General features: G+C 37.6%; 3 protein-coding genes and 1 pseudogene across 16 annotated transcripts; 3 read left to right on the top strand and 1 right to left on the bottom strand.

The window, feature by feature from the left end:
* Nucleotides 1-13,879: 13,879 nt before the first annotated feature.
* Nucleotides 13,880-17,860, top strand: LOC130951537 (uncharacterized). 2 transcript variants are annotated; one of them, XM_057880212.1, is made up of 7 exons: nucleotides 13,880-14,119; nucleotides 14,699-15,384; nucleotides 15,711-16,323; nucleotides 16,416-16,516; nucleotides 16,613-16,702; nucleotides 16,819-16,943; nucleotides 17,393-17,860. In XM_057880212.1, the coding sequence occupies exons 2-7, from the start codon at nucleotides 14,809-14,811 to the stop codon at nucleotides 17,535-17,537; spliced, it is 1,650 nt and encodes a 549-aa protein (XP_057736195.1). In that variant the 5' UTR covers nucleotides 13,880-14,119; nucleotides 14,699-14,808; the 3' UTR covers nucleotides 17,538-17,860. The 2 variants fall into 2 exon arrangements, with proteins under 2 accessions (XP_057736195.1, XP_057736196.1); XM_057880213.1 differs by lacking the exon at nucleotides 13,880-14,119 and adding an exon at nucleotides 14,130-14,349.
* Nucleotides 17,861-37,926: 20,066 nt separating this feature from the next.
* Nucleotides 37,927-43,203, top strand: LOC130950858 (ATP-dependent Clp protease proteolytic subunit 5, chloroplastic-like). The gene is made up of 9 exons (XM_057879457.1): nucleotides 37,927-38,198; nucleotides 39,363-39,479; nucleotides 39,555-39,669; nucleotides 39,757-39,849; nucleotides 40,057-40,102; nucleotides 40,218-40,290; nucleotides 41,319-41,353; nucleotides 41,839-41,927; nucleotides 42,717-43,203. Exons 1-9 carry the CDS (start codon nucleotides 38,071-38,073, stop codon nucleotides 42,936-42,938), a joined length of 918 nt encoding a protein of 305 aa, XP_057735440.1. The 5' UTR covers nucleotides 37,927-38,070; the 3' UTR covers nucleotides 42,939-43,203.
* Nucleotides 43,204-44,216: 1,013 nt separating this feature from the next.
* On the top strand, nucleotides 44,217-53,270 carry LOC130950751 (pentatricopeptide repeat-containing protein At1g26900, mitochondrial-like). 13 transcript variants are annotated; one of them, XM_057879327.1, is made up of 7 exons: nucleotides 44,217-44,914; nucleotides 48,567-50,625; nucleotides 51,673-51,837; nucleotides 51,935-51,949; nucleotides 52,102-52,182; nucleotides 52,362-52,822; nucleotides 53,013-53,270. In XM_057879327.1, exon 2 carries the CDS (start codon nucleotides 48,678-48,680, stop codon nucleotides 50,385-50,387), a length of 1,710 nt encoding a protein of 569 aa, XP_057735310.1. In that variant the 5' UTR covers nucleotides 44,217-44,914; nucleotides 48,567-48,677; the 3' UTR covers nucleotides 50,388-50,625; nucleotides 51,673-51,837; nucleotides 51,935-51,949; nucleotides 52,102-52,182; nucleotides 52,362-52,822; nucleotides 53,013-53,270. The 13 variants fall into 13 exon arrangements, with proteins under 13 accessions (XP_057735310.1, XP_057735308.1, XP_057735303.1 ...); XM_057879325.1 differs by having other exon boundaries at nucleotides 52,411-52,822; XM_057879320.1 differs by having other exon boundaries at nucleotides 51,935-52,182.
* On the bottom strand, nucleotides 46,272-47,739 carry LOC130949235 (pentatricopeptide repeat-containing protein At1g26900, mitochondrial-like; annotated as a pseudogene).
* Nucleotides 53,271-72,089: the final 18,819 nt, after the last annotated feature.

Genomic DNA, 72,089 nt, shown 5'->3' on the forward strand with positions numbered 1-72,089 from the left:
GGGCCCCGGAAGTGGATTTATGCATCAATTACTTACTCATGTAAACCCTAGGAGCTAGTTTATTATAAATAGAACATTTAACTATTGTATTAGATGTCTTTTGACCACGTTACATCTTTGGTCTCAGTTTTGTTTTATTCTTCATCCTAAGAGGCTATTGATCACGTTTTAGGGGGGCTGGCCATTCGGCCATGCCTGGACCTTTTACTTATGTATTTTCAACGGTGGAGTTTCTGCACACCATAGATTAAGGGTGTGGAGCTCTGCTGTACCTCAAGTATTAATGCAGTTCTATTTTCTTTTATTCAAATCTCTCTTATTCTTATTCCAAGATATTCATTCGTACCCAAGAACATGATGAATGTGATGAGTAAATAACCCTCATTATCATTCTCACTGATGAACGCGCGTGATTGACAACCACTTCCGTTCTACATGCAACAGAGCTTGAATGTGTATCTCTTAGATTTCCCAACAGAATCTTCGTGGTATAAGCTAGATAGATGGCGGCATTTATGAGGATCCGGAAAGTCTCACCTTGTCTGTGGTATTCCGAGTAGGATCCTGGGAATCCGGAAAGTCTAACCTTGTCTGTGGTATTCCGAGTAGGATTCCGGTAATGAATGACTGTGACGTGCTTCAGACTCGCAAGTGCTGGGCGTTAGTGACAGACGCAAAAGAATCAAGGGATTCTATTCCAGTAGGAGCGGGAACCAACCAGTGATTAGCCGTGCTGTGACAGAGTGCGTGAGCGTAGTTTTCACTGCGAGGATGGGATGTAGCCATCAACCATGGGTGATGCCTCCAGACGATTAGCCATGCGAGTGACAGCCGCAGAGGACCATTTTCCCGAGAGGATTGAAAGTAGCCACCGCTGATGGTGAACCCCTATACACAGCTTGCCATGGAAAGGAGTAAGAAAGATTGAGTTGAAGCAACAGGAGAGCAGGCGTCCTTGGGCCATACAGCATCTCCATGCGCTTATCTGAAATTCCCACCAATGAGGCTGCATAAGTATCCCTTTTATTATTTCTTTTCTTTTTATTATTTGATTTTCTAAATTCCATAATTTTATCTGCCTAACTGAGATTTACAAGGTGACCATAGCTTGCTTCATACCAACAATCTCTGTGGGATCGACCCTTACTCACGTAAGGTTTATTACTTGGATGACCCAGTACACTTGCTGGTTAGTTGAACGGAGTTGTGGATTCAACCAGTGCCATAATAATGATTTCTCTCACAATAATTTTTGTGTACATACTAAAGAGCCAATATTGTTGATCACAATTTCGTCCACCAATAATGCTAGTTCAATTGATGTCAACATTTGTTACTTGAAAGGTAGAATGGAGGATTGGAATTCACATCCTTTAAAAGGTGAAAATTCGCATGTTAGGTTTTGTGCTCATATCTTGAACTTGGTGGTGAATGATGATTTGAAGGATATGCATTCTTCAATTAGTAATATTAGGAATGCTGTTAGATATGTTCGTACTTCTCCTAGTCGCATGGATAGGTTTAAAAGTTGTATTAAAGAGGCTAGGATCCAAGACCGCTCTTTTGTGTAATTAAATGTCCCTACTAAGTGAAATTCCACTTACATAATGCATGATAGTGCTTTAAAATTTCAAAAGGCCTTTAAGAGATTAAGTGAAAGGGACGCTGAATTTGTAATGATGCAAGGGAAAATTCCAAAGAATGAAGATTGGGATAATGCAAGATGCTTTGTGAGGTTTTTGAAGATTTTTTCCAATGTAACCAAAAAAAAGTCTCAGATTCTACATTTGTGACCTCTTCTTCATATTTTCATCGCTTTTGTTCAATTCTTAGTTCTTTGAAAACTTGGGCTGATAGTAATGACATATTACTTAAGTATATGTCTACAAAAATGAAGGCTAAGCATGATAAATATTGGGGTAAATTGAGAAACATGAATATGATGATTTTTGTTGCTGTGGTACTTGACCCTAGATACAAGATTAAGTTTGTTGAGTGGAGTTTTCAAAGGTTGTTTGAGAAGGAGGATGCTGATTTCTTATGTGGTAAGGTGAAGGAAGTATTCAATGGCTTGTTTAACAGTTATAGAGTTGCTTTCAATAGTGATCATGCACACCAATCTGCACAACACATCCAAGATGTGGATATGGATGATAGTGCCTTTGATGATGTTTACTTTACAGCAATATTTGAAAATGATGTACAAACAAGTGAGAGTGTCAACACAAATAAAGTGGATTTATATCTCATGGAGTTCTTGGAGAAACCAGTTAATCTAAGTAGTTTTGATATTTTAACTTGGTGAAAAGTGAGCTCTAACAATTACAAATATCATGTTCTACGTTAAATTGCGAGGGATATTCTAGCTATACCGGTGTCAACGGTTGCTTCTGAATCTACTTTTAGCACTGGAGGTAGAGTGCTCCCTCAATATAGAAGCTCTCTTACCCCGAAAACTGTTGAAACTTTGATTTGTGCACAAAATTTGGTTCTGATTCAATTCATTGCCAATTGACCTTGAGGAGTCTTTTGAATAATTTGAAAAACTTGAGAAAGGTAAAGTTCTTTATTATTATGTTTTATTCTATCTACATTTATTTATTAATTTTACTACTTGATAATATGTTTAATTACTAATATTTATTTTATTATATTTTATTATAGAACTTGAGCAAATTCCTCAACTAATAGATGAAGAAGACTCTGGTGATGAATCTGATTAGTGATCGGTGCTTTACCTCTCAACTTGGAGTTTTTGATGTTATATTTTTATTAAGACTTTGTTATGTTATTTAATTTTGTGTTGTTGAGACTTGTTTAGTTGTTCTTATGTTGAAAAATTATTATTCAAGACTTGCTGAATAGGTTGGATTGTTGGATATTTGGACATGTTGCTTTATAATGTTTAATGAGGTTTACGTTTTATTATTATGTTAGATTGTTGGACAGGTTATTAAATCTGTAAATTAAGTTATTATTTTTTATTTAAAAAACCACAAATCTAAACCGATCCAAACCGCTTGTAATCGGATCAGATTTCCAAAAAAAAGTTCATCCAATCCAAACCGCACCGCACATAAATTAAGCATTCGAATTGTATGACTTTTTCCCTTAAAACTGAATCAAACCACATCGCGAATACCCCTAATTTGAATTGGAGCAGATGAAGGGAGAGATCGGAACAATGTGCAGTAAGAGAGAGAGAGAGAGAGAGCGTAAAGTTTGAAAGAGCGTGTGAAGGAGATAGAGAAAAAGTTGCTTGTTGGAAGAAGAAGAATAAGTAGTAACAAGAGATTCGTTTTCTTTCTTATTTCTTTGTTAAAAGATTGGGTAACGGTAAAAGAGGTTAAAGTACTTGAATATGGATGATGATAAAATGTTGATTTGAGAATTTGAATAAATTACCATTTATACCCATGAAAGATACAGACGCTAACAAATGTACCTATATAAGAATGAAACGACGATTGTAACCACGGAAGATGGCCTCTGTGTGCCAAGAGTACCCGGGCGTTGATTATGCAATTAGTCTGTTAGTTTCCAAACCTACATGGTAACAAAAACCTCCCAAACCTATCTACGTGTGTTATTACTTTGACATGTGAGTGTTTCAGAGCCAAGTGATACAAAGATTCAAACCCTAGCATTCCTTTCTTCTCCAATTTGAACTTTGACCTAGAAATTGACAGTATTACATTTTGCATTGGTCCTAAAATATGAACCGTGGTAGAAAACAACCCTTTAACCCTGAGTGATGTCTCTACGCAAATTTAACTTGGCTACAAGTAATGCAAGTTGCAGCAACGCTTTGAGTTTAAAGTAGAAGAAGGAAAAGAAGCTTGATGGGAGATGTTTCTGTGGGATGGAGATTGCATTGATGGAGTTTGGCACGATGATGAATCCAAAGAGATGGTTCATCCGATGTCCTCTCTGGAAGGTAATGGATATGCGTTTATTTTTTTGTGAATGTTCTCCCTTTTTTTTTGAATTTTAGTTGACACTGGGGTGGGTATATATGTTAATATTCCTGGCAAGAGACTACAAATATTTTGTGTGGGTGGATGAGATCGAAGAAAGTTGGGAGGGTCTGGCAAAATCATTAGTTAAAAGAAATATGGAGCTTTCTCATGCGAGACAATAAGATGGATTGACAATTATTGCAGTTGTAGGGGAGAATCATGAGGTTTTATCGATGATGATAAAGAAGATGAAAAAAGTTAAGCCTAAAGTTAAGAGGAGCAAATTATTACTTGCAACTATGGCCTTGGGGTGATGTTTTGTGTAACTTGTAACTTGAATTTAGTGATCAAAATATAGGAAGTTTGTATTTTTAGATCGTTGTTGTCTATGAAAATGGTTTCTTGTTCTTCGAATGAATAGAGATTGAAAACAATACAACGGATCATGTGATTTATAAATGTTTGACATAATTAGCCATGAATGATTGATCATTTAACAAGTTAAACTATAAATCATTTCCATATATGACAAAATAGTTCTTTTATCAATTGGCCTGATGATCTAAATATGCATTTTCATACATTCCTTAACCATATCATTGTAATTCAATAATACTAATTCCAATGCTAAACAAGAATAGCAACATCAATGGTAAAATGAAAATGTAAACCATAAATACTGTATTTCCATAAAGAAACATAAGACTAACAATAAGACTTTAGCTCCTCTGTCTAGTAAATCAAAATACCAAAAGACAAGCATAAGAGTATAGTAGCTCTCTTGATTACATGATAATACCAAAACAAGTAAACAAAATGCTAATGTAACCAAAACAAGACATCAATCTGCAATATAGTTTTCATCATGTAAACATCTGAGGGAAAACTCCATCCCCAACTCCAACCGGACTTGCCTAACAGGAACATTAGCATTGCTCTGAGAAAAAACTGGAGGCTGATATGCATCTTCATCACTTGCTATACTCCTCAGTTCTTCTAACTCATAACAATGATATCCAATATTTTCATCAAAGTAGTCCTCTTCATCAAAAGGGATATAAAAGGATGGAGGCTTTTCAAGATTAGGGTTGGGTATAAATGATTATCTGGTGGGAGGAGGCCTCTTTGCTGGTCTCTTGTTCACTTTAGGCCTTACCTCAGCCTTCTCATTTGTCTGGTGGGAGGAGGCCTCTTTGCTGATCTCTTGTTCACTTTAGGCCTTACCTCAGCCTTCTCATTTGGATTGGATTGGTTATTTTGGGGAGTGCTATTCGTATCAGATGGTGGAATTTGATCTGATTCAGGATTTGATTATAAGAGTAGGTTCCTATATGGTTGTGGAATGTACTGGGTTAATTGTTCAACTGTTTGGCCTTCGTTCTCACTAGATCCTGTACCAAAAACTTGTGTTGGAGATGTTTCACTAGCATTATGCCTTGGCTGCTGGTCATGCTCATTGGGGTGCTATGAATAGGGGTGTAAGTTACCAAATCAGACCGAAAAATACCGCAAAACCGAACCAAAAATTACAACAATCAAATGAGAAACCAAAAAAATTGGTTTTTTTGTTTTTTTTTTTTGAATTAAACCGATCAGTTCGATTTGGTTTTTGGTTGGTTTGGTAAAAACCAAACCAAACCGAAAAGATACTGCATAGTGATTCTTTTTACTGATTTACCCTTACTGATTTAACCTAGGAATAAAACCTTAGATGTAAATACCCTTAGTCCCTCACTTTCTTTTCCTTTCACTTGCGCAGCCGCAATCACCCACTCACCCTCACTCCCTCAGTCCTCACTCCTCACACAGACACCCACTCACCCACAGGCCACAGCTCACTTCCATCTTCGATTCTTCCTCCTCCATCTGGCCATGTCAGAGAGAATGAGAGCCTGAGAGAGCCAGAGAGCCAGAGAGCGTCGTCCATTCATCTCTGTCGCAGGCTCGCAGGCGTAGCAAAGAGCAGCGCCGTCGTGTAGCCAGCAGCATCGTCCAGTTTGCGTCCTCGTGCAGTCTTAAGTCCACACCGTCGTCCAGTCATAAGCCGTTGGAACAAACCCTAAGTCGTGGCAAGAAACCCTAAGCAGAGCAGCACTCCAGTCGTCGAGCAGCACTCTGGTCGCCGAGCCATCTTCTAGAAAAAGTACCTGAACAATGTCTTCTTCAGAGGTTAGAATTTGATGTTCAAATTTTTATAATTGATTAAAGGCACATATATTAGTTAAATTCACAAATCATTATATTCCCATAGTATATCAAATTTAATTTGTCCCTGATTGTTGTTGCTGGTCTCTTCTTAATTAAGAAGATGAGTTTGATTTTTAATTGTTGTCTCTGAGGGTTGTTATTGGTTTGTGCTTAATTAGGAAGACAAGTTTGATTAAAATTATTGTCTTTGATTGTTTTTGCTAGTTTGTGCTTAATTAGAAAGATGAGTTTGATTGAAATTTTTTCTGCAGAATTTTTATTGTTGTTGCTTTTACTGAAATCTGTACTCGGTGAGTGATGATAACAATGTATGGTGATGTAAAATGTGGGTTACTATATGTTCTTTTTATCTTGTTTACCAAACCTTGGTCTCTATTTTATCCAATAAAAAATTAACAATTTTTCTTAATTTTTACTAAATAGCTTTAATTAATTGGTTAATTTGTTTGCTGACATGGTGTCTAAGTGGTTATAGGAGTTCATATTTGTTGCTCCTATTCTTTATATAAAACTATATTATAAGACATGATTTTAGAATTGATCTTACCTCATGCTTTATATTTATGTTGCAAGATTGGAGTGTCTGGTTTATTTATGGTGTTAGGATAAGCTTTTGAAACTTTAAAAGAAAAAGAAAACATATATCCAATACAAACCGTAAAATATGAATCGAAAGAAAATATCTATTTGCTTATAGTAAAACATAGAAAATATATTTTTCCCAGATTATGCAAAATGCTATATTTGCTTCTAGTAAAACACGGAAAATAGATTTAATTGTATTTTTCTTTGAAATAATATCCATTATGAAGATACAGTAAATATGAGTGCCTATTTTTTTTCACATGGACCATGTGATTTTATATGTGTGCCTTTATTTTATATGATTTTATATGGCTGCATATATATGTCTACATAAAATGCTTAAGTTTCACAATTTGTTTGCATATATTTCACAAGTCTGCATATATTTCACATGACTTATAATGCTTAAGTTTCACAATTTGTTGTTGTGGCTTAATTTGGCTGTATATATATGTTTCACGTGATTTTATATGGCTGCATATATTTCATTGTTATGTTTGTATATATGCAGCCAACAAGCAATGAACAACCCAATGAACCGACGCCTGAAGTTAGGGGTGAAAATGTTGAGTCCGTGGTACGTTCTTCAACGGACAGCGGTGTGCTTACCAAACTCCCGCCCCATCCTAGATCAAAGAAGACGAAGGTTGATTCAACTAATGTGGGTGCAACTCCGGGAGCAACTCCTACAAATTCAGCTCCAAGCACTGTGGAAACTGATGAAGAGGATGGCAAGGATGATCCCAATGAAGGTAACAGAAAACCTTCTAGACCTAGATCTTGGACTTTGGAATATGACAAACCCCATTTTGACGGTTTATCTTGTATTGATTTTAGGGGATTTTATAACCTTTTACCCTCATTTATCCATTGAAATAGCATGGTTTTGTGATTGTCTCTTTATTTGTGCTTAGATGTGAAAACATACTTTTAGACCCTTAATTTGATGGTTTTAATCTCCCTTTGACTCCATTAGATACCTTGATATGTTTGCTAGTGATTTCAGATTGAAAAGGCTAGGAATGGATCAAAGGAGTGAAAAGGGAAAGCATGCAAAGTGGAGAAATCATGAAAAGTCAAAGAAGTTGAACTCGCCCATGGACGCGCGCGCGCACCTGGCGCTTGCGCGCACCTGCGAATTACCCCATGGACGCGTACGCGTGATGTGCGCGTACGCGTCGGTGTTGGTTTATGATTTTTTAATGAAAATGTGGCCAACGAATTCTGAAGGGTTGTGGGGCCCAATCCTAACCAACTTTGGCGCCAAAGATGCTATTTAAAGCCAAGGATTGAAGAGCAAAGGGGATTCCAACTCATTAATTCATTACACACACATTAGGATTAGTTTTAGAAGTAGTTTCTAGAGAGAGAAGCTCTCACTTCTCTCTAGAATTAGGATTAGGATTAGGATTAGTTCTTAGATCTAGGTTTTAATCATTGCTTTCTTCTACTTCTACCTTTCAATTCTTTGTTGCTACATTCATCTTCTTCTATTCTTTTGTTATAATTTCCTTTATGTTGTTCTTAGATTTTGTTGTAGATCTAGTATTGTTCCTTCTACATTCTTTCAATTCAATAAAAGGTAATTCTTAATAAATGTGTTTCTTTTGATTTGTTGTTGTTAATTCCTTGTAATTGAGTAGTGTAGATTTACTTTTCTTGCAATTTACTATGCTTTCCTTTTATGCCTTCCAAGTGTTTGATGAAATGCTTGATTGAATTTTAGAGTAGAGTTTTATACTCTTGGCTTGGAAAGGTAACTTAGGACCTCTTGAGTTACTAATGTCCAAGTGATTGATGATTGGGAGCCATTGACTCTAGTTCTCACTAATTGAATTAGTGGAGAGTTAGGACTTATGGACTAGGATTGATATAGCTCATTTGACTTTCCTTTACTACTAGTTAGAGGATGATTTAATGAGATTAATCCTTGCCAATTCTCATATTGTGGTTAGTGATTAGGATAGAGATCCTTAACCACCAACCCTTGCCAAGACCTTTTTAGCCATTAGTTTACTTTCTTGCCATTTACTTTCATGCTTCTTATCCAAAATCCCAAAACACATTTCTAACCAATAACAAGACACTCTATTGTAATTCCTAGGGAGAACGACCCGAGGTTTCAATACTTCGGTTTATAAATTTAGGGGTTTGTTACTTGTGACAAACAATCTTTTGTATGAAAGGATTATTGTTTAGTTTAGAATTTCACTAATGAAATCTCGTTGAAGTATAGTCTCTAAACCAACAATAATCCTTTCATACAAAAGATTGTTTGTCACAAGTAACAAACCCCTAAATTTATAAACTGAAGTATTGAAACCTCGGGTCGTTCTCCCTAGGAATTACAATAGAGTGTCTTGTTATTGGTTAGAAATGTGTTTTGGGGTTTTGGATAAGAAGCATGAAAGTAAATGGCAAGAAAGTAAACTAATGGCTAAAAAGGTCTTGGCAAGGGTTGGTGGTTAAGGATCTCTATCCTAATCACTAACCACAATATGAGAATTGGCAAGGATTAAACCTTTGGTTATCCCATTCTTGATACACATTCTCATTATAGTTCTCATCACCTACAACATAGTTGTAATTACACTCATAGCCAAAGTGAGAATTCATGGTAGCAAGAGAAAATAAGAAACAAAAAACTAATAAGAAATAATGAAACAAAACACTAAGACTAGCAAAAACTAACAAGCAATCCAAAAATCAAGCTATTCACAATATTCACATATATACAATAACCAATAACACAACACCATTGCAATTCCCCGGCAATGGCGCCATTTTGATGATAGGATTATTGATTGGTTTAGAAACTATACTTTACAACGAGATTTCATTTGGAAAATTCTAAACCGTCAAAAATCTAATCATCAGAATACTTTACAAAGGATCCTAAGTCCAAGCCATCACATCCTAGGGCTAAATGTAATTGGTGTGGTGCATCATATGCATGTGACTCTCATAGAAATGGTATAATTAATATGCGTTATCATTTGTTGAATCAATGTAAAAAATTTCCTAGGGTGTCGGGTGACCCTAGTCAAATAATCCTTACCTTCCAACAAAAAAAAGGGTGAAGGAGTATTTACTGCAGTTACTTTTGATGCTGAAATGTGTAGAAAAGCCCTTACTAGGATGATAATTATTGATGAGCTACCGTTCAAGTTTGTTGAGGGGGAGGGATTCAGATTCTATATGAGTATTGTGCAACCTAGATTTCCACTTCCGGGAAGGATTACTGTTGCTAAGGATTGTTGGAATCTTTATATTAGTGAGAAGAATAGGTTGAAAACTGTGTTCAAACAACCAAATCAATCTGTTTGTTTAACTACTGATTGTTGGACTTCTGTGCAAAATCTGAATTATATGTGGCTCACTGCTCATTACATTGATCATGATTGGAAATTGCAAAAGAGGATTATCAATTTTTGTCTTATTAAAAACCACAAAGGAGAAACAATTGGTAGAAAAATTGAGAGATGTCTTTTGGGGTGGGGGATATCTAGAGTGTTCACAATTACTGTTGATAATGCTAGTTCTAATGATACTGCAATATCTTATCTAAGAACTAGAATGGAGGATTGGAATTTACATCCTTTAAAAGGAGAGCATTTGCATGTTAGGTGTTGTGCACATATTCTTAATCTTGTTGTTAATGATGGATTGAAAGAGATGCATGAATCTATTAGCAAGATAAGAAATGCTATTAGATATGTGTGTGCTTCCCCTAGTCGCATGAATAGGTTAAAAAATTTCATTAACGAAGCTAGGATACAAGACAAGTGTACTGTTCAACTCGATGTTCCCACTAGATAGAACTCTACATACACTATGCTTGAAAGTGGTTTGAAGTTTCAAAAGGCGTCAAGAGGTTAGGGGAGAGAGATACAGAATATGCTCTAATGCAAGGTGGTATTCCGAGGAATCTTGATTGGGACAATGCAAAATACTTTATGAAATTCTTAAAAATTTTTCATGATGTTACAAAGAGTGTGTCTGGTAGTTTGCTTGTGACTTCTTCTCAATATTTTCATGAGTTTTGTAAGATCTTGCGAGTGTTCAAGGCTTCTTGTAGTAGTCGAGATCCATTACTTGGGAGTATGGCTGAGAGGATGAAGCTTAAGTATGACAAGTATTGGGGTAACATAAAAAATATCAATATGATGATTTTTGTTGCTGTGGTTCTTGATCCTAGATACAAGTTGAAGTTAGTGAACTTTAGCTTTGAAAAGCTATATGATAAGGATGAGGCTGATTTTTTGGGTGCAAAAGTGAAAGAGACCTTCTCCAAGATGTTTAAATGCTATGTGAATGCAAATAATGGGGGTAGATCTTTTACTTCAGCAACAATGGATGGTGCATTAGATGTGGGAGTACCTGATGGCGACATGGCTGGTGATTTTTTCAAGGAGGTGCATTTTCATGAGATCATCAACAAGAATGAGGTGAATTTGTATTTGATGGATGGTTTAGAAAAGTCTCGTGATCAAAATACTTTTGACATATTAAATTGGTGGAAGGTGAATTCTAGCAGGTATCCTATCTTATCCCAAATAGCAGATGTCTTAGCAATACCGGTCTTGACTGTTGCTTCAGAATCAACTTTTAGCACTTGTGGAAGAGTGCTTAACAACTATAGGAGTTCTTTAACCCAAAGACAGTTGAGGCATTGATTTGCATACAAAATTGGCTTCGTGCTTCTCCAATGACAACTGATTTTGAGGAGCTTATTGAAGAGTTTGAGAAACTTGAATTAGGTATGCAAAAAAGAAATTTGTAGTTCCTTCATGGTTTATGTTTATAATTTATAATCTATATTATGTTTATGTTTATAAGCTATATTGATTTTTTTTTGTTTTATTTTTGTAGAAATTGCACCAACCGAGGAAGATGATGATGAGTCTGGTGTAGATTCAGATTAAGCATGGTGGCTCTTTGGTTTTTATTTGTTTTAAAGTGATTATTTTGGTTTAAAGTGTGTTTATTTTTATTGTTTTGCTAGACATTTTTAATTGTCTTTGTTTTATGTTTAATTAAGTTGAATTTGTATTTAATTTGGATGTAATATACTCTTGTTATTCTAGTTTATTAGCGGTTATAAACTTTATTTTATTGTAATTTAAATTCTGATTATTAGATGTAAAAAAATTGAAAAAACCGACCGAACCAAACCGCTGTTAGTTTTGTTCGGTTCGATTCGATTGTTCAAACAGTAGCCAACCGAATGGTTGGTATCATTGTAGAATCGATCAGGTCGGTTCGGTTGGTTTTCGGTCCAAAATCGAACCAAACCGAACCGATTACACCCCTAGCTGTGAACGCTGGGATTGATTGGATGGGGCTCATCTGGTTGCATAAGTGTTGTGGCAGGCTGAGATTCCTGCTTTGGTGATTGGATTGGTTAAGTTGGTTGTTGGGGTCTTTCTTGGGTCACATTGCAACTATCCTCATTCTGGGACTAAACTTCAACATGCTTACTTGCTTTATGGGCCTCCTCCTTATTATGGGCCTAACCCCTACCTGCTATAGGCCTCCATGACAGCCTGTACATGATCCACTATTTCAGCATCATCATCATCCTCAATAATTACAAGTCTTCTTTTTTTTTTTAGTCTTTTTCGGAGTTAGAATCCTCTTAGCATAGGTCTTTAACCTCATCTTTGTAGGAGTAATGTTCTCTTCAACTATAACAGGAACATTTACCGGGTGCTCTATATATAGCTCAATCCTATTACCATTCCTCACAGCTGCCTCATACATTTTAACTATGTCCATATCAACTCTTAACATTTTCAGTCCATTATCAAGCTCTTGACCTGGTTCTATCCAATGAAAATCAGTGATGGACGTATATCCAATGTCCTTCAGCAAATCACTAATAAAAAATCCATTTAGCGTATCGACATTAACCCTCTCAATCTCTGTTACTTCTCCACCAACATATAACATCATTTCACATGGATCTCTCTCAAACCTTCCTCTATGATTGATAGAAATAGTTATATGGATGGTGGACATCCCTGCAAGAAAGACAATAAAAGATCATTCCATGTAACTACATCAAATTCAAGTTTTAGAAGATAAATGTTGACACTGCAGATGAAAAACAGAATTTTCAGGAAAGGTTAAGCAAAGATAAATTCCAAAAAAGATAAGCAAAGGTAAATCCTATTTCACATGTTCACATATATACAAGAACGATAAGAGAAATAAGAAAACAAACAAAAAAACACATCTTGCAATAGACAATACCCAATCCAATCCCATCCCTTATAGAAAATTTGTTCTGTTCTTAGATGCCAACATTAACAATCAATCTTTGTGCAATGGCATATCTCTATTCTTTGTGAAGTAAAGACAACAAGTGCTTTTCACGATGCTTTACTCTGTACAATTGCTGTAATTAGATGGGGAGAATTATTTGTCACGGCATGGAGGTGCGCCGATCGTCTTCTCCAACTTTGGGTGGTGGTGGCAGCGACGATTGAGCTTTGCTAGGACACAGTAGTGTGAAGAGCTTTTTTATCTAATTTCTTTACCAAAAAAATGTTAGAATACATGTAGATAGGTTTGAGAGATTTTTGTTGCCACGTAGGTTCGGAAACTAACAGATCAATTGCGTAACCAAGGTCCGAGTACTCTTGGCACACGAATGTTATCTTTTGTGATTACAATCATCATTTTGTCAGCCTCTATATTTTTTATGAGTACAAATAGTAATTTATTTTTGAGAATTCCAAAAAAAAATTAATGAAATTAATTCTTAATTTAATAATTAAATATTTTTATTAAATAATATTAATCTTTTATAGATATATCATTAGTTTAGTTTTTTTATAATTAATTTTAACGGCGTTCAAATAAATAACTATTTGCTCTTATATCTTCTTTTAAGTTTGCTTAAATTGCATAAAAATTAAATTATATAATTGCTTTTAAATAATCAGATATAAGTAAAATTTAATTCTCATTTACTAACTATATAAAAAAAGGTTTACTTAAAGAAATTTATATATTTAATAGATTAACTATTTAAACAAATAATGTGAAACAAACCACCCGAATCCCTTAACTCTTTCTTGGTGACTGAATCCCTTAACTTTGATTAGCTTGATTATAGAAACTAAAAGTTAAATTAAATTAAATTAAATAAAAAAATTGATGCCTCGGCATTCCGGTGAGAGAAGCATCACCGATGGCGGCATTGCTATTTCACACAGTAACTCCTAACAACGCATTTTTGCAAAGCATGAAGAAAAGCCCCTCTTTCTATCACAACTTGGGCTACAGTTCGCCTTTCCTGCACCACAAGAGGCATCAAATACTTAGTCATAGACACCTTCGCAATTTGGGAAATCTTCAAGGTAACAACAATAAGAACCCTCCTGCACCTAACCCTAATTCACTAACCTTCCTTCACAATCGTAGAACACTTGTTTGTGCTTGTTTGTCAATTCTTTTGCCTCGAAACTCTGATCTGAGCCTCACCCTGTTTCCTCAACTTCTCGGGAAGCTCTTTCTTTGTACCCACGCCTATCGGTTAGGGAGGGGGGAGGATTGAGATACTATAGAAACGATTTTCTCAAATCAGAGTGTGAGGCCGTTGCCCTATTTTTCTGTGTTTGATTCAATGTGTTCTTATATTTTATGAAGCCTTTACCAAAGTAAAGTTGGAAAGGATTTTTTCCCTCGCTTTTTTCCCCTTATCTAGTTGTGTTAGGGTTTATGATTAAAAGGGGGAAATTGAGGAGAAAGATGATTTCGACCCGCTGTTTTTCCTAAAATTTGGCATGTTCTTTACTTTTCTTCCCCCATTGCTAAAAAATTTTCAATATGGTCTATTTCTTTTCTTTCTTTTTATAATTTTATTTTGGAGTATGATTTTTGTGCTTTCAAGTGAGTGGGATTTGTAATGTTAATGATTTCATATGATTCTGTTGCAGGTGATATTGTTATTGTAGTGCCTTTTCGTAGTTTTACCTAAGCTATCATTCTTAGTTGTGGGAGACAAAAGTGCACCAGAACCTGCGCTTGGTATAATAACAACTGTTTAATGGAAGATTTTGGTGGTTCCGGGTTTGATGGCCTTAGTAATGCTGTGAGGAGGAAGAGGAGTCAAACTTCTCGCAGGCCTCGGCCAGATTCGCAGCCTGTACCTGATGGTACCGACTTGTCTCCCTTGTCATCAACACCCCCTTCAGATGATGTTAGCAGGGTCTCTAGTGAAGAGAATGCTGAAGACGATAAATCCCATAAGGATGGTGGGTTCAATGTGTTTTATAGTAATGAGCCTGGACGAAGCAGCTTACAAAACAAACGCTGTAGTGAGGGTGTTCTTGCTCCAGCTAATTGGAAGGGTTCTAGCAAATCAAAGGATAGCTTAGAATCAGAATTGGGAAATGCAGAGATGTATGGTGGAAGTAATCCAGATAGTCCGAGTTTAGGGCAGTTTGGTGTTTCTCAGGATCCATTAGGGAGTGAGAATCGTGTTAAAAAGGTGAAGCTGAAGGTTGGTGGTGTTACGCGTACTATTCAAGCCAACTCTGCATCAAACAGTACTTCAGCTAGTGGATCAACTACAAAGAGCTCTCGATCATCAGATGCCACTAGATCACGCCACAAGCATCAGGTAGTTTTCCTTTGGATGCGATAATAGCTTCCTTCAGCAATTATGTCTTTATCATACAGTACTATGCTATATTTCTACTTAATATGAGTGTTGGTTTGTGGGATATCTGGATATTTCAGATTGAATCATTAATTGGTAAGATATTATGCAATTTTTTTGTCTAGATATATAGACATATCTATTGCTTATGTGCAATAACTTGCTGATATACTTCTTATCTCTCTTTTGTGAAAGATTATTTGTCATTTAGATTTCTTGCTTCTATAGCTGATTTTTTTTAATTGAAAAATCCCAATTGATGACTTCCTTCGATTGTGTTATTGCAGAGCAATTCAGATGATAACCAGTCTCCCTTGGATAAGAGAAGTGGCTTACAAGGCCTTCCGTGGAAGGATTTCTCAAGTCAGGACTCATTAATTGGGAGGTTATCTGGAAAGAATAAATTAAGCAAGCAAGGAGACAAGTCTGAATCAGTCCGGAAGAGCAAGCGAGTACCAAAGAGGCGTGTACTTGATGACGAATTTGGTGATGAGGATGATGAGGATGATGAGATTCGTTATCTGGAAAAGCTGAAAACATCAAAAGTTTCTGCTGTATATAGAGATGAAGAGGAATTAGGCAAGAAACATAAAAAGCTTTCTAGCATGGAAAATGCAGCCTCAACAAAATCAAGCAAAGATGGGAAGAAAAGGTTTAGACCAGATAGAGTGTATGAGGATGTGGATTATGAGGAAGAGGATGAGTCTGGGTCTGATGTTGAGGTTGAGGATAAGAAAAAGAAAAAACAGAGGAAGGAATCTGTTGATGTTTTGATGGACAGTAAAAGGGAAATAACTCTAACTACTCGTCAACGGGCTCTTCAATCCAGCAAAGATGCCTCTGCACCTGGTTCAAGTTTAATTGAGTTTCCCAATGGATTACCACCTGCCCCGCCTAGAAGTGTGTATTTACTTAATTTTCTTTTATCTGTTTGATGTGATGCACTAGTAATGTGGCTCAATTCATAATGTGATGGTATATCTTGAATACAGAGCAAAAGGAGAAGCTTACAGAAGTGGAGCAGCAACTAAAGAAAGCTGAGGCTGCCCAGAGGCGTAAAATGCAAAATGAGAAGGCTGCCCGGGAGTCTGAGGTTAGTGTTCTTTCCAAATTACTGCTTTTTTCTTTTGTTATGTATAATTTTACATAAAATCCTTGACCCCATTGTACATATTTCACATTTTTGTAGGCTGAAGCTATAAGAAAAATTCTTGGTCAAGATTCTAGTAGGAAGAAGCGGGAAGAGAAAATGAAGAAACGTCAAGAAGAATTGGCTCAGGTTTTGCTTAGTTCAAACAATCTGTGTGTTTATATGTGTCTAACTGTCTATTCGTATATTTGTATGTGTGTATGTGCATTTAACAGCTGTCATTTGTCTTCTATTATTATTTGCAGAGGGCAGCCAATGCACAAATGCTTGCATCAAACACTATTAGATATGTGATGACTCCTAATGGTACAGTTGTGACATTTCCTGATGAAATGGGCCTCCCTAGTATATTCAATTCAAAACCGTGCAGGTACTGTCCTTTGCTTTGACATATGGAACCAGTTTGATTGTTTTTCTCAAAGCTATTTAGATATGTTTGGTAAATAAAATGCAAAAAGGGAAAGAAGATGAAAGAAATTGATGAGCTTGGATTTAATGAATATTTACTTTTCTTTGGTTTCCCGCTGATGTTATATGATTGGACACAATAGTATCATATGTTTCATCCTAGTCGTTGTTTCTTTTGCTTTGAGCACTGGTCTCTTGACATTAAAGCTTGAGATAGAATTCTGATAGGAACATCAAACGCCAGGGTTGTTTTTGCGTCCTTGAAATTTAATTTCAATGAATTTCCTTTAGCTGTTTCCATGAACTGACAACAAATCTTTATCGAAGTTAGATACTCATAGATTTCAAGTTTGTTTTCAAACACACCAAAATTCCCTTAGTGCTAATGATTATTATTTGGTATTGTCTCAGTTATCCTCCATCACGGGAGAGATGTGCCGGTCCGTCATGTCCCAACCCTTACAAGTATCGCGATTCAAAATCAAAGCTTCCTCTTTGCAGTCTCCAATGTTACAAAGCAGTCCGAGAGAAGATGGCTGCTGAAGCTATCTGTTGATGTTGCAAATAGACTTCCCATCACTGGTTTATACCAAGTTGCACACAGCCAATTTTATGGCACCCATCCTTAGGTCCATGCTTTGTTGAGAGAAATTATGTTGAGCTTTTGGTGAGAGTCATTTTGTCTAATATGTTAATACATCTTTTGATTTTGCATTTTTGGTATGAGAGATTGCTAGCATCATGCCCTTTAGCATGTAAATCTATTAGAAATATTTAGCTTTTGGCAATGTCTAAATCTGAATATTACACCATTGATTAAATTATTAATCACTAATCGTTGATACATGACATTCCTTAATTTATTTTAATTTGAGAGGAGATTAATGTTTTGCTTGGTTGAGCAAAGAAGAGAAAAAAAGAAAGGAAACAAAGAAAATGAAGAGAAGAGAAAATAACGAGAAAAGTGTGTGTGTGTATATATATATATATATATATTTATATGTTTCGATCAACAGAAAAGAGAGAGAAAACTCGAAGTATATAAAATGACATAGATATCTATTATATGAAAAAATATATATTTACATGATAATTTAATTTCGAAAATTATATAAAATAATTTCAAAATAAATACTCATTTTGAATTATTATTATTAATTTTTTTGTATTTAATTTGTCTATTTACTATTTTATAATTTTAATTTTAATTTATTTTTCCACATTATAACAAATAAAAATGTGTTTATAGAAATGTAAGGAGAAACAAGGCGTTTCTTATTCCACATTCATTTTCCATTTTTCTTTTTGTCTCTTTTAAGCAAAAGAATTTTTCATGTGAGGTCTAGTGTAAACTTTTTCTTTTTTTACTAATGTTTAGTACTTGTCATCTAAATATGATAAAAATCTAATTTTCTGACTATTTTCTCTTGCAGTTTCTTTTTTTTAATTTTTTTTGTCTTTTTTTCTTTCAATTTTTTCTTGAATCAAACGAAGCATAAAAAAATGACATAAAAAAACATAGATTAATAGGTCAACTATGAGGCCTCCTAGAGTATTGTAAGATAAATGCACTTGGAAGGAAAATTGGCGCAGCAGTTGGTGAGGTGTTGGATGTGGGAGTGTTTGTAATGAAAGGAAGAGAATTAAGGATTGTGAAAATGCAAGTCAGCCTTGATGTCACCTTAAAACTGAGGAAGTTTGTGAGGATTGCATGGCTGAACGGTTGGATTATGGAGATAAATTTGAAGTATGAGAGAATAGGGTGTTTCTGCTCCTATTGTGGCCATCTGGGGCACGAGATGAGAAGCTGCAACATATTACTTGATGATACGATTAAGGGAGAGAAGGTAGAGGAAGGCTGGAGAGAGTAGATGAAGGCAGCACAAACAGGTAAAATGGTTACTCACTTGAAAGAGAAGCCCCAAACAAATCAATGTTCAAACTCAGGTGACTAGAGAAATAAGTCCAAGAAGCCCACTTTAATTAATTTCCTTTGAAGTACGGCGGCATTATCTGTAAAAGAAAAGAATAACAAGAACAACTATGAAATGGAGGAAACGAGAACAAGCAGAGGGGATGGTTCGATTACTGCTAGAAAGCTACTAGCAGAATGGAATTGTGCCAATAAGGAGGGAGAGAATAATAGGGAGAAGCAAACAATTGTGTGTGTTGCAAGTTCTCCACAGAGTAAAAAAGAAATAAATCCTATTATTGCTGTACATAATTGTCAGCAAATTGGAGGAACTAATTTGAAGGTTGGGCCAACTAGCAAAAAGCCAAAAATTAAATACTTGGCTAGGAAGACTAATTCTAATTCTCAAACTACAGTGGGTGTTAAAAGGAGGTCAGGAAAAGCTAAGGATGAAACTTGGTGGAGGCATGAAGATGCTGAAAATTTGAATATGGCTGAATCAGGGAAGGGTGCCAACCCGCAATTAGCACTCAAAAGCCAATGAAGATGATGATGTGGAACTTTCAAGGTTTGGGGAAGACCCTGATAGTTCACAACATATAAGGGATCAAAAGATCCCATTCCCCCAAGGTGGTATTTTTGTGAGACAAAAAATATCTTTTTGTTTGTTTGTTAGGAGACAGTGTGAAAGATTTGGGTTTGAAGAAAATTTTGCATGGAACCGCAAGGTATGGCGGGTGGATTAGTCTTGGCATGGATTTTTGATACTCAGATAACAATTATTGATGCAAGAAGCTACTTTATTCATTTTCATTGGCTAGATAAAGGGAGGAACATGTTGTGGGTAGTTATTGTTGTCCACCTTCACAGCGAAGAACAACAACGTAATGGCCAATATCTGGAGATTCTTCAGCATCTTGAAGGCACTGGAGAACATTATTTACAGATTGGAGACTTTAATGCAATTTTAGGACAGCATGAGAAAGAAGGAGGTAGGTACAAATCAACAAGTTGCTTAACAGATTTTAATGATTTCCTAAATGAGGGCAGGTTGAGGGACATTAGTTATGAAGGTTGCAAATTCACTTGGTCAAATAGACAATTTGGGAAAAATCTAATAAGAGAGGGGCTTGACAGATGCTTAGTTTTTAATGGCTGGTTGGCGGAGTATCCTAATGCAAAGGCTCTACACCTAGAGGATATGGGTTCTGACAATCGCCCAATCATTATTCAGACCGATCAGCAAGTTCGGAAATCAGATTCCAAGAAAGGTGGTGTGAGTTGGAGGAGGTTCAAATCATTATCAAGGAAGCTTGGCAACAAAATTTTTCAGGGTCACCGATGTACATTTTATTCAGCAAGTTGAAATACTACCGTCATAAACTTGTTGGATGGTAATATACCAATCATAATAACTCGGCTAGGCTAATTGTGAAGCTTAATCAGAAGTTGAAAGCTGAAAAATAGAAAGGCCGGGTAGTAGATAAGCGTCTCATTTTAAATCTAGAAGCTAATCCTTAAGATGCTTATGAGAAGGAGGAGAGATATTGGAAAGAAAAGTCCCGAGTGAAATAGTTATAGTAGGGTGACCAAAATACAAAATTCTTCCATGCTAAGTTTCAAGCTCGGAATAAACAGAACAGGTTGGAGAAACTAAAGGATGAGGATGGGCTATACCGGACTGATGTGGAAGGTATTGGAGAGGTGGCCGAATCCTTTTTCAAGAAGCTCTTTTCTACTTCAAATCCTAAAAATCCGAAGATGCTTTAAAAGGTTTGCAAAGGAAGGTAGATGATAGAATTATGAAGGAAGAAGTTAAAAAATCTATTTTTTCTATCAATCCTTTCTCAGCGCCAGGTGAGGATGGTTTCACAACAAGGTTTTTTCAGTTCTATTGGGAGGTTGTCGAGAATGAAGTCTTTCAAGAATGTGCTAGCTTTTTCTCTAGAGGTAAAATGCTTCGCTCCCTAAATCACATGCAGATTTGTTTGATACCGAAGATTACAGGTGCTGATTCTATGACTCAGATTCTACCTATTAGTCTGAGTACGGTATTCTATAAGGTAATTTCAAAGCTTTTGGTTCATAGAATGCAATTTTGTATGAATAAAATCATAAGTATGAATCAAAGTGCATTTATTAAGGGTAGGTTGATCAGTGATAATGTCCTTATAGACCATGAATTTATGCACTATTTGAATACCAAGAGGCAAGGTGATTTTGATATGGCATTGAAGTTAGATATAAGTAAAGCCTATGACCGAATTGAGTGGAGTTTTGTTTGGGCAATGCTCAGAAGGATGGGATTTTGTCAGAAGTGGATTGGCTTGATGCAGGAGCATCTGACTACAGTTTCCTACTTAGTTCTTATTGATGGGTTTTCTCACGGCTTCTTCAAGCCTACTAGGGGTCTCCGATAGAGAGACCCCCTTTCTCCCTATCTATTTCTCATTTGTGCAGAGGGGTTATCTCATCTGCTCCACAAGGGTGAATAGAGACATGAGTTTTCAGGTCTACAGTTAAATTGGCAGTGTCCCACCATTAGATATTTATTTTTTACAGATGATTCTATTCTATTTGGAAAAGCCAACGGTCAAACATGTCAAAATCTACTTTGACTACTTCAGGAGTATACTGATATTAGTGGACAAGTTACTAACCTAAAACAAATCCTCGGTCTTCTTTAGCCATAACATGCTTGAGGAGCTGAGGAATGAGCTTGCAAAGATTTTGCAGGTTCCACACGTTGGCTCACAGGATAAATACTAGGCCTCCCTGCAGTTGTGAACAGATAAAAAATACTACCTTTAGCTACATTGAAGATAAGGTATCCATGAAACTTAATCAATGGAATGGATCATTACTATTAGTTAGTGGTAGAGAAGTACTTATTAAGGCTGTGGGTTCTACTGTGCCTATTTATACCATAAGCTGCTTCAAACTACCAGAATCACTCATTGACAACATACAAAAAAATGATATAGTTTTGGTGGGGTCAAAGGGTGAATGAAAGAAAGTTTCAGTGGATTAAGTGGGACACTGTGTCTAGAAATAAAGATTAGGGAGGATTAGGTTTCAAGGACTTGAAAGCCTTTAATTTGACAATGTTGGGAAAACAAAATTGGAGGATACTGAAGAAAAATGATTCTCTGTTGTACCAAGTTTACAAAGCTAAATATTTCCCCTATTCCCCCTTCATGAATGCTCAGATTGGTTAGAATTCCTTTTGGGCATGGAGGAGCATTCTTGAAGGCAGAAACATGCTCAAAAAAGGTTTGAAATGGCAAATCGGATAAGGTATTCAGGTCCGTATTTATAAGGATGTTTGGGGGAACAATTCAGAGAGAACCGATGAATGTTTTAAATAATAACCTAATATGGGTCAACCAGCTAATGCTTCCTAATAGTATATGGAATGAAGATCTAATTTGTAGCACTTTCACAGATGTAGTAGCTCAAAACATCTTTCAAACCCCTAGAACTGCTGAACAAGACAAGCTTATATGGGGGAATGGAAAAAAGGGCTCTTACTCGGTAAATACGGATTATCAGATTAGCTTCCAATTCTTCCATCCATCTCAGAAGTACCTTCCAGAAATTTTCCACCAGAAGGAGCTATGGCATTTAATTTGGGGGCTCAGGTGTCCAGTGAAGGTCAGGCTCTTTCTTTGAAGAGTGGTTCATGGTGGCATACCTGTAAGGAAGACCCAAATGTCAAATTGAGGAAGAAATTGTCCTGCATTATTTAATTACATGCCAACACTTAGCTCATGTTTGGTCAGGAATTGGAATTACTAATATACCTAGGAATTATGACGAGTTGTGGAAACGGTGGATCTTGAATATGAAGAACATGGGTTCAGGCAACAGTGCACGAAGAAAATCTCTCGCTGCAATAACCCTCTGGCAAATTTGGATAGCTCGAAACCTAAAGGTTTTTGAAGACAAAAACTCCTCAAGCTTGGAGATTGCTCAGGCTGCCACTAGAGCCAGGTACGAGTTCTGTGGAGTTACCTTTTGCTAGTTTTCACTTTCTAATTCTCTTTTTTAGTATCTCTTATAATTTTTTTAGTCAATGTAATTCTTTGTTTTAGCGAGTGCCATCTCTTCCGTTCTATTGTCCTTTTGAGGACCAAACCAATTATTCTCATTTAATAAAATGTCAGTCTTTGAAAAAAAAAAAGAAAAAAAAGATATAATTCATTTAATGGCTAACATTACATGATATTTTCAAAAGAGAGTTGCAGGCCAAATATTGAATACTTGGTGATACGTTACCTGTATCCTCGGTCGCCCGGAATGCTCGGCACGCAAATGCCTGAGGCTGACGTCACATTAAACAAGCTCGGAACAAAAGCAGATAAGCTCGGCCTCAACCAATCAAATAAAAAGACACGTGCATCATAAAGCTCGGTCCCGTATCAGCCGTACGAAAATCTCAGCGCACGATCAGGACCGAAGCAGCATCACCCAACTGAAATTAAGAAACGTGCTCAACTGATTTATAGCACCAAAACAGAATATCTTAACCAACCTATAAACTAGGACTCACCCACTAACGGGTAAAAACCAACTCCTATAAAACCTAGCTAATACGCTCAGCTAGGTCTCAGGTTCTATCACTCTCAGTCTCTTACTTTTTACTCTATATTCACCTATCCCACTCTCACTTAATTATTCTCTCTCTCTTTCCTGAGACTGTCATTAACTTGAGCGTCGGAGTATCTTTTGCAGGTATTTCCACCGCGGTGTTTGGTCTTGGCCGACGTAAAGCTCTTCCTCTCGGCTGACGACTTGCTCGGAAGTGCTTAAGCTCGGCCTCCCAGTGTTCGGACGAATCACTTGGCGCCCACCGTGGGGCCCGGAGTACATCTAACCCCACTTTTTTCTTTGTTTAGTCTTCTACCCTATTTTGTAGGATTCCCGATCCTCGAACATGGCTGACAAAGAAAGCCCACAACTCTCACAGGATGACCTCCTAGCTCGAATTGCCGAGCTGCAGGCGGAAGTACGAAGAATAGCCGAGTTGTCTACGCAGAACAATGGAGAAAGCTCCAAAAACTCGGCTCAAGGTGCTACATACCCCTTGAACATCGCCCCGCCAAAGGAGAAGCTCACCCTCGACAACCCCTTCTCCGAGGAGATCACAAATTATCAGATGCCAAAAAACTTTACTCTCCCGACCGCACTGGAACCGTACAAAGGGTTCGGCGACCCCCGAGCCCACATAAAAAAGTTCCAGTCAATGATGTTTTTCAACGGCCCTAAGAACGAGCCCGTCCTTTGCCGAGCATTCCCAACCTACCTCGACGGCGCTGCATTGCTCTGGTTCTCCAAACTCCCTGAGGGATCAATTTCCTCTTTTGAAGATCTTGCCAGATCATTCATCGATTACTTTGCCGCGTCAAGAATCTACGTCCACGGATCGGACTATCTCGGTACCATCAAGCAAGGCCAGCATGAGAGCCTGAAGGACTACCTGACCAGGTTCGCTGACACCACCATGGAGATCCAAGACTTGGACCCAGCTGTTCACCTGCACGCCCTCAAAGCCGGACTCAGACCTGGTAAATTCCGGGAGACCATCGCCATAACAAAGCCGAAGACCCTGGAGGAGTTCCGAGAAAGGGCAGCAGGTCAAATGGAAATTGAAGAACTTCGAGAAGCCCAAAAAACTGACAAACAGCCAAATCGGAGAGACGAAGAAAGAACTTTCAGATCGCCAGTCAACAGGGACAGTAAGAAACCCTCCAAGCCTGCTTCAAAGTACAACACGTACACCAGATTCAATACCAGAAGAGAAAACATTATCAGAGAAATCCTCAACGCCAAAATCATAAAACCACCAGCCCGAGCAGGAAACTACCAGGACCAAAGGTTCGTGGATAAGACAAAGCATTGCGCTTTCCACCGAAAATTCAGCCACACTACGGATGACTGCATCGTCGCAAAGGACCTCCTGGAAAGGCTAGCACGCCAAGGACTCTTGGACAAATATATCGAGACCCGAAAGGGCAGAGGAGGAAATTCGGACAGAATAGAGCATAAGCAAGCAAGGGCCGACGACAAAGAAAAGAAGTCGACGCCTGATCCGCCAAGAGGAGTCATCAACCATATATCAGGGGGATTCGCAGGCGGAGGAGAAACAAGCTCGGCCAGGAAAAGGAGCTACAGAGCAATGTTGGCAATCGAAGGAACCATACAACCAAGGATGGACAAAGAACCAGACGCCACGATATCCTTCACCCAAGCAGATTTCAAATCGGCAAGCCCTAACCTCGACGACCCCGTGGTAATTTCAATCCAAGTCGGAGAACTGTTGGTAAGAAAGACATTATTAGATCCAGGTAGTAGTGCTGATGTTTTATTTTACTCTACCTTTACAAAAATGAAATTATCTGAAAAATTAATACGACCTTCCTCTGGAGAGCTAATTGGGTTCTCCGGAGAGAGAGTCCCCATCATGGGACACATATGGCTAAAGACCACAATGGGAGAAATCCCTACGTCAAAGTCAATTGATATTCAATACTTAATAGTAAACTGTTACAGCCCTTACAATATTATACTCGAAAGACCTGCTTTGAATATATTCAGGGTGGTGGTGTCCACATTACACTTGTGTGTCAAGTTCCCAGTGCAGGAAAACAAGATCGCTACAGTACAAGCCGATCATCGAGAAGCTCGGCAATGCTACAACGCTGGTTTAAAACCAGTCCAAAGAAAACAGGAAGCTCGACCCCAAGTTCAAGCAATTCACACGTCTGCCAGCTCGGCAACACTAGCCGACCTAGACCCTAGGGAAGACCTCGGCGAAAGACCTCGGCCAATGGACAACCTTCAACAAGTAACACTAACAGCAGACGAGAAGCAATGCACATATGTTGAAGAAGCGTTAGAAGGGGCAGAACGAGCAAGACTCATTCAAATACTGCGCAAGAACGCCGACCTTTTCGCATGGACACCAGATGACATGCCCGGGATAAACCCCGAAGTCATCTGCCACAAGCTAGCAATCGACAAAACAATCCGACCAGTCGCACAGAAGAAAAGGAACCTCGGAGAGGAGAAAAGACAAGCAGCACTTGAAGAAACCCAAAAGCTCCTCAATGCAGGTTTTATAAGAGAGATTCGCTTCACCACATGGCTGTCCAACGTGGTAATGGTAAGGAAGAGTTCAGGTAAATGGCGCATGTGCGTCGACTTTACAAATTTAAATAAAGCCTGTCCTAAAGATGCATACCCATTGCCTTGCATTGATAAATTAGTTGATAACGCCTCTGGTTTCAAAGCTTTGAGTTTTATGGATGCATACTCTGGCTATAACCAGATTCTGATGCACCCAGAAGACCAAAGCAAAACGGCTTTTATAACAGAACATGGAAATTTTTGTTACAAGGTAATGCCCTTTGGCCTAAAGAATGCAGGTGCGACGTATCAAAGGCTAATGGACAAGGTATTCCAAAAACAGATAGGCCGCAATATGGAAGTCTATGTAGATGACATGGTAGCAAAAACACCTTTGCAAGGGTCGCATTGTGACGACTTAGTAGAAATCTTCAGGCAACTCCGAGCATATAACATGAGACTTAACCCAGACAAATGTGCGTTCGGAGTACAAGGAGGGAAGTTCCTTGGATTCATGTTAACATCTCGAGGCATCGAGGCCAACCCAGAAAAATGCAAGGCCGTACTGAACATGACAAGCCCAAAAACGGTGAAAGAAGTCCAGCAACTTGCAGGACGAATAGCTGCCCTGTCACGTTTTCTGCCTGCAGTGGCAAACCGATCTTATCACTTTTTTCAGACATTCTCTAAAGGCAAGAAGTTCAACTGGACAAACGAATGTGAGAACGCTTTTACCGAACTTAAACAACACCTCACATCACCACCAATCCTCCAAAGACCAGAGACAGGTAAGCCGCTGTATTTATACCTATCAGTATCTAACCATGCTGTAAGCTCGGTATTAGTAACAGAAACAGGAAGAAACCAAAGCCCAGTATACTTCATCAGTAGGGTGCTACAACCAACAGAAACACGGTACCCGAGGATAGAACAACTGGCGCTAGCGCTAATCACAACAGCAAGAAGACTGCGGCACTATTTCCAGAGCCACACAATCATAGTACGAACGGACCAACCACTAAGGCAGATACTAACCAGACCCGAGCTCGCCGGCAGACTAATAAAATGGTCGGTCGAGCTCTCCGAGTTCGACATTCAGTACGAATCAAGGAAAACACTGAAGTCACAGGTGCTAGCCGACTTTATATCAGAAATGACCAATGACACACATAATACAGAGGTTAGTTGGAACATGTATGTGGATGGAGCCTCAAACAAGGAAGGCAGTGGAGCAGGAATTCTACTAAAGGAAGGAGACAAAGTGGTGGCCGAGCAGTCACTACAGTTCCGTTTTAACGCCAGCAACAATCAGGCGGAATATGAGGCCCTACTCGCTGGATTAAAGCTCGCCCTACAACTGTAAATACCTCGAATAACAGCCTACTGCGACTCTTCGTTAGTGGTACATCAAATAAAGGGCGAATTCCAGGTAAAAGATCCTTTGTTAGAGAAATATTGGCTCATAACAAAGGATCTGATTTCAAAATTTAAAGAATTTGATATTATTCATGTAAACCGAGAACAAAACACCAGGGCCGATGTGTTATCTAAGTTAGCCACAACTCGGCAAGCCGAAAACACATCGGCACTGTCCCAGCTAACACTTGATAAACCAAGTTTTGAGCAGGATACAATTCTGAGTATTACACAGGTCCCAGATTGGCGAGCACCTTTTTTCGATTACATCAATACAGGCACCATTCCAAATGATGAGCCAAACTTGCCGCTCTTCCGAAGAAGAGCAAGTTTCTATACAGTGCTCGGAAACACCCTATACAGACGAGGACATTCACAACCATTGCTCAAGTGCATCAGCAAGGAGGAGGCCGAGGAGGTTATGGCCGAAACACATGAAGGAGTCTGCGGCAACCATATCGGTGGCCGAGCATTAGCAGCAAAGATCCTGCAAACAGGATATTATTGGCCGACGATAAAACGGGACTGCATCTCCAAAGTCAAGGCATGTGATAATTGTCAAAAGCATGCCACCCTCTCGGAGACCCCAGCCGAAGAACTCCATACCACAGAGGTAAGCTGGCCTTTCGATAGGTGGGGATTAGATATCCTCGGACCTTTCCCGAAAGCGCCAGGCCAGGTAAAGTTCCTTTTGGTTTCAATAGATTATTTTTCTAAGTGGATAGAGGCACAACCACTAGCACACATAACGGCAGAAAAAGTGCGATCTTTTCTATGGAAAAATATCATATGCAGATACGGTATCCTAAGAGAGATAATCTCGGATAACGGGAGACAATTTACAGATCATAAGCTCGCCACCTTTCTAACAAACTTTAACATCAAACATCATTTCAGCTCAGTAGAGCACCCGCAAACTAACGGACAAGTTGAATCGGCTAACAGAATTATCTTGCAGGGGTTAAAGAAAAAGCTCGGCGACGCTAAGGGAGAATGGGCCGACCTCATTCCAGAAATTCTATGGAGTTACAATACCACCATTCAATCTGCGACAGGAGAGACTCCTTTCAAACTAGTATATGGCGCAGAAGCACTCATCCCAGTAGAGGTCAGCGTCCCAACATTAAGGACCGAGCTCTATGATGAAACAAGTAACCTGCAAGCTCGGACAGCCAAGTTGGACCTTGTAGAAGAAGAAAGAGATATTTCCGCCATAAAGCAACGAGCCAGAAAACAATACCTAGAACAAAGACACAATAGAAAAGTCGTTCACAGGTCTTTCAACAATGGAGACCTCGTACTCAGACGCACAGAAGAAGCCCGGAAACCTCCGGCACATGGCAAACTGGTGGCGAACTGGGAAGGACCTTTCCGAGTTGTCCAAAATCTCGGAAAGGGGGCCTACAAGCTCGAAACCCTTCAAAGAGATCAACTTCCAGGAACATGGAACATCTCCTCCTTAAGGAAATACCAGTCATGATGTAATCTGTAACTTACGAATGATGGTACTCTTTTTCCCCTCCGAAGGTTTTCTCCCAAAACACATGGGTTTTACTCGGAGAGGGTTTTAACGAGGCCGGACGCCACAAATCATTACGCCGATGTACCTTATATTAAGACATTCTTTACATTGGCCGTTACCACACGTGAAATTCAAAACCAATCCGAGCTTCATACTCGGAAACCAACGTACGCACTCCGAGCATAATACTCGGACGAATACAAACTAACACGAACAATCACAAACAAACAATTATTACAGTACATATTCAAAACTAATCCGAGCTTCATACTCGGAGGACAACATGCGCATGCCGAGCGCTATACTCAGAAAAATACAAACATAATTTATCGTCAAGATACTCATAGCAAATCTTAAACATTTTCATTCAAAACCACAAAGTGCCATATCAGAGCACCCACTCTCATTTTTTAACAAGTTCGTTCAAAACAAGAGAAATGGCTTACACGCAATTACTATCACAACACAGCATATCATTAATCATAACCTTGCAAAGACGTCATATCTTATAAACAAAACAAAGTCCATGTCAAATCAAATCACATACTTGGAAGGCAAAACATCAACAGCCTACCATAGTCCTCGGAATCGTCCAAAACAACCAAAAAACAGATACAACTCCAAAATTCAAAACACAAACAATCATAAAAAGCCTAATCCACTTTATCCCCAATACTAGAACTACCGCTATCCTTCTCAGCAGCCTCATCATCCACGAGCTCCCCGTTAGCCACCACCTTCATAATATCTAGCTTTGATGCATCAACCTCCGGAAACAGGACCCTAACCTGAGAAGCAGCACGCTCAAAGCCTTGTGTAAAGGCCTCGTAAACCTCGGTTTGCAACTCCTTAACCCTCGACCCCAAACGATCATTTTCAGCTTCAACCGTCTTCACTTCCTCGGCAGTAGAGAGTCGAAGACGCTTCTCGTCAGCAAGCTCCGTTTCCTTCAACTTCAGCGAAGAAGAAAGCTCGATGATTGTCTTCTCTTTCTCTTCCACAACCGAAGAAAGCTCGGCCACGTCCAGAGCAGTTTTATTTTCCTTCTCAAGAACAAGCTCTTGAGCACGCCCAACAGCCACAATACGCGCACCAATTACCTACAACGCGAACAACAATATCAACATAAAGCAAAAGCCTATGAAAAACTAAGCAACTTAAACTCCGCACCTACAAAAAGCGGCTCACTCCAACAAGCCCGACACTTTCAATCATCTTCATGTCATCAGGAAAGCAGCAAAGTTCATCAGCCATAACAGAGAACGGATATAATTTACCCCACAGAGACCGGCTATGTACATCCTCCGAATAACCATGCAACCGTTTCTGAGATTCATACGCCGACTCCACTTTCTGAAGCTCCATAGAGGAATCCCCTTTTTCCAGAAAAGTCTCGGCAATCTTCTCTCTCACATAACCCCTCTTCCGTTTGGCCTTATGAGTAGGGTCAGGCTGAAGCATGACACCCTTGTCAGCATTGGTAGTTGAACCCTCCTTCTCCGCCTTCTTTCGCTGATTGAAGAACAACTTCAAACCAGCAGTAGTTATCGTCGGCGCTTTATCACCTGCACAAACACTCAACAAGATAAGGACATATGAAAAGAAAGCAACAACAAAACAAAAAACAACTAAATTACCTAGATAACTCAGAACAGCCTGCCTATCAGTATTCCATCTTAACAACTCAGACACAGACAGCAACCCTTTTGGACCCAACATCTCAAACAAAAACTCCATCACAAGATTATCATCAATCGACCTATCATCCACATCTAAAGCTTGCATCGGTTCAGGACACCAAAATAACGGAAACTTCTCAACAAGATACTCGTTAAGATAAAAAGGAAACTCCTCCGGCACGCTCCTCACTTTCACATACATGGTTTTAAAATCTTTAAAAGAGGACTTGTAAAGACCAAAAATGGCACGACGAGGATAACTACTAAGGTTGACCCAAAGACCTCGGTTAACCCCCTTTGCCTGAAACAAAGAAAAAAACAACCGGAGAGAGGGATGCTGCTCAAGGAATTCCATTAACACTTCAAAAGCCCTTACGAATCCCCACGAGTTCGGATGAAGTTGGCTAGGGGCACAGTTCAACCAGTAAAGAACACCACACTCGAAGTCAGTAAAAGGAACCCTAATCCCTATCTCAGTAAACAGACAACTATACATGTAGAAAAAAGGCCAATCATCATAACGATGGAAAATCCGATCACTAACATCACAAGGAAGTATCTCTATCCTTATGTCACTACCACTCCTAACCCACACATTAGAACCCAGAATGCCAACAGCCTCCATATCACTAAACTGAGACACATATCCCTTAACCTTAGAATCAACCCAACAATACAAGTCACCCACACCCACACCAGACTTTTCCTCTTCCATAAAAGCAAGAAAACCAGAATCGAGAAAAGGAGATGAAGAAGACAAAAGACACAAATCACTACTCACCTTTCTTACTCATTTTTTATCCAAAACGCAGAAGTTCCTAAAACAAAAACTAGGGAATCCAAGCGCGTTATTACATAGTAGAGGGAGCAGTTACAAATGAAGCATTACCCCCGAAATCTCAGCCATCAAAAAACCCACGTTCAAAGCCTAACACATCAAACGGTCAGGGGCTCCTCGAAACCTACAATGCAATCAAATCAATCATTCATTACCGCACGAAGAACAACGCAGGCAATTAATGCTACAAACCATTTCAAAACACCAATGCGCCAAAACTAAGACAAGCTCGGGGGCTGTAAGGAGTACACATAGTAAATAAAGCGACCGAGGATTTTGCCATCAGAAGAATATAAAGCTCGCCTTAGTCTTGTCCAAACCAAAGCAAGCTTGGAGGCTATGATACGTTACCTGTATCCTCGGTCGCCCGGAATGCTCGGCGCGCAAATGCCTGAGGCTGACGTCACATTAAACAAGCTCGAAACAAAAGCAGATAAGCTCGACCTCAACCAATCAAATAAAAAGACACGTGCATCATAAAGCTCGGTCCCGTATCAGCCGTACGAAAATCTCGGCGCACGATCAGGACCGAAGCAGCATCACCCAACTGAAATTAAGAAACGTGCTCAACTGATTTATAGCACCAAAACAGAATATCTTAACCAACCTATAAACTAGGACTCACCCACTAACGGGTAAAAACCAACTCCTATAAAACCTAGCTAATACGCTCAGCTAGGTCTCAGGTTCTATCACTCTCAGTCTCTTACTTTTTACTCTATATTCACCTATCCCACTCTCACTTAATTATTCTCTCTCTCTTTCCTGAGACTGTCATTAACTTGAGCGTCGAAGTATCTTTTGCAGGTATTCCCGCCGCGGTGTTTGGTCTTGGCCGACGTAAAGCTCTTCCTCTCGGCTGACGACTTGCTCGGAAGTGCTTAAGCTCGGCCTCCCAGTGTTCGGACGAATCACTTGGCTTAGAGAGAACCAATATTCCGTGGCTCTTTTATACTCCCTCTCCCTATTTTCTTTACATTTACAAATAATTTTTGTTTAAATTTTGCACATGAACTAGGTGTAGAAATATTGAGAGGAATGAAGATTCGAATTGAAACGAGGCAATTGAACTGAGAAAGATAGAGTGAAAAAAGAAAATGCAATGAGTAGTGTAATATTGACTTCATCACTAATACAATATACATTGGCCTTTTATAGACAGTTCTGTAACTGAGCAGTACCAAGATTAGATCAAGAATACAACTGTAATACCTAACAACTTTCTAAAAATAAAAGAGTAAAATTCCACCCTGGCCTTTAACCATTACGCGAACCCCATTCCGCCCCTCATCAATTGAAAAATGACATTGCGGCCCCTAACCACTATCTCTGTTAGATCATTTTTCCCTCTGTTAATGTCTCCATCTCTAGCTAATGAATGTTGCCTACGCGTACCGTTACATTAACACGTGTTACGCAACCATTTTTAGGGTCAAATCACCCCCTGATAACTTATAAAAAATACTGTGTTTTGAGTGGTTAAGAACGTTTTACTTCTTCTTCTTCCTTTCGTTATTTAACCACTTCAAATCCTAAATAGAAGGATGAGCTGCATAGTAGAGCAATATTTTGCTTCTAATCGTCGTTCATGGAGGACTATCGAGAGGTTGATGAGATGTGATCAAGGTAGGATTGAGAACAATAAAACAGGTAGGAAGAAGAAGTTCGAACACCCAAGTTGTGATTGTGGACGTCATGCTATCCTATATGAATTTGGAATAAAACTAAACCCTAGTAGGTTGTTCTTTGGCTGCGGTTACTTTAAGGTAAGTTACTATTCATGTTAATATAATTATTTTTGTTATTTCATGCTTGAAGAGTAATTGCCAATGTGAATTGCTGACCCTACAACAACATTGCAAGTACTTCAAGTGGCTTGATGAGATGATTGGACAGAATGTTTATTCCAATTTGAAAGATGCTGATATTGGAGGAGAAACACCTATGGTGAAAGGAAAATTGTTAGATTTGGAAGAGAGAATGAAGAATTTAGAGATGTCAATACATAATGAATTGCACAGGAGGACAATATTAGCATTGTTAGGATTTTGGTGTATGTTGGGATTTATAATTACATTTGCTGCTGCTATTTTTCTTATTTAGTGTTACTGATTTGAGCTATTTGGTACTTTGTTTACAAATAGCCTTTTAGTGTTATTTTAGGGTTTAAGTCAAGTTTGTGTTTTTTTATAGTGACATACTTGAGTTCAAGAAACAATGTGATATAATTTCAGTTAGATTATGTAATATTTTAGGTGATTGGGTTAGTGAATCATGTTTCAACCTGTTCAAATAGACTACAATTATAAAGTATCAAACGAGTTAGATTCCAACAAAATGCCAAAACATAATTATTTATAAAGTATTACTTATACTACTGCAATGTCACAGAACATTAGCTAATCAAAATAACCACTATCATAGTTATCATAAAAAGTATGTTTTTCACAATTAAGTACAATTAGGAAGAGATTCACAAAAACATACAATTTCAAGGAATAAATGCAAGGTAAGTTGATAGAATCCACTTTTTTCAAGCCAAAAATAATTGTAAAATATGAATTTATCACCTATCCTTCTACGACTTGTGCTCTTTCAGACCTGAGCTTTCGTCATTTTTGTTAGACATGTCATAAACTCAGGTAAACGGCAAGCCTGTGGCTCATGAGGTTGGGATGGATTCCATGAAGAGATCAAAATTTTTTTATAGGAGCTTGACGAGGTCTTCTTTTAACTGTATATCTAAGTTAGCCCCTATGTTTGTTGTTTTTCTGTCCTGATCTGGACCTCTGCAGTCTTTCCATCGGGTTCTGGTCTCAATTTTTCTCGAATTTGGACACCGCCAAGTTCTATGGTATTGACCTCCTTCCTTTTTGTGCATCCATGTAGGTTTAGAATTTTATTGTAACACCTTCTTTCCAGTTTCTAATCTCCTTTTGCAGTAGTTATTCCCTCATAAGTTAGAAATTTCATGCAAATGTGAGGGGTAGAGACTACTGCAGCAAATCAGTTTAAAGTTGCTCGACCTATCAGGCATTGTAGGCTAATGGTACATCGACCACTATGTAATTTATACTCAAGGTTCTTGACTTTATACCTTTAATAAAAGTGGTGTATATAGAAATGAAGCCTAGAGGTCAGATTGGTGTGTCTCCCAACTAAAAAAAGTGTCTGGATATGCCTTTAGTTATTTTTCTTCTAACCTCAGCTTGTTAAAAAAGTAGGTTTAAATAAGATGTCGCCCGAGCTTCCTTGATCTACCAGAGTTGGATGGAGGTTTGTATTGGCAAGTACCATTGTGATCACGACAAGGTCATTGTGCCTTGGTGTTATCCCTTGGGCATCTTCTTTTGTGAAGATAATGGTAGGTAGATCGGAAGCTTGAACCTCCTTCCCGACTTAATAGACTTCTTTTAAATGCCTCTTGTGGAAAGATTTAGTTATTCCATCTCTTGCAAATTCTCCAGGAATCATGTGGACGTGTCTTTCAGGAATTAGTGGTGGCCGATCTCGCCGACTCTTGTCTTCTTCCTCTCTTTTCCTTTTTTTCTGATTGTCCAATCTTTCTGTCAAGTATCTTTTCAACTGACTTTCTCTGGCTAATTTTTCTATCACATTTTTTAAGTCATAGCCATCATTGCTTGAATGACCGTATATCTTGTAGTATTCACAATATTCTGTCAGACTTCCTCCTTTTTTGTTTTTGATGGGCTGAGGAGGTGAAATTTTCTCTGTGTGGCAAATTTTTCTGTAGATGTCAATAAGAGAAACTCGTAGTGGGGTGTAGTTGTGATACCTTCGAGGCTTATCGGAGTTGTATTCATCTTTTTTCTTTACTTCTTTCTCTTTATCTTGAGCTTGATAGTGAGACTTTTGTCTCGGAGCAGGATCTCTTAGTCGGACATTCTCTTCCATGTTGATTTACTTTTTTGCTCGCTCTTGCACCTCGTACAAGAGGTTGGGTGCCTTTTCGAAATAGACTGGGAGAATGGGCCTTCTCTGAGGCCATTAACTAGCCCCGTGAAGACTGTTTCAGTAGGCAATTTTTGGATTTCCAAGCAAGCCTTGTTGAATATTTTCATATAAGTTCGGAGAGTTTTTTCCGACCGACCTCTTGTTTGACCCCTAAGAGGCTTGAAGCATATTTGACCTTATCTTTCTAAATGGAGAATCGAGTGAGAAAACTTCTCGCAAGATCATTGAAACAAGTTACTGACCTAGGTGGTAAACTATCAAATCACTTCATTGTTGTCTTGGTTAATGTTGTCGGGAAAGCTTTGCAACGAGTTGCATACGATGCGTTAGCCAAGTACATTCAGCTTTTGAAGTTACTTAGATAATGTCTCGGGTCGGTCGTTCCATCATAGAGGTCCATGTCTGGGCTTTTAAAGTTTCTAAGAACTTTAACCTGCATGATCTCTTTCGTGAATCGATCTTTACCCCCAAAAGGGATCTCTTCCCGATCAACATGAGCTCTCCGACCTCGAAGGTCAATCTCTAGTTTCTCGAGTTTTTTTTAGATCTCTTCGTCATCGTACCTCCCTTGTTAGAGCTTGTTCAGATTCTCGTTGTCACTCTAATTCAATCTCGAGCTGCTCCAACCGTCTATGGTGTCCGTGTACCAGACTCGTGAACTTTGTTGGATTTTGGTTCACCCCATCCTCAGGTGGGTGGATTTACGAGTTTATCCTTCTGGGTTGAGGGTTTCGTGAAGTTTCCTCCCCATTAAAGCCGTCTGCTATATTTGTCGGGGAGGTACCACGATCGCATGATCATCGTTGTGATGTTCTGGCTTGGAGTCGGATGCCGTGTGTTCGTCTTCAGGATGATCGTCTGCCATGATTTGGTGTAGACTTCTAGATCCCCGACAACTACGCCAACGTTCCGAGGGTTACCTAAAACTAGGTTGCTTTAGCCCTGAACATAAGGTCCAGACTCCTTTTGGGGCATCATCTGACGTCTACTGGTGTCGAAGTATTGCCGTCTGAGTTTCTCGTGAGGAGGTGGAGGGTGGAACCTGCAAGGGACTTCGATGCTTAAGTTAGCAAGGGTTTTAGACATGTTTTTAGTAGATTGGATTCGAAGTATACCTGAGGATATCAGGGTATTTATAAGTGGAGATATAGAGTCAATAACCACCTTTCAAGTAGTTCCCTCTTTGATGGTGGTTATTACTCCCTTTTGTTATAGAGATTATTACGATCTCCTTTTTAGATAAGTAGAAGAGATAGTAGGAGTTAGTTACTTATTTGGATAAGTAGAGGTGTAGGGTTGAGCCCTGATCGCCGTGTCCGACCTCTATGAGATTGGATAGCTATTTAATATAGATGATATCAGCTGGTTGGGCTCCATCCTTTTTGGGTCTGGCTAAGTGATGGACCAAGGTATGAACAAATAGTCAAATAGTAATATAAATATTATTTAGACTATATATCTATTAATAACAATATTATATTCTACAAATTATATCATGAACCTTTAAAATAAATAAATACACAATTTTCATCGTTGTCATGCTAGTCAAGTGATTGCGTGATGAACTTAATATTAATCATATGATACTATCCTAAACTTAACTAAATCTACAATATTAATCTACTATACAAATATATAAATTATATACCCGCGTTTAGTTATTAGGATATTCTGGTGCATGCGTGTCGTCCAAATTCAACGCATGTATGAAAAATGACTCCTCAAACGAATGCTAGTTTGCTAGTGAATTTGTCATTTCTGCTATATCTGCCTCCATACTAGCATCAACTTTATTCTTATCTTCATTTGGATCAATAACTTTGTAGTTTCTCTCAAACTTCTCTTCGCTATTACTGTTGTAATATTTTCATTCGATATTTTGGTCGTCTTAAGATTGTTTGAACTCAATATAGAACTCTATCACCGATATCTGTGACCGAGTTTGAAAATAAATTAAAATATCTCTTACATGCTCGCTTTATTGGAGACATACTTTGTTTAAAATTAAACGAATGCACCAAATAATAATATAGGATGCCTATACAAAATACATAATATCTTCTTTAATATTTAAAGATCTATTCTTTTATAAATCACATATTTTAATTCTTCAAAAGATAATGTATAAAAAACAATAATATCAGACAAATTATCATGTACAAATCTCACTTTTTTAAGTATTTATAACATGATCATAATAATATATTTTTAATATAATTCTATCGTTCATTTTTTTTATTCACAATAACCTGCTTTTACCCGTTCACTTTTACTCCTAAACAAGTAACTCGTATAAAATTAAAAAGGTGATAAAGTAAAAACGAGATATTTAATATTTTTAAATTAAGATAATAAAATTTAATAATTAATTAATTATTATTATTATTTTGAAAGGTCGTTTTTTTTAAACAGCTTGTGCGTACACGGCGAGTTTAGTGGTGAAAAGATATTCCGAATTCCCAAAACAACTTCACTGTCTGTCATATAATCTGAACCCAAACATCTTTTCTTCTCTCCACTGTGCGCCGTCCAGATAACAAGGCCCTCACTCTCGCATCTTTCACTCTCTTCCTCCAAGTAACAAAACTAAACAAAACACACCTCCTTCTTCGAATAAGGATGGCACACACTTGCCTTTTCACTCCCACTTCCTCTCTTAGGCTCAACTCCCTCGCTCTTTCCTCCACCCACTCGTCTTCTCCTCACACTTTCACCCTTTCCTCCTTCTCCAACCCTTCCCTCTCATGGTATTTACACTTTTACCCCTTTCTTACTTATCCATATTTAATATCCTCTATACCATCAATTGCGTGTTCTTTCTGTTATTGAGCGTTGTGTTTTTTAAGACTCAATGTGAATTTTGTTGTCAAGTATGCATTTTGATTAGTAATCTGCAACTTCGAGGTTTCTAATTTGTTGTTATGCGCTTTGTTTATCTGTTTATCTGTTTATTTTAGATGAATTAGGATTATATATACCTAGCTGTAAAAGAATAATTCAATTTAAAAGTAGGTCGGGTACCCCCTCTTCTTCTTTGTTATTAAGAGGTTTCACCGTTCCAGTTTGAAAATTTTCTTGTTTTCTGTTTGTGTTTTTTTCTTTTGGTTGTTATCTTTATATTTAGAAGAAAGTAACAATTAGGTCCTGAAAATTTTAACTTTGGACTAATTAGTTCCTAAAGAAAAAAAATTTCAATTTGATCCTGTCGGATAGCATACTTATATGTATGGTTAAATACTCTGATGAGTCTATCTACGAAAGATAGTCATGTAGATAACAATTTTTGGAGTGAAACTTCACTTGTTTTGATAAGATTTGTGATAAATAGAAAGCAGTTGATAAAGGATATATAAAAACTCAAAAGATAATAAATATTCACCGTCTAAAACTACATTGTTTTCCTGCTTATGTGACAGTAATGAGACATGCACCACTATAAATAACGAAATACATAGACAATTCTGTTTTGTTTTGCACTATTTATTGATAGAAAAACATATATCTCGATGTTTGCTATCTTGGAAGACTTAATTGGTACTTTTTTTTCTTCAACGTCTACTTAGTCCAAGATCAACATCTTTGAGGATCTAATTGTCACTTTACTCTTATATTTATATGTTAATATTAATAGTTATAAAAAAATGTCACTTGTCCGTTCTATTCACTGGAGCACTTTTACAGTTAATAGTTAAATATTTTAATTGAAAAGAAAAAAAAGTAGAAAACGAACCATATAGGCTATACCTCAAGACTAGGGAAGATAGGGATATAGGGGGTTTGGAATTTTGCTAGGTAAAGCAGGAATGTTTAAATTTGCACCTTTTATTTGTACTTTAGTCCTCTCTCTTTGTTAATTATTCTCTGGGACATTTAGTTCAATCAAGAGGGTGAATCCTTGCTGTGATTTGTAGGAATTTAAGGAAATCAGTCGATAATAGAAAGGCTACTAAAAGGTCTCCTGTGAAAGCAATGTATGGTGATGAATATTGGACACCTGAGAGTTTGCGACAGGATATTTGGTCCATAAGGTAGCTTTCATCTACTTATTTGCTTTAGCTTTTTACTCGTTAATATTGTTGACTTGCTTTAACTGTTTATTGAAGGAACGATTTGCAAGTCCCATCTTCCCCTTATTTCCCTGCATATGCACAGGGACAAGGGCCACCTCCCATGGTGCAGGAGCGTTTCCAGAGTGTCATAAGTCAACTTTTTCAATATGTATGAAATTTATTTTAACCCTTGTTGCATAATGCCGAGTTTTCTCATTGTGAGTTTTCAAGCTGTTAATAATGTTTTGGTATGTAGAGAATTATCCGTTGTGGTGGAGCAGTTGATGATGATATGGCAAACATCATAGTGGCCCAGCTCCTTTACCTTGATGCTGTTGATCCTAACAAGGTTTGTTCTTAATTTTCAGTCATTGAAGACTTGTGGTTTATCCTATTGAATGCATGGGAACTGTAGTAGGACTTTATATTTACGTTGTATGAACCCAAAATGGTTGTATTGAGGTTGAGGTTGTCTTTGTATCTTTAATTCTTTTTGGTCGTGTTAAACTCAAAATCTTGCTCTTAATCCACTGCTAATTTTGGGTATGTTATACAGGATATTGTCATGTATGTAAACTCTCCAGGAGGATCAGTTACTGCTGGTAATCAAAATTTCATGTAACTCTTATCCAACATTACATATTTACTATATCATATTCGTTGTTCAAATACATGGACTCACCCAGAAACTCAACACCATCTTGTTATTTTTCTAAGGTATGGCTATATTTGATACAATGAGGCATATTCGACCTGATGTATCCACTGTCTGCGTTGGACTAGCGGCTAGGTAATGTTTCATGTGTTCCCTAGGTCGTTTTTATTAATTTAACCTTTCAGGTTACCTCTAGACCATTTGGATGCTGCTATGAGATTGATTTTTTCTCTTTTTTTTTTTCTTGGGATGTTATGACAACAAGGATTACAATGATCAACCTTTAATTATCATGAGACCCTTCCTTCATTGTATCTTTTCTATTTTTAGCAAATTGCATATCTTTTTGTGAACATGATTATATCTTATCTGCATTTTTCATTTGGCCTCTTACTAGTTTTCATCTTATTTTGTATTCACCCTATCATTAGTATATCCATCATGGTAAAGCTAATTAGGGTGAATAATATATTACGAGGATCTCATAGACCTAAGGTGTAGCCACCCAGTATGGGTCCTAAGAGCTATTGGAGGCTGCCATTTCATCTTAGAAGATTTATTCCACTGGTAGTTATGGTTTTGACTATAGCCTTTTTCCAGTATATGATTGACTCCCAAATAAAATAGCAGAAGTAGAATGGGAGGAGAGTTACAACTTACAATTACATCATTTTGAGTGTTAGGATTGTTGACAACAATACTAACTATGTACTCCTGAACTCAAACCCAAGAGCTTCTCTTTCTTGTCCATGAGAAATATTCTTAAGGGAATATTTATATTGAACTCAACCCAAGAGCTTCACCTTCTTGTCCATGAGAAATATTCTTAAGGGAATATTTATATTTCAAATGTATGTCTTACATACCTTGGGGTTTTATTCTCTGGGTAATTTGGTTTAAGTCCCCACCTTTTCCTGTTTAATGTCACTACTCACTAGTCATGGCAGAATTTAATATTTTAAGTATATGCCATTATAAACATGAGAAATAAGTTGTATCTATTATTTGGTGATGATATGTTCATGGAATAGTTCCATGATTCCAAAATCTGTTGACAATTGTAGTCTGGGAATGATTCCTAGTTTGAAACCTTTTTGTTTCTTTCTTTTTTAAATCACATATTTAACTTACATTCATACTTACATAAATCTTTTCATGAGCAGTATGGGAGCTTTTCTGCTTAGTGCAGGAACCAAAGGTAATGATTCTACTCTGAATCACCATATTGCACTTTCCTCTTTCAAGAGTAATATAAAATATAGTGTTTATTCCTTTTATTTTGAAATTTACACTCCCTTCCCTGTGCGATGTAAATGTGACACTGCTCAATCTATTTTAATATAAACAAATCACTTAATTGTGGCAAACATTTATGAACCAAACATGGGGTTAACCTAAGACTTAATGTCAAAGGCAATAGTAGGGACTTTCAACATTTGTTATCAAAATGTGAAAAAGTTGTTCAATTTGGTTATTGTCATTATACTGGGAGTTAATAGGAAGAAAATTATCATGAGAGCACGTTCTTTATATTTTCATATGTTAGGGGTGGGCTTTGTATGTTTTCAAGATAGAGGAGTAATATCATTTAAGCAACTTTGAGAGAGTGCAGTTCCCCTTTATTTTGGTGAAAATTGAAAAAATGCTTCTTTTTAAAGTTATGTTCCTTTCTCACTTCTGAAGGAAAGAGATACAGCTTGCCTAATTCAAGGATAATGATCCATCAACCTCTTGGTGGTGCTCAAGGAGGGCAAACTGACATAGATATTCAGGTATAGTACCCATTTTCCTCTACCATTTTTTTCTCGAATTTATCTTTGAATGTACTGACATTATTATCCATTCATGTCTTATCATATTAGGAAATATTGTTAAATCCTACACCTGCTTCTTGAATGGTTATGCTAATAGATGATGATTGGTTGACTCTGCAAAAATCTTTTATTAGAACCTCAGTGTATCAAAATTAAACCTTGTTTATTATAGCTTAAACTTCTTGTTTGCATCAATGAATATAATGACTTCTATACCTTTTTTTCATAGAAAATTAAAGGCTATGTTGGGGTAGTTGTCAAAAGCTCATGAGTTAACTGAAACTAGACCAAGATGAATACCATAATCATAGTTAATTCCCAGATAACTAGTAACCTTCACTTACTAATAAAAATCCAAATTACTGTTATTATTCATTCTGAATATCTTGATGTATCTATCTCATTTGTTGAGTATTCATATATATGTCATCAAATTCTGAGAGTTGGTATCATTTTAGTTTTAACTCCTTGCATAATCCTTCTAACCATATTTTTTGATTTCTTTAGAGTCGATATCAATTTAAGTCAAATTGCTCCATGCATAATTCTTCTAACCATAGTATCTAAACGAACTGGAGCAAATCTAAATTGATATTTTAAAATGGATCTGCCATGGAATGACTACATTCATTTTTTGATACTTCTACCACCCGCGACTCCACTGCAGTAGATATGATGAATTTTTGCAAATTTTTATTTACACACAGATCTTGTCTCGTAAAACTAATTTTGATTTATAATCCTCAGGCAAATGAAATGCTGCATCACAAGGCAAACCTTAATGGGTATCTCTCTTATCACACCGGCCAAAGTCTCGAGAGGATTAACCAGGACACAGACCGTGATTTTTTTATGAGTGCAAAAGAAGCCAAAGATTACGGACTCATAGATGGTGTCATTATGAATCCTCTTAAAGCTCTTCAACCATTAGAAGCTGCAGCAGAGGGTAAAGATAGGGCTACTGTTTGAAACTGTTGCACTTTATTCCCCTAGGCATAAAAAGCAGTTTTATACAAGAAAGCAGGTTTTTGTTGAGTTAAACTGTATTATTTTTTAAAACGGATGATGATATTTATGTAACCTAGTACCCAAAGAAAGATGAAAAGTGGATACTATTTCCTTTCGAGTAGTTTATACGACAGGAGCTTTTAGGTGGGATCCTATTTCTTTTTTATCTTGCATGTGTATGATCTGATATGTTCTTAATCCTCGTAAGTTCATCCTGGTTAAATTATATTTAATTTCCCTGCAATTTTATGGTTTATCATGCGTTAATGGCTGATTTATGCCATAAGTTCTACTGATATTGATTAGATATAATAATGTGAGAAAATCAGGTATCTGACTGGTATCATTAGAAAATTACTTGCATGGAAGCAAGGTTTTGAAAATTGAATTGGTTATCGAACTGTTTTAGTTATTACTTATTTTTGTACTGGTTTAAAGGTTTAATCATTTCAATTGTGGTTTAACCAAAATAATCAAATTATGTTAAAAGATATATAAAATTATAAAAATTTTTTACAATTAAGCAAAATACCTAACCAAGTTTTATTAAAGGTTTTAAATTGATTTATGCCTCTTTTTTTTGTTATTATGGTTGTTGTCACCATCTCCTCCTTCTCTTTCTTTTCCTTTTTCATTTAAATTTCTTTTCCTCATTTTCTTTCTTCTTCCTTTTCTTTCATCATCATTATCATTATTGTTGTCTTTCTTCTCTTTCCTTTTTATTCTCATCTTTCTCTTTTATTATTGTTGTCACCACTACCTCCTTCATCTCCTCCTCTTCGTCCTCTTTTTTTATTCATTTGAATTTTTTCCATCTCCTCTTTTCTTTTCCTCTTCCACCATCATCATTATTATCATTATTGTCGTTGTCTTTTTATATGTATAAAGATTAAATTCAGAATGCACCGAAATTTTTGAATATTCAAAATAAATTCAGACCAAAAGTGCGCCTTATTGAAATCCAGAAAATACCAAAATTACTTAATGATTACTCAAAACTCTTCCTCTTCATTCATTATCATCATCATTATCATCTTTTTTTATTCATTTTTTTATTTTATCTTCTCATGACTCTCCTTGTTTCACTTTCTTAACAAGAATAAAAATAAAAAAAATCAAATAAAAAAGAAGAAAAAACATATAATGTTACAAAATTATTAAGAAGAGAATGAACCTACATTAGTACATTCATTAGTACATTCATTCAACTTGTTCGGTTGCTCGAATATTTAGTGGATCGGTAAAATGAATGTTAGAGCAAGAAGATGAGGGGATTTGGACCTGTACGTGAGCTGCTGAAACGGTGTATTTAACTTATACATCGGCGGATGGGCCCGACAAACCAATTTTCATGAAATTTCGTAATGAAATAGATAAGGTTGAATGCCAAGAGAAACAGCTATTCAGGCAAATTGACCATACCCGAAGAGGCTATTCTAATCAATCCACAAAAAATAACTAGTTGTGTCATGTTTTCATGTATTTTGTTTATTATAAGTTCACTCTCGTCTCTCGCATTCCCTCTCTCTCTCTCAGCAGTGCACAGCAGACGCAGCGGCGGCGTCTCCCTCGCACCGGCGTCCCAGCCTCTCTCTCCCTCACGTCTCTCTCTCCCTCAAAACTCGGATCGAAGTCCAACCAAGGGCCCAGAAAGCACCGGAATCACCGGCGGTGACGACGACTCGGCTCTCCCTCTCTCATAGCTTTCTCTCTCGTATCGCAACCCAGAGCCCAGAAAGCCCCGGCGGCGACAAGTCGGCAAGGCGAAGGCGTCTCCCTCTTTCACACCCTCCCTCTCGTCCCTGGCTCTCTCTCCCTCACGTCTCTCTCTCCCTCACAGCTGCCAAGGCGGCAAGGCGCGCTCGTCTCTCCTCTCTCAGGTCTGTGGCGGACAGCGGTGAGGTGCTCCTGTTCTCTGCCGGAAAGGTCCTTGTCTGGTAAGCTATTTGTTTATTTTTCTTTTATTTTTCTGTTTGTGAGAGGGATGATTGATACTTTGATGATTCTGTTCTCTGTTTGGGGGAGAGACATTTGATGATTCTCTTATTGTTATTGATTGTATGTTGTTGATTTACTGATTAATCTTATTGATTACTGATTTAAGTGATTATTGATTTAGATATTATATTATTAATTCTAACGATAGTTAATGAATGTTAAATAAGGAAGTTTGGGTTGTTTGAGTTGATATTTTATTGTCTCAGCAAGCTGTACATCACTAAAGAAATTGGTCTCAAATCTTGTTTTGGCAAGCAATTAATTTTGTTAATTTTTAAATGCAAGACAAACAACAAGCTACAATAGCATAGACGAGGTTATGATGTGCTAGAACCAAAATGCTATGAAAAATAAAGAATTGCAACAAAATACAATAATACGTAGGAGTTCTAATTAGAAAAGTGAGGAGAAAAAAATAAATATGAATTTAACATCACATTTTTGAAGTTTAAACATTTCTGAAATTTAAACTAACAAGTTTTACAAAAGGCATCATGAGCTAAACTCCCTTCCCTTAGTCATCCTTCTTAAAAACATTCTTTTCTAGTGGACTCGCAGAAGGTATAGAACTATCAGATAAAACCGCTGACTTAATAGATATACAGAAATGTAACCTCATCTGTGATGATCCTAAGCCTTTTGTAGATCCTCATTCATTAAAAACTAGAGTGCTCTCCCACGTGATAACACAAAAAACTCTTCACTAAAGTCAAATATCTGCACGTTAGCACTCAGCAGAAGATGTGAAGGAAGCATATTCCTTTGCATTAGCAGTGATGAGTTATAAAAATCAAGAGCACAAAACTCAAGCTTCTTGGACTAAGAAAGGTGACTTTGCCGCCTCAACATTATCATTGGCTTTGGAAGCAATGAAAAACTGTGGTTAACTTGCTACACAACCTCAGGTCAAATCTAGTAAAAGCTCCATCATGAAAATAGTGTAGAAATCTCCTCTTCCATTCACCTGCTATTACATCCTCTTCTTGCTTTATCCTTGTTGGGTTTATTGATAGTATGGTGCTCTAGGAGCAAATTACAATATTATCTAATTTGATGGACATTAATCATGCCATACAAGCAAAGACGAAACTATATTGCGCAATTGAGTGTTGACATCAAAATTGTATCATGTTTCGAGGTATTGTCTGTCAAACATTTGATGCACCACAAAGACCACCACTTTGCGTGATAGAGTTAGAAACAATGATTTTACTTGAACCATCAGTATCTTCATTCTTGATTATCAATTTCAACTATATTGACTCCAGCTTCCTTTAACATATTTCCTCCCTCAGTTTAAATTGTAGTAGCATTAGGTTGCTTCATTTCTTGCATTCTTATTAGATCTGAGATTCTTCCAGCAGCAACGTAAATGCCAGAAATCAGGAGAGAATCTATAGGATGCTCTGTATAAATGTTGCTTAGCACATCACACATTCCCCCAATTTAACATCACCGTAGACTTGGCACGCAGAAAGCAATGTACGCTATGCAGTTACATTGCCCTTAATAGGCAAGCTTTCAATTAGTTTGTGTGCTTCATGTAGCATCCCTGCTCGACCCAGAAGATCAACCAGAGATCCATAATATTCAACTCGTAGCGAAAAGCCATATTTGCAAACCATGCTCGTAAAAATTTCCATCCCCTTAATTACATATCTTTACCCTTCATCCTCTCAAATATGTCGGTAGCCTCGTCTAGAAAGCCACATTTGGCATATGCATCAACAGGTGCTGCTCCAAGAACTGCATCCAGCTCTAGTTTCTCTTCTTTCATAAAACTAGTAACATATCGTACTACTTGCATAGATCCGGAAGCAGGGCAACCCGAAAGCAACCCAACTAAGGTAGAAGAATTAGGTTTAAGACTTTCAAGTTTCATTTGTTGCAGGAATTTCATTGCTTCTCCAAGCAGCCAATTTCTTGCATACTTGCCAATCAAGCAGTTCCACAAAATAACATCTTGTTGAGCAACACCACCAAAAACTCGATGCGGCAAATAGATACGACCCATTCTTGCATAGAGAGCAACCAATGCAACCAAGTCCAAGTCGGATATAGTAACCATGGATTCACGTGCCTTCAAGAAAACTCCGCATGTCAGCAGCTGCCGACAAAAGACTTAATGCAGTTGCAACACTCGCTTCAACCCTGCAGCAATGCATCTTCCGAAACAAATGAAAGGACAGCTGAGGCTAAGAAGCAAGAAGTGGCCAGCCATCAAAGTGTTCCATGAGACCGAGTCATTTCGTTGGCAAAATTCATCAAACTGGTTGTGTGCATCTCCAAGTCTCCTGTAAACACAGTAGAGATGCAAAAGGGTATTCTTAAAATCAAGAAAAAGCAGAGTTCTAGACTTGAGCGTAAGGCCATGAAGGCCCCGCCCAAAGACAAGGTTGGAAAGCCTAGCACAAGCCTTGATGACGATGATGAAAGAGAAGCGGTCGATGAGAATTGGGCGATTCCTAAGTTGGGTGAAAAGGGGCAAGGCCTTGGCAGGGGAGTTGCTGATGGAATATCCCTTAAGCATAGTGTTGAACATGAAAAGATTGGAATTCGGAGCTGAATTGAAAATGGAGGCAGCACAGTGGACATGTGAGATTGAAGCTGTGAGGAGCTTGTTGAGACGGAAGGGAAGGTTGATGAGTGCTGTTTTGAGTATAAAGGCGTGAATTTGAGGAATGTGGGATTGGGTTTTGCATGATGATTCCAAGAAAAGAGCTACCTTGTGATGCAAATGCAATGCTAGAACACCCTCTTTCATTAGCCACAATCAGTAAATGAAGTTACTTACCAAATCGACTCAATAATGAGGGAAGGAGGAGTTGGGGGAATGCGGAAGGAACCAAGATATTCAGCCTGCAGTTCTAGTGGCCCTTGTTGGTCTTGGTCTCTCTCAAGTTCTCTAGCGTATCACAATCATATTTAATTAGTTATGAATTTTTTATTCATTTGAATTTCTTAACTCATTCAGAAACTTTACTACCTATAAGTAGATGAGAGACTTTATCATTAGAAAGTAAAAGGTGTTTCTAATGATGCTGACTTGCTGCTAAAAGTAAAATAAAATAAGAAGGATGACTAAGGGAAGGGATTTTAGCTCATATGCCTTTTGTGAAACTTGTTAGTTTAAACTTCAAGAATGTGCTGTTGAATTCATATTTATTTTCTTTCTCCTCTCTTTTCTAATTGGAACTCCTATGTGTTATTGTACTTTTGTTGCAATTCTTTATTTTTCATAACATTTTGGTTCTGGCACATAACCTTGTCTATGCTATTGTAGCTTGTTGTTTGTCTTGCATTTAAAAATTAACAAGATTAATTGCTTGCCAAAACAAGATTTGAGACAAATTTCTTTAGTGATGTATAGCTTGCCATATTATTTTTCAATGTTTGGGAGACAATAAAAGATAAGCTCAAACTTGTCTTATTTAGCATTCATAAATAAAGTAAGTTTGGGCTGACTTTTTATCATCTCCCTAGCATTACTGTTTTCATCTACTTATAAGTAGTAAAGTTTATGGATGAATTAAGAAATTCGAATGAATGAAAATTTAATAAATAATTAAATTTGATTGTGTGTTGTGCTAGATAAGTTGAGAGCGACCAAGACCCAAAAAGGCTACTAAAATTGTAGGCTGAACATCTTGGTTCTTCCGCATTCACCCAACTTCTTCCCTCATTATTGGGTGATTGTGGCTAATGAAAGAGGGTGTTCCAGCATTGCATTTGCATCACAAGGTAGCTCTTCTCTTGGAATCATCATGCAAAACCCAATCCCACATTTCTCAAATTCACGCCTTTATGCTCAAAACCGCACTCATCAACCTTCCCTTCCCGCTCAGCAAGCTCCTCGCAGCATCAATCTCACACATCCACTACGCTGCCTCCATTTTCAATTCTGCTCCAAACCCCAATCTTTTCATGTTCAACACTATGCTAAGAGGATATTCTATCAGCAACGCCCCTGCCAAGGCCTTGCCCCTTTTCAACCAACTTAGGAACCGCCCAATTCTCATTGACCGCTTCTCTTTCATCACTGTCATCAAGGCTTGTGCTAGGCTTTCCAACCTTGTCTTTGGGCGGGGCCTTCATGGCCTTGCACTCAGGTCTGGAACTCTGCTTTTTCTTGATTTCAGGAATACCCTTTTGCATTTCTACTGCGTTTCCAGGAGACTTGGAGATGCTCACAACCTGTTTGATGAATTTCCCCAACGAAATGACTTGGTCTCATGGAACACTTTGATGGCTGGCCACCTTCTTGCTTCTCAGCCTGAGCTGACCTTTCATTTGTTTCGGAAGATGCGTTGTTGCGGGGTTGAAGCGAGTGTTGCAACTGCATTGAGTCTTTTGTCGGCAGCTGCTGATATGCAGAGTTTTCTTGGAGGCAAGTGTCTTCATGGTTACTATATCCGACTTGGACTTAGTTCTAATTTGAATGTTCTTACTGCATTGATTGATCTCTATGCAAGAATGGGTCGTATCTTTTTGGCACATCGAATTTTTGATGGTGTTGCTCAAAAGGATGTTATCCTGTGGAACTGCTTGATTGGCAAGTATGCAAGAAGTGGGCTGCTTGGAAAAGCAGTAAAATTGCTGCAGCAAATGAGTCTTGAAGGTTTTAAACCTAATTCTTCTACTTTAGTTGGGTTGCTTTCGGGTTGCCCTGCTTCCGGATCTATGCAAGTAGTACGATACGTTACCAGTTTTATGGTAGAGGAGAAACTAGAGGTGGATGCAGTTCTTGGAACAGCACTTGTTAATGCATATGCCAAATGTGGCTTTCTAGACGAAGCTACGGACATATTTGAGAGGATGAAGGGTAAAGATATGAAAACATGGACAACCATGATTTCAGGTCATGGAATTCATGGCCAGCCGACTAATGCTATTAAGCTTTTCAACAGGATGGAGAATGAAGGGTTTAGACCAAATGAGGTTACATTCTTGGCAGTTCTCAGTGCTTGTAGCCATGGAGGGCTTGTAATTGAGGGGATGGAAATTTTTAAGAGCATGGTTTGCAAATATGGCTTTTCACCACAAGTTGAACATTATGGATCTCTCATTGATCTTCTAGGTCGAGCAGGGATGCTACATGAAGCGCACAAACTAATTGAAAGCTTGCCTATTAAGGGTGATGCAACTGCATGGCGTACATTGCTTTCTGCTTGCCGAGTCTATGGTGATGTTAAATTGGGGGAATGTGTGAAAGACGTGCTTAGCAGCATTTATACAGAGCATCCTACAGATTCACTCCTGATTTCTGGCATTTACGTTACTTCTGGAAGAATCTCAGATCTAATAAGATTGCAAGAATTGAAGCAAACTAATGCTGTTACAGTTGAAACTGATGGAGGAAATATGTTAAAGGAAGCTGGAGTCAGTATAGTTGAAATTGATAATCAGGGATGAGGATATTGATGGTTCAAGTAAAATCATTGGCTCTAACTCTATCACGCATTAGTGGTGGTCTCAATACCTCGGGACATGATACAGTTTTGATGTCAACACTCAATTGCGCAATATGGCATCTCTGCTTGTATGGCATGATTCATGTCCACCAAATTAGATAATATTGTAATTTGCTCCTAGAGCACCATACCGTCAATAAACCCAACAAGGGTAAAGCAAGAAGAGGATGTAATAGCAGGTGAATGGAAGAGGAGATTCCTACACTATTTAATTTTGCACTGACTTGTGACTTTATTAACATAGAAATGATCTCTCCAATATGTTTAGTTTGCATTTCAATCTTTCACAATTTAATTGGGTATTCTATATTATTTGGGGTTACTTCTAATATTTTTCTTGTTCATACTTCATATTCTCAAAGTTAATCAGCTGCTATTTTGGATTGGTAAATTGCTTCTGGTCTTAATCTCCCATTACCAATCATTCTTTCAAGCATTTCATTAGTGCGCGAGTATATTTTAGTTATTTTCCTATCACTAGTGGTTACTCTAATGATGACAAGTTATGATAGTATTGTCTATTTATATGGTAATATAACATGCTGGCTCTTATTATATCTATTTATATTGCTTGCTGAAAATTGAATTTACCATGATTTGATACTCACGAGCAATCTAGGTAACAGGGCAATCATGTTCTGCAGAAGTCAAATTTATACTAGAATTGCATCCTTTGCAGCATTATGAATTTATAGCTTTTCTAGTTAGCTTTTCCCCCCTTTTCTATTTTTGTTATTGTTATCATGAAATAAAAGACAACACTGTTTGTTTGGAAACACTAATTGCATTTGCATCTTGAAGGAGTTTAAAATCGAGGTTTAATCAAATTGTATGTACTTTTTGCATATTGAAGATTGATTGCTAAACTGCTATATAATGAAGTTGCACCAACATCACAAATATTGGCAGAGAATGTACGAGTTGAGACTGCCAATAAATTTGTTTAAATGAAATTAAGTCTTTTGCTCTTCTTATTAATTATGTTTCTTTCCTATATATTGACATGTGTACGAAAATGCTTACTTACTCCATTTTAATTATAAATATACTCATCTTAGTGCTTTAGTCTTGTCAAAAACCAATAGATGAAACTGAATTTTATTGACTTTTCTTTCTTTTTCTCTAACTCCAACCATTTACTATAGTAAGTTTTGAACTTTTGATGCAAATAAGTATTTTTAGTTCATCTCTTGACGTGTTGCTTCCTTATTTTGCTTCATTGGCAGGGATTCTTATATGGTCTTCTTATTATTATTAAATCTCAAAAATACATAATAATGCAAACTTGCACAGCTTCACTGGGAACATCATCTTCCAGTGGTATTGCTTCATCTGATGAAGCCTCTGAGAGGATCAAATCAGGCTTCATTCACTTCAAGAAAGAGAAATGAGTTAGTAACTTAAGCGCTTACCGCTGTTTCTTTATTCAAATTCTTTCCTTTCATTTCTTATACCTTAAGCTTTCTCATTTTCTCAATTGTTCCACAGCGAAAACCTTGCTTTGTATGTAAACTTGCCAAAGGACAATCCCCCAAGATACTTTTCTTTCTTTTTCTAATAATTTCAACTTTTTTTCTTTTAATTAATTTTTTTTCTATTTTTGATTTTTTGCTAATGTCTGATTTTGATTTTTGAATTTTATTGTTTTTTTAAAGACAAGCTGAGGCGGATGCTGAGAGGATTGGTGTTGGTGTTACCAGCAAGGCACAGAGCATCTTTGATGCTTTGTCCAAAACGTAAGTTGCATTAGATGTTATTGAATTTAGGTCAGCTCTTTTTGGATCACATTGTAGCTTGGATTTTGAACCATTTTTGCATTTTATACTGTTATTTTATCACTGAAAAATAAGTTCCATTTCTTGGTTTGGTAGTTTATTAGTACTATAGCAGGATTCTAATGTTTGTTTTCTATCAGGATTTTCAATCCTTCCTATGTTGTTTTTCCTGCATGACATGATTTTTAGGTGGAAACTGTGTTAGTTGAATGCTCAAACTTTGCTACATACTGATGTAGTCTCGTAGATGCGAGAATTATGCTTCATGTGGTTTTGGCCATGGCCCTATGCCGAGTTGATACTTTGTTGCTAGTTGGTTCTTCCACACTTTAATGGGGCAGCACGTGTTTATAGGCAATACATTAGACCTTTCTATATGAACCCACAACTTTCACACCTGCCGCAGATGCCACGAACTTCTCACATGTGGTATGTTCAAAGAAAGAACATATTCAGCAAGCAACACGATGTTTTGACTGTGGCTGAGAGATACATGGAAGAGCATGGACAGAAGCCTTTGAAAGACTCATAAGCAGGGTAACAAATATTTGCTATGTTGTGCACACTACATGATTCACAACTTTCTCACCCTTTAGCTTAGGTAATGCAAAATTTATAAAATTTTTATATTTAGCTATTTTAGCATTAGTCAGAAAAAGGATTCAATCTTAAAGAAATAATACGCACATCGAAAAATTATAATCATAAGAGAAGATGGCTAAATAATACTGATATTACTTTATTCTAGAGTATATTATATTTACGTCATTGATTTTTCTAATGATATACAGATTTAGCACTATCTCTGTCAAAACTCAGACTTCACAGGGAGGAAGACGCTTACAGTGATAAAATAATGTACTATATGTGTAATATTGCATATGGAGGTTGATTGTCAAATTCAGTTTTGGTTATTCAAGCATTTTGGAACAATAGGCCACTAGAAATTATTGTAGTTAACGTATCATGTGCTAGAATACTTGGCTTAGTTGGCTAACTTGATTGTTTATTTGATTATTAAATATATTCTAATTTTAGTTTCATTTCAATTTTTCATTGTGAAATTGGATGAAAACAGTGGTAACTAGAATCTGGTTAATATATATATATATATATATATATATATATATATATATATATATATATATGTATATTTTTTTTTTCCATACAAATACAGGTTTATTGGAAAGGAAAAATATAAAAAAATGTAACTGTTACCGAAAGAAAAATTATCTATTGTTATAGAAGGATCTTCTGTCAGTAATTTGGTAACCTTGCCAAATTTTGAAACCCTGTTTTTGGCGAAATTTTGTCGGTAATAAGCTAAAATCTGTCGATATGTTTTCGACCAAAAAAAGTTGGTAAAAAATTACTGACAAATCTTTTACCGACAGAAATTTTGTCAATAAATTCATCGATAATATAAAATCTGTCTATAAAGGTAAAGAAATTTGTTGGTAAATTTATCTTTTTAAACTTTTTTTCTAATAGTGTAAGTTAGTGATAATTATTTGGCTGATTCAAAAAAATAATATAAAATGTTTATTATTATAATTTTTTCTTTAATAAAATCTTTATTAAAATATATATCTCTTCAATTTTCTATCCAAACACAATTACTTTTTATAGTAAAAAGTATACAAAACTAAGGCACACTCTTCAATTATTAATAACAAAATATTAATGTTATCTTACCAAAATATTTTAATTGTGTCTGTTTTTGAAAAATTCTCCAAGTTTCTGTTCATTGATTATAATAATAAATATACATATATTTTAATGATCGTGTCACTGATTTAAAAATACTATTCTTACTTCTAACTGAATAATAAATTAGAAAAGTTATACATTCATGTAATTTTTTCATCCAAACTATTCAAGTAACTTCAATCAGATGCGCCTCCCCAACTCCCTTACGTGTTTGTTATACACGCGCTTCATATAACGTAAACCTTGTTCTTCTTCTTTTTCTTCCTCTTCTACAATCTAATAAAATTTGTCGTTCTCCTCTGTTCGCGTTTTTCTTCTCTGCTCGCATTCTTCATTATTGATCTGCATTGAATTCAACGTAATAAACTCCGTCATTCTTCTTCTTCGGTTTCTTCTTTGATCTACACTTCTGAATGGAAACAATAAATGACTCAACTTCAAATCAGTTGAATGAGGTTATTACGTTGAGACAGCTAGGAAATAATTGCAATATGCTATCACAATAATCTTAAACACTGAACAAAGTAAAAGGAGGCCATTGAATTGAACAACATTCATTTGGTGAATCAAAATCACAAAGGCTACCGAACCGAACAATGTTCATGTGGTGAATAAATAGTGATCAACTTTCAATCAACAAGAATAATATTTCTCCTCCTCTTCCTCCTCATCCTTCTTCTTTCAAATTCGCGCACGTAGGTTCTTCTTCAACGCCAACATTTTGCTTGGTCCTCCTCCTCCTCCTCATCCTCCTCCTCCTCCTTTCGTTATAATCATCACCAACAACACCAACATTTTGCTCGGTTAAGTGGAGTCCCTCATTTTGATTCACTTGATTGTTAATGTATTCAGTTGAGTCTTTGTGCATGTAGAAATATTTTTCTTACTGATTGAATATTTATCACGTTTTATTCAGCACATGATTGGTGTTCGGTTCAGTGGTGTTGGTCATTTTGGTTCACCTGATTGTTATGTGTTCAATTAACTTCTTTTGCATGGAAAAATGTTATTCTTGATGATTGAATGTTTATGACATTTTATTCAGCACATGAATATTGCTCGGTTCAGTGGAGTTGCTCATTTTGATTTATTTGATTGTTAGTGTATTCAATTGAGTCCTTGTGCATGTAGAAATATTTTTCTTGATGATTAAATATTTATGACGTTTTATTCAACACATGAATGATGTTCGGTTCAGTGAAATTGACCATTTTAGTTTATTTCTGTTATGCACAATTTAAAACTCTTCCTCTGCACCTTCTACTGCTTTTTCACCAGGGAGAGAAAGAGGAAAAGCCAAAAAAAATACTTGGATAAGGAGAAAACACGTAAAGAAGATAAGGAGAAAACACGTGAAGAAGAATGAACGCAAAAAAGAAGGAGGAGAATGAGGAGGAGGAGGAAGGCGAATCTCTGTTGCTGTTTTTGTTCGTTTCTGGTCGTTTCTTGCCAAATCTTCTTGCGATTCTTCTCCAGTAGTGATTTTCGTAGAGAACGTGACTGAAGTTTGAGTGATTTTGAGAGAGATTCGAAGAGAAAGAGCGGTTTCGTATTGAGAAAGAAGTAATGTTTTTTCATAATGAGCACGGAGTAGCAAATGGTTTTCAAGTGCGTATTTTCACTCGTCATTAATGTGCGGTGACTCTATTTAGATTTGGGCAAACTTAATTACATGATTACATGAATGTGTAGCGCGCTCGATAATAAATAATGTATAAACCTTTTTAAAATAAAACATTTTAACTTCTCTTTCTTAAAGCATTAAATTACATAAGTAATTACCAAAAAGGCAATTTGTTTACCCATTTGGACGTTTGAATGAAATAAGTCATTATAATGGTAATTGTAATTTAAAATTTTTCTACTAATCATCAGTGGTTATCCTATAAGGCTATAACGTTTCTTTAAAAGAGGATTATTTCATTAGTAGAAATTCTACGTTCTTTAAAAGCTAAATTAATAGTTTCTATTGCTCACAAACTCATAAATTTTAGAGAAAATTTCACTCTCCTCCCCTACGAGATATTAAAATGACACTTTCCTTTTCTCTATTTTATAAATGTACATTCTCCTCTCTTTTAACCTTTAAAAAATCTTCTTTTTAATCCATTTTAATTTTTTTTGTGTTAACTAATATTAACTCTATCCATTTTTTAAAAAAAATAAAATTATTTTTTAAAAAAATACTCATTAATAAAAAATTTATTTTTTATCATTAAATTTTGTTTACCAAAATACCTTTTAATAAATTATTTTTTTACGGATTAAATTGTATTTTTACCAAAATACTTTTAAAAAAATAATAATTAAATTATTTTTTTTAAGATACCTTCCATTCAATAATTTTATATTATTAAATTATAATTTTACCAAAATTTTTATTAACAATTATTTTTATATTTTATTATTAATTTTTTGGTATCAATATTTATTATTTTAATATTAAATAAAAAATCTTATCACGGTTAATATGTATAATAATTAATATATATTGATATTAAAAAATAATCTTACTAAAATTTATTATTTAATATTAAAATAATATATATAGAGACCGAACAATTAATAGTAAAATATAAAAAAATTGTTAACAAAAATTTTGGTAAAATTATAATTTAATAATTAAAAAATTATTGAAGAGTATTTTAAAAATATATATAATTATTAATTTTTTAGAAAAATATAATTTAATCAATAAAAGAATAATTTATTAATGGATATTTTAGTAAGCAAAATTTAATGATAAAAAATAAAATTTTTTTTACTGGATATTTTTTTTAAAAAGAATTTATTTTTTCTTAAAAAATGGATAAAGTTAACATTAGTTAACACAAAAAGTTTAAAATAGATTAAAGAGGAGTTTTTTAAAAGTTAGAAGGGAGGAGAATGTATATTTATAAAACAGAGGGAGGGAAGTGTCATTTTAGCATCTCGCAGAAGAGGGGAGTGGAATTTTCTTTAAATTTTATAACCTTTTTAGCTTGTTTGTGTGTTTAGAAAAAAAAAAAAATTAAAAATGCAATTGGTACGTGTTTTAAAAATTTATAGTATAAAGAATTTAAGTATTATTTATTAGTTATTATTTTATATTTTTAAAATGTTAAATTTAATTTTATGTATTTTAATTTATTTATGTAGTAGATTTATATTGGTGGACTTAAAATTTGTTATTTTAACCTAATAAAACATTATAAATAATTCCTAAACTATCATATGTCTTATATGTCTTATTCAGTTATTCCCAACATTAAATTCATCAATAATATGATGCTCATTAAAAAATGTAATTGTATGTCATACCCTTATTTTTGATATATTATTGTGCTTGATATGAATATCTTACTTTAATGGAATTCTTGAAGTTATAATTGTTTTGTCATCCTCAAAAGGAGAAGATTAAGAAATCTTAAAAAGTATATCTTTCAAATAGTTATCTCAAAATCTATTTTAACAAATTTAAAACTATCTTGCGATCAACTTGATTGTACTAACATATTTATCTGTTGTATATAAGTCCAAAGACTTAAAAAGCTTTGAAATTGTTTTCATTTCAGATCGAAAGAAAATTTCTCCACGATTTAACCCAGCATTTTTGTGCATTCTTTCTCAACTCAGAAGGCGGTTGCAGTATTATTGCTCGACGTAGAATGAAAAGCCATGGGGGCGACTATAGTAAAGGGAAAGAGAAAGAGAGCACGTGCATCATGTTTTGCATCTGTCCAGTGTCCACCTTCTCGTCGTCTCTTCTCGGCACTTGTCTACCAGCGCCTCTGTTCCACTGTTGTGTCTTTGCCCAGCCGTCACTTATGCTTCTACTGGCATGGACATGTTAGGATTTCGATGGAGATTAAGGGTGGAGAGAAAATCCATGAGAGAGAGATTTGTTACTGTCTGTTTTAACTAGAAGCAACAACATTGTGCATAATTGCATATATGGAGAAAAAGTATATACATGAGAGTGAGTGAAAGGGGGGAGAGAAAAGTAATTTTAATAGAAAAGTAAATGATCTTGCCTCGTAATAGATCGGCTTCAACTTATCTGGTGATGACCGAGCTATAATCTCGAAGGCTGAACGTCCAACGCTTGAGTCCGAGTTTTTTCTTTTCGTCGTTGCACGAGAACATGAACAATGAAGAGGGGAAGGAGTGTACTGCAAAGGCACTCCAAAGCTTAAGTCAATATATTGTCTTATTCGAAATTCCTAAAGAAAAATACTTTATCTTGCTTTATATGATGAATTCTTCGTCCGTTACAATCTCGGCATTAATCGTCGGTTTCTGAAATGATTGATATTGTAACCGACTTGATTATACCGTTTGAACAGGAGTATTAATATGACCGAGTTATGGCTCATGAAGAGCCGAGCTCATAACGGGCGACAGTTATAGCTCTTAGTGATAACGGCTATAATACCGAGTTATAGCTCGTATTGAAGGCGGACATATCATAGCCCCCAAGCTTGACCTGAGGAGAGTTTTTTAATGAAGCAGGTTGAGCTTTTTGATGAGTTATAACTCGGTCAGGTAGGTTATTAAGTGAGACCCCAGTTCAACGTACTTCATTAAAAAATAATTGTTTGTGTGACGTGGTGGGTCACGTGCTCCTTTTTACTAAGGAGCAGTTTGATCATTTTGAAGCTTTGATTTGTGGTTGTATTCTTATTCCTTGGTTTAATGGTTCAGTTTCTTGCTTGGTATCATTTGCCGTTTGGTTTTTTGCTTTCTTTGGGAACAGAATGAGTAAGAGAGGTATGTATGTTTTATCCTTCTGTTTCTAATTTTACTTCTTCCTTCTTTCCCTTCTTTCTTTTGCTTGCTGTTTTTTCTCTTAATGGGTTTCGAAAAAGAGAAAAAGGATAAGATTGACTGGTCTTATGACTAGATTAGCGATGATGTAAAATTTCGAGTGTCGTTATTTGTTGATGAAGCTGCTGTGAAGGAGGTGAATGTGTCGCAAGTTTTAAGGGTTGGTTCTGGTTTTCAAGTTGAGTTGTTACCATGTAGTAGTGATGACAGGGTTTTTCATCGTGGACAGGGATTCGAGTTTTTCTACATGCATAGTTGTGTCCTAGAAGAACTGAGAGTAAAGTTGCCATTCACTGAGTTTGAGTGTCAGGTATTGAAACAGTTGAACTGTGCTCCATCTCAGCTTCACCCAAATGGTTGGGCTTTCCTTCGCTCGTTTGAGATTCTGATGGAATATATTGAAGAGACGCCATCAGTGGAGTTGTTCTTTTCTCTATTTCAAGCAAAGGGGGGGGGGGTATGGAAAGGTGGTTGGATTAATTTTAACAGTACGCCTGGATTTGGTATTTTCAAGTTGTATAAATCCTCTTTCAAGGATTTTAAGGAAATGTATCTTAAGGTTAGAAATCTGGAAAAGGATTTCCCTTTTTATGTTGATGAAAACTTGGCGGAGAGGTTCCCTTTGTGGTGGTATTCGGAACCTCAAAACATACTCGACCCCGAGGTTATATCTCCGAGGAATGTTTGTTTAATTGAATTTTTGGTTGAAAATATTGGTCGTAAGGATTTGATATCTATGTATGAGATACTCAAGTAGGAAGAAGACAAAGATGCGGTGGTAGAGTACTTGGGTGAGTTTAGGATTGTGTTTTGTTTATCTATTATTTTCCAACTGGTTTATGATAGACTGTGTTTTTGGTTTTTGTAGGTGGTAAATATCTTGGTGTTTCAGCTGCATCCTTGAGATCTCGATTTAAGAGTAAAAATTTAGAGAAAGAAATATCTTCCTCAAACCGTGAAAAAGTGGCTGGGGCTGGAGAAGTTAGTCAGCCCCCTCGTGGGCGTAAGAAGGTAATTCTAAGGAAGAAGAAATCTGATGTGGTGGAGCTGTCTGAGGATTCTAGTGGGAAGGAGCATGGGGTCCCTTTCGAAGAGATACAAGCTTTTATGGGTAACCAGAAAAAACTTTATGAAATTTCTGAACCAAGCGAGGGTTTATCTGTGTGGGGAAAGGAATATCCCTATATGGCTGTGGTGGACGAGTATTGCCAATCCTCGGCCGATGTATCTCTTGCGAATGAGGTTGGGGAAATGGTGATTGGACAATATATGCATGTATTATTCGAGCTGGTTTGCACTGCTTTTGTATTGTTGTAGTGAAATATTTTTTATGTATAAGCTGTAGTTTATGATTGTTTCTAGGTTATTGGTTTACGTCTGGCCAGTCTTGGGCGTAGCCAAGAGTTGAAGCATAAGAAAGCTTCAGTAGAAAGAGAAGATGTTTCTCTGTTGAAAGAAGAGCTGAGGAAAAGCAAAGCTAGTGCTGTCAAGCTACAAAGTAGGTTGACTAATACTGAGAGACTGTTGAAGGAGACAAAAGATAATTATGCTAAGGATGTGGAAGATTTGAAGAAAAAGGAAGGAGATTTGGCGAGCATGGAATCTCGGCTGATTGAGGTTACTGCTCAGCTTAAAGAAATGGAAAAGAAGAAGAGTGATGAAATTTTGGACTCTTTTGTCGAGGGGTTTGAAAGAGCATGCTTACAGGTGAAGTTCTTAGTTCCGGAGGCTGATCTATTTGAGATGGATCCTGGAAAAATTGTTCGCAATGGAAAAATGGTTGAGGATGATGGTGTCGCCGAAGATGAGGCTGAGAATGTTTTGTATGTATTTCTGATATTTTGTATATGTTCCATTTTGATGGATAGTTTGACTGTTTTGAAGTTTTATGGTGTTGGATCTTTTGTAATGGTTTAGACTTTGTGATAATTGCTGTTTGTAGCTTATGCTGATAGAGCAGCTTGACTCTTGTTGATATTTGTTGGAGTTGCTTTTTGATGTTTTGAAAAAGCTGTTTGCTTATTTGGTTGGAATTTCTGTTCAGAATATTCCTATTTGTTTGTATGATAGTAGTACCGAGTGTTTTCGGATTGAAAAATGTTCGTCATTCGAGTTTTGATAGTAGACGAATTTGTAGATGTAATTTGAATTGGAAAAGTAAAGATAATTGATGTATAAAGTTTGCTTATATTCTGAAACGACCTTTATGTATTAAATTGATGAACCTTTGGTTACAAAGGTGCAGGTAGGCTAGCCTCGTTAAAACCTCTCCAAGCGAAACCCTATGGGAAAAATCTTGGTAGTAGGAAAAAGAGTACAAGCCTGTCCCTGACTTTTTAACTATAAAATTTCTTCAGGGAGGAAACATTCCAAGTATTAGGTAGGATTGTATCATTTATTGATTCTAGTCTATATGCTCCGTTGCCGAGGACTTGGGTAACTTGGTATGGACCCTCCTAGTTTGCGGCGAGCTTTTCATGGGATGGTGGTCTTCGTGCAACCTCTGTCTTTCGAAGTACTAAATCTCCTTTTTCAAATGATTGGCTTCTTATCGATTTATTGTATCACTGAGATAATATTTGTTGTGCCGCGCGTTGTTGGAGCATGGCTAAGTCCCTTATTTCTTTGATGATGTCTAGCTCGGCTTGCCGAGCTTCATCTTGGTTGCCGAGTTGTGTTCTGCTTGAGCTTTGCGAGATTTCTAGTGGTATCATAGCTTCAGAGCCATATACTAGCCAGAATGGCGACTCTTTGGTTGATGATTGAGGTGTTGTATTATATCCCCAAAAGACTTCAGGTATGAGCTCGGCCCAGAGCCCTTTAGCATCGTCTAATTTCTTCTTAAGTGCATGTAAGATGACTTTATTTGCTGCTTCTGCTAGTTCGTTTGTCTGAGGATGTTCAACGGAGGCAAAGTGTTGTTTGATTTTAAGGTTCTGCAAAAAAGATTGAAATTTTTGATCGGCAAACTGGTGACCATTGTTAGTGATGATATGGTGAGGAATGCCGAAACGGCAAATAATATTTTTCCAAACGAAAGAGATCATTTGTTGTGATGTAATCTTAGCCAAAGGTTGGGCCTTGACCCATTTTGAGAAATAATCAATCGCAACTATGAGAAAATTTACCTGGCTCGGTGCCGTAGGGAATGGATCGAGTATATCTAACCCCCATTGGTTGAAAGGCCATGTAACATCAGAATGATGCATATCCTCGGCAAGAATATGGATGATCAGGGCGTGTTTCTGGCAATTGTCACAGGTCCGAACTTTGTTTTAGCTGTCATGCTTTAAAGTTGGCCAAAAGAAACCGGCACGGAGGATTTTGGAGGCTAAACTCCGAGCTCCTGTATGTGTTCCGCAAATTCCTTCATGTGCTTCGGACAATGCTATGTCGGCCTCGACTTTGCTTAGGCATTTTAGCAATGGACGAGTGTATCCTCATCTGTATAGGGTTCCGTTGAGTAATGTGAAAAAAGTTGCTTGTCTTCGGAACCTTTTCACATTATCGGTGTTATCTGGTATACGGCCTGTTTGTAAATAATCTATGAAATCTGTTCGCCAATCTATTTCCTGTGCAACACTTAGTACATTTGTTAGATTAACACTTAGGGATGTTATAGTAAATTGATGTAATGTAGACAGGTCAGACTGGGTACTGCCGAGCTTGGATAAAATGTCGGCCCTTTGGTTTTGTTCTCTTGGTATGTGTTGTATTTCAAATTTTGAAAATTTGGATTAAATCTTTTACCAACAGTAAATATTTAGAGAGAAGAGGATCTCTTACTTGAAAAAAGATCGTTTACCTGTTGTACAACCAATAGGGAGTCGCAGTTTACCTTTATAGCAGATATATGGAGATCCAAACAAAGTCGGAGTCCTGCGACGAGGGCTTCATATTCAGACTGATTGTTGCTTGCCTTAAAAGACAAGTGCAAGGAGTGCTCAAGGATAAAACCATCATCGGCCTCTAGACGTATTCCTGCACCACAACCTTCTTTGTTGGATGAGCCATCTATATACAAGCTCCATTGTTTAGTGCGGTCTTCGTCTGATGGTATTGTAAGTTCTGCAATAAAGTCGGCAAAAAATTGTGACGTAATCGGCCCTCTTGATTGGTATTTGATGTCGAATTTGGATAATTCGATTGACCACTTGATAAGTCTTCCTAGAATGTCTGGCTTGTGTAACACTTGTCGTAATAGGTGATCTGTCCTAACATTGATGACATGACTATGGAAATAAGGTCGGAGTCTTCTGGTCGAGAATACTAATGCCAAAGCTAGTTTCTCTATTCTTGGATAATTGAGCTCGGCGTGTTGGAGTGTTTTACTGACAAAGTAAACTGGATATTGAGTTTTGTCCCTTTCTGTAACGAGCAGAGCTTATCGCCCAGTCAGTAACTGATAAATATAAAATAAATCTTCCCCTTGAAGGGTTTTTTGTAAAATTGGCGGTTGTGAGAGAGTTATTTTTAGTGTGGTAAAAGTTCTTTCACAATCGTCAATCCATTGAAATTTGTTTTTCTTTTTTTTGTTTGGAAAAAAGGAATAGACTTTGAAGCTAAACATGGGACAAATCTTGATAGTGCGGCAAGTCTTCCTGTGAGGCGTTGTACTTCTTTTACTGTTTTTGGGCTTGTCATGTCGACAACTGCTCGGCATTTGTCGGGATTCGCCTCGATGCCCCTGCTTGTTATTAAAAATCCCAAAAACTTACCGCCTTGTACATCGAAGGCGCATTTTTCTGGGTTTAGACGCATGTTGTACTTGCGTATTTGGCCGAATATCTCTGTTAAGTCGGCAATATGATTCTTGCCGATCTTTGTTTTGGCCACCATGTCATCGACGTATACTTCTATATTTTTGCCGATCTGTTTGGCAAAAACTTTATCCATAAGATGTTGGTAAGTTGCTCCTGCATTCTTTAGTCCGAAGGGCATAACTTTATAACAATAGTTACCGAAGTCAGTAATAAATGCTGTTTTACTTTGATCAGAAGGGTGCATAAGGATTTGATTATACTCGGAATAGGAATCCATGAAACTTAAGGTAGCGTAACCAGAAGTGTTATCTACCAAAAGGCCTATGGATGGTAAAGGATAAGAATCTTTCGGGCATACTTTGTTTAAGTCAGTGAAGTCGACGCACATGCGCCACTTACCATTTTGTTTCCTTACCATTACCACATTGGCCAGCCAGGTAGTGAATCTGATTTCTTTAATGAATTCTGCATTGATCAACTTTTGAGTTTCTTCTAATAAAGTTCTTCTTTTTTTTTTTATCGCAGAGTTTTCTTTTCTTCTGTTGCATAGGTCTCACGGATGGGTTTATAGCTAATTTATGACTGATGACTTGTGGATCGATGCTTGGCATGTCAGAAGGTATCCATGCAAATAGGTCGGCTTGCTCTTGTAAGAAAGTGGTGATGGCTGTTAGCTCCTCTTTGCTAACTGATGTACCTACAAAGGTAAATTTGTTAGGGTCGTTGTTAAAATACACTTTCTGCAAGTCATCGGCTGGCGTAGGCCGTTCTTGAAAGTCTGCTCTTCGATCTAGGTGGGCTAATGCTGAGCTGTTGTCGGTAAAGTAGACATTGTTGACTTGTTGTTTTGAGTGGTTTTGGAACTTCATGCCGATGTTGTAACATTGTCGTGCTTCTTTATGATCACCATGGATTGTCACAACATGCTCGTCCTGCAGGGGAAACTTAACACACAGGTGAACTATAGATACAATTGCGCCGAACTTGTTTAAGAAACATCGGCCAAGTACAAGATTATATGGACTGAAGCAATCTACTACTAAATATTGAATATCACATGTTTTTGAAAGAGGATGCTCACCCAGTATGGTTTGCAACAACACTGACCCTAATATTGGAACTCGCTCACCCGATAAACCGACAAGATCTCCCCTTGTTGACTGGAGGATGTTGTTGCTGAGCTTCATTTTTTGAAATGTCGAGTAAAACAGGACGTCGGCGCTGCTTCCAGGATCTAGGAGTACCTTCTTGACCAATAGGTCTCCCAACTGAAGAGTGATGACCACAGGATCATCCAAGTTCTGTATGCTAGAGTTGAAGTCTGCTTGCGTAAATGTGACTTGTGGGAGTTGTGTTATGGCTTCAGCTTCGTTTTGTGGGCCATCTAATGAGCATATTGTTTGGAATGATCTTTTTCTTGCCGAGCTTGAGGATCCTCCACTGGCATATCCTCCTAAAATACAATTAATTATTCCTCAAGGCTTTTCATAATTACTTGTTGTTACCTTCTCTTTGCCTCGTTGTGGTTGTTCGGAAAAATCATTGGTTGTAGACGTCGTGGTACGTTTTTGGATGTGACCTCCAATATATTTGTCAAGGTACCCTTGCCGAGCTAGCCGTTCCAAAAGGTCTTTGGCCACCACACAGTCATCAGTAGTGTGGCCGTGCTTTTGGTGGAATGCATGGTGCGCGAAATTGTGATCACTACTTTTCACAACTCAAATAATCCTCGGTAATGAGTCCAAAAACTTGGTGTTCAATACCATGGCATAAACACAACTTCGCACAACTAACCAGCAAGTGCACTGGGTCATCCAAGTAATAAACCTTACGCGAGTTAGGGTCGATCCCACGGAGATTGTTGGTATGAAGTAAGCTATGGTCACCTTGTAAATCTTAGTCAGGCAGACTCAAATGGTTATGGATGATATATGAATAAAACATGAAGATAAAGATAGAGATACTTATGTAATTCATTGGTGAGAACTTCAGATAAGCGAATGAAGATGCTTTGTCCCTTCCGTCTCTCTGCTTTCCTACTGTCTTCATCCAATCCTTCTTACTCCTTTCCATGGCAAGCATTATGCAAGGGTTTCACCGTTGTCAGTGGCTACCTCCCATCCTCTCAGTGGAAATGTTCAACGCACCCTGTCACGGCACGGCTATCCAGCTGTCGGTTCTCGATCATGTCGGAATAGAATCCAGTGATTCTTTTGCGTCTGTCACTAACGCCCCACAATCGCGAGTTTGAAGCACGTCACAGTCATTCAATCATTGAATCCTACTCAGAATACCACAGACAAGGTTAGACCTTCCGGATTCTCTTGAATGCCGCCATCAGTTTTAGCCTATACCACGAAGACTCTGATCTCACGGAATGGCTGGCTCGGTTGTCAGGCGAGCGCTCGGTTGTCAGGCGATCAACCATGCGTCGTGTATCAGGAATCCAAGAGATATTCACCCAATCTAAGGTAGAATGGAGGTGGTTGTCAGTCACACGTTCATAGGTGAGAATGATGATGAGTGTCACGGATCATCACATTCATCAAGTTGAAGAACAAGTGATATCTTGGAACAAGAACAAGCGGAATTGAATAGAAGAACAATAGTAATTGCATTAATACTCGAGGTACAGCAGAGCTCCACACCTTAATCTATGGTGTGTAGAAACTCCACCGTTGAAAATGCATAAGAACAAGGTCTAGGCATGGCCGTGAGGCCAGCCCCCATGATCTAAGATAGCATAAGACTAAAGATAGCTACCAAGATCCCAAGACATCAAATACAATAGCAAAAGGTCCTATTTATAGGGAACTAGTAGCTTAAGAATTACAAAGATGAGTAAATGACATAAAAATCCACTTCCGGGCCCACTTGGTGTGTGCTTGGGCTGAGCATTGAAGCATTTTCGTGTAGAGACTCTTCTTGGAGTTAAACGCCAGCTTTTATGCCAATTTGGGCGTTTAACTCCCACTTTGGTGCCAGTTCCGGCGTTTAACGCTGGGAATTCTGAAGGTGACTTTGAACGCCGGTTTGGGCCATCAAATCTTGGGCAAAGTATGGACTATCATATATTGCTGGAAATCCCAGGATGTCTACTTTCCAACGCCGTTGAGAGAGCGCCAATTGGGCTTCTGTAGCTCCAGAAAATCCACTTCGAGTGCAGGGAGGTCAGAATCCAACAGCATCTGCAGTCCTTTTCAGTCTCTGAATCAGATTTTTGCTCAGGTCCGTCAATTTCAGCCAGAAAATACCTGAAATCACAGAAAAACACACAAACTCATAGTAAAGTCCAGAAAAGTGAATTTTAACTAAAAACTAATAAAAATATACTAAAATCTCAACTAAATATACTAAAAACATACTAAAAACAATGCCAAAAAGCGTATAAATTATCCGCTCATCACAACACCAAACTTAAATTGTTGCTTGTCCCCAAGCAACTGAAAATCAAATAAGATATAAAGAAGAGAATATGCAATGAATTCCAAAAACATCTATGAAGATCAGTATTAATTAGATGAGCGGGGCTTTTAGCTTTTTGCCTCTGAATAGTTTTGGCATCTCACTTTATCCTTTGAAATTCAGAATGATTGGCTTCTTTAGGAACTCAGAATCCAGATAGTGTTATTGATTCTCCTAGTTAAGTATGATGATTCTTGAACACAGCTACTTAATGAGTCTTGGCCGTGGCCCAAAGCACTCTGTCTTCCAGTATTACCACCGAATACATACTTGCCACAGACACATAATTGGGTGAACCTTTTCAGATTGTGACTCAGCTTTGCTAGAGTCCCCAATTAGAGGTGTCCAGGGTTCTTAAGCACACTCTTTTTGCCTTGGATCACGACTTTAACCGCTCAGTCTCAATTTTTCACTTGACACCTTCACGCCACAAGCACATGGTTAGGGACAGCTTGGTTTAGCCGCTTAGGCCAGGATGTTATTCCTGTAGGCCCTCCTATCCACTGATGCTCAAAGCCTTAGATCCTTTTTATTACCCTTGCCTTTTGGTTTAAAGGGCTATTGGCTTCTTCTGCTTGCTCTTTCTTTTTCTCTTTTCTATTTCTTCTCTCTCTTTTTTTTTTTTGAATTCACTGCTTTTTCTTGCTTCAAGAATCATTTTTATGATTTTTCAGATCCTCAGTAACATGTCTCCTTTTTCATCATTCTTTCAAGAGCCAACAATTTTAACATTCATGAATAACAAATTCAAAAGACATATGCACTGTTCAAGCATACATTCAGAAAACAAAAGTATTGCCACCACATCAATATAATTAATCTGTTATAAAATCTGAAATTCATGCAATTCTTCTCTTTTTCAATTAAGAACTTTTTTTTCATTTTAAGAAAGGTGATGGCTTCATAGGGCATTCATAACTTTAAGGCATAGACACTAAGATACTAATGATTATAAGACACAAACATGGATAAACATAAAGCATAATTTTCGAAAAACAGAAAAATAAAGAACAAGGAGATTAAAGAACGGGTCCACCTTAGTGATGGCGGCTTGTTCTTCCTCTTGAAGGTCTTATGGAGTGCTTGAGCTCCTCAATGTCTCTTCCTTGTCTTTGTTGCTCCTCTCTCATGATTCTTTGATCTTCTCTAATTTCATGGAGGAGGATGGAATGTTCTTGGTGCTCCACCCTTAGTTGTCCCATGTTGGAACTCAATTCTCCTAGGGAGGTGTTGATTTGCTCCCAATAGTCTTGTGGAGGAAAGTGCATCCCTTGAGGTATCTCAGGGATTTCATGATGAGTGGGATCTCTTGTTTGCTCCATCCTTTTCTTAGTGATGGGCTTGTCCTCATCAATGAGGATGTCTCCTTCTATGTCAACTCCAACTGAATAACAGAGGTGACAAATGAGATGAGGAAAGGCTAACCTTGCCAAGGTAGAGGACTTGTCCGCCACCTTATAGAGTTCTTGGGCTATAACCTCATGAACTTCCATTTCCTCTCCAATTATGATGCTATGAATCATGATGGCCCGGTCTAGAGTAACTTCGAACCGGTTGCTAGTGGGAATGATTGAGCGTTGGATAAACTCCAACCATCCTCTAGCTACGGGCTTGAGGTCATGCCTTCTCAATTGAACCGGCTTCCCTCTTGAATCTCTCTTCCATTGGGCGCCCTCTTCACAAATGTCTATGAGGACTTGGTCCAACCTTTGATCAAAGTTGACCTTTCTAGTGTAAGGGTGTTCATCTCCTTGCATCATGGGCAAGTTGAATGCCAACCTTACATTTTCCGGACTAAAATCTAAGTATTTCCCCCGAACCATTGTAAGCCAATTCTTTGGATCCGGGTTCACACTTTGATCATGGTTCTTGGTGATCCATGCATTGGCATAGAACTCTTGAACCATTAAGATTCCGACTTGTTTAATGGGGTTGGTGAGAACTTCCCAACCTCTTCTTCGAATCTCATGTCGGATCTCCGGATATTCACTCTTTTTGAGTTTGAAAGGGACCTCGGGGATCACCTTCTTCAAGGCCACAACTTCATAGAAGTGGTCTTGATGCACCCTTGAGATGAATCTCTCCATCTCCCATGACTCGGAGGTGAAAGCTTTTGCCTTCCCTTTCCTCTTTTTAGAGGTTTCTCCGGCCTTAGATGCCATAAATGGTTATGGAAAAACAAAAAGCAATGCTTTTACCACACCAAACTTAAAAGGTTTGCTCGTCCTCGAGCAAAAGAAGAAAGAAGAGAGTAGAAGAAGAAGAAATGGAGGAGAGGGAGATGGCTTTGTGGTTCGGCCAAAAGGGGAAGAAGTAGTGTTTAGGGTGTGTGAAAATGAAGGAGTGAAGATGGGTTTATATAGGGGTGAAGAGAGGGGTAGGGTTCGGCCATTAGGGGTGGGTTTGGGAGGGAAAGTGGTTTGAATTTGAATGGTGAATGGGTGAAGAAGAGAGAGGGTGGTGGGGTTGGTGGGGATCCTGTGGGGTCCACAGATCCTGAGGTGTCAAGGAAAAGTCATCCCTGCACCAAATGGCATGCAAAAATGCGTTTTGAGCCAATTCTGGCGTTAAACGCCGAGCTGGTGCCCATTTCTGGCGTTTAACGCCAAGTGCTTGCCCTTTTCTGGCGTTTAACGCCAGTCTGGTGCCCCTTTCTGGCGTTAAACGCCCAGAATGGTGCCAAACTGGGCGTTAAACGCCCATCTGCTTAGCCTTACTGGCGTTTAAACGCCAGTAGGCTCTTCCTCCAGGGTGTGCTATTTTTCTTCCTGTTTTTATTCTATTTTTGCTTTTTCAATTGATTTTGTGACTTCTCATGATCATCAACCTACAGAAAACATAAAATAACAAAGGAAAATAGATAAAATATAACATTGGGTTGCCTCCCAACAAGCGCTTCTTTAATGTCAGTAGCTTGATAGAGGACTCTCATGGAGTCTCACAGATACCCAGAGCAATGTTGGAACCTCCCAACACCAAACTTAGAGTTTGGTTGTGGCCTCCCAACATCAAACCTAGAGTTTGACTGTGGGGGCTCTGTTTGACTCTGCTTTGAGAGAAGCTCTTCATGCTTCCTCTCCATGGTGACAGAGGGATATCCTTGAGCCTTAAACACAAAGGGTTCTTCATTCACTTGAATGATCAGTTCACCTCTATCAATATCAATCACAGCCTTAGCTGTGGCTAGGAAGGGTCTGCCAAGGATGATGGATTCATCCATGCACTTCCCAGTCTCTAGGACTATGAAATCAGCAGGGATGTAATGGTCTTCAATCTTCACCAGAACATCCTCTACAAGTCCATAAGCTTGTTTTCTTGAATTGTTTGCCATCTCCAGTGAGATTCTTGCAGCTTGCACCTCAAAGATCCCTAGCTTCTCCATTACAGAGAGAGGCATGAGGTTTACACTTGACCCTAAGTCACACAGAGCCTTCTTGAAGGTCATGGTGCCTATGGTACAAGGTATTGAAAACTTCCCAGGATCTTGTCTCTTTTGAGGTAATTTCTGCCTAGACAAGTCATCCAGTTCTTTGGTGAGCAAAGGAGGTTTGTTCTCCCAAGTCTCATTTCCAAATAACTTGTCATTTAGCTTCATGATTGCTCCAAGGTATTTAGCAACTTGCTCTTCAGTGACATACTCATCCTCTTCAGAGGAAGAATACTCATCAGAGCTCATGAAAGGCAGAAGTAAGTCCAATGGAATCTCTATGGTCTCATTTTGAGCCTCAGATTCCCATGGTTCCTCATTGGGGAACTCAGTGGAGGCCAGTGGACGTCCATTGAGGTCTTCCTCAGTGGCGTTCACTGCCTCTTCCTCCTCTCCACATTCGGCCATGTTGATGGCCTTGCACTCTCCTTTTGGATTTTCTTCTGTATTGCTTGGAAGAGTACTAGGAGGGAGTTCAGTAATTTTCTTGCTCAGCTGTCCCACTTGTGCCTCCAAGTTTTTAATGGAGGACCTTGTTTCAGTCATGAAACTTTGAGTGGTTTTGATTAGATCAGAGACCATGGTTGTTGAGTCAGAGTGGTTCTGCTTAGAATTCTCTGTCTGTTGCTGAGAAGATGATGGAAAAGGCTTGCTATTGCTAAACCTGTTTCTTCCACCATTATTGTTGTTGAAACCTTGTTGAGGTCTCTGTTGATCCTTCCATGAGAGATTTGGGTGATTTCTCCATGAAGAATTATAGGTGTTTCCATAGGGTTCTCCCATGTAATTCACCTCTTCCATTGAAGGGTTCTCAGGATCATAAGCTTCTTCTTTAGATGAAGCATCCTTAGTACTGCTTGGTGCATTTTGCATTCCAGACAGACTTTGAGAAATCAAATTGACTTGCTGAGTCAATATTTTGTTCTGAGCCAGAATGGCATTCAGAGTATCAATCTCAAGAACTCATTTCTTCTGATTTGTTCCATTGTTCACAGGATTCCTTTCAGAAGTGTACATGAATTGGTTATTTGCAACCATTTCAATTAGTTCTTGAGCTTCTGTAGGCGTCTTCTTCAGATGAAGAGATCCTTCAGCAGAGCTATCCAAAGACATCTTGGACAGTTCAGAGAGACCATCATAGAAAATACCTATGATGCTCCATTCAGAAAGCATATCAGAGGGACACTTTCTGATCAATTGTTTGTATCTTTTCCAAGCTTCATAGAGGGATTCTCCTTCCTTCTGTCTGAAAGTTTGGACTTCCACTCTAAGCTTACTCAATTTTTGAGGTGGAAAGAACTTTGCCAAGAAGGCATTGACTAGCTTTTCCCAAGAGTTCAGGCTTTCTTTAGGTTGTGAGTCCAACCATATCCTAGCTCTGTCTCTTACAGCAAAAGGGAATAGCATAAGTCTGTAGACCTCAGGGTCAACCCCATTAGTCTTGACAGTGTCACAGATTTGCAAGAATTCAGCTAAAAACTGATGAGGATCTTCCAATGGAAGTCCATGGAACTTGCAATTCTGTTGCATTAGAGAAACTAATTGAGGCTTAAGCTCAAAATTGTTTGCTCCAATGGCAGGGATAGAGATGCTTCTCCCATAGAAGTCGGGAGTAGGTGCAGTAAAGTCACCCAGCACCTTCCTTGCATTGTTGGCATTGTTGTTGTTTTCGGCTGCCATGGTTTCTTCTTCTTTGA

This window comes from Arachis stenosperma, chromosome 9 (assembly GCF_014773155.1).
Source record: "Arachis stenosperma cultivar V10309 chromosome 9, arast.V10309.gnm1.PFL2, whole genome shotgun sequence".
In the NCBI taxonomy this organism is placed as follows: Eukaryota; Viridiplantae; Streptophyta; class Magnoliopsida; order Fabales; family Fabaceae; genus Arachis; species Arachis stenosperma.

Bases quoted from the DNA above. Each gene is read 5' to 3' on its own strand.
- LOC130950751 (XM_057879320.1), top strand. From the start codon at position 48,678: ATGAAAGAGGGTGTTCCAGCATTGCATTTGCATCACAAGGTAGCTCTT.
- LOC130951537 (XM_057880212.1), top strand. From the start codon at position 14,809: ATGGAAGATTTTGGTGGTTCCGGGTTTGATGGCCTTAGTAATGCTGTG. The intron at 15,385-15,710 runs GTAGTTTTCCTT...GTGTTATTGCAG, and splicing joins GATCACGCCACAAGCATCAG to AGCAATTCAGATGATAACCA. The intron at 16,324-16,415 runs GTGTGTATTTAC...TCTTGAATACAG, and splicing joins ACCACCTGCCCCGCCTAGAA to AGCAAAAGGAGAAGCTTACA.
- LOC130950858 (XM_057879457.1), top strand. From the start codon at position 38,071: ATGGCACACACTTGCCTTTTCACTCCCACTTCCTCTCTTAGGCTCAAC. The intron at 39,850-40,056 runs GTTTGTTCTTAA...TATGTTATACAG, and splicing joins ATGCTGTTGATCCTAACAAG to GATATTGTCATGTATGTAAA. The intron at 41,928-42,716 runs GTATAGTACCCA...TATAATCCTCAG, and splicing joins AAACTGACATAGATATTCAG to GCAAATGAAATGCTGCATCA.